Source organism: Rhodamnia argentea, chromosome 2 (genome assembly GCF_020921035.1).
Source record: "Rhodamnia argentea isolate NSW1041297 chromosome 2, ASM2092103v1, whole genome shotgun sequence".
Lineage (NCBI taxonomy): Eukaryota > Viridiplantae > Streptophyta > Magnoliopsida > Myrtales > Myrtaceae > Rhodamnia > Rhodamnia argentea.
Genome location: NC_063151.1, coordinates 26,209,858 through 26,272,991, shown reverse-complemented (window position 1 = coordinate 26,272,991; position 63,134 = coordinate 26,209,858). Strand labels below are relative to the sequence as shown.

The 63,134-nt window shown below is 40.3% G+C and overlaps 7 protein-coding genes across 15 annotated transcripts in view; 2 read left to right on the top strand and 5 right to left on the bottom strand.

Moving 5' to 3' along the window:
• Positions 1 to 2,439: 2,439 nt before the first annotated feature.
• On the top strand, positions 2,440 to 5,839 carry LOC115737486 (protein NRT1/ PTR FAMILY 1.2-like). Of its 2 annotated transcripts, none has more exons than XM_048275082.1 (4): positions 2,440 to 2,794; positions 2,896 to 3,113; positions 3,689 to 4,245; positions 4,324 to 5,839. In XM_048275082.1, the coding sequence occupies exons 2-4, from the start codon at positions 2,943 to 2,945 to the stop codon at positions 5,279 to 5,281; spliced, it is 1,686 nt and encodes a 561-aa protein (XP_048131039.1). In that variant the 5' UTR covers positions 2,440 to 2,794; positions 2,896 to 2,942; the 3' UTR covers positions 5,282 to 5,839. The 2 variants fall into 2 exon arrangements, with proteins under 2 accessions (XP_048131039.1, XP_030525482.2); XM_030669622.2 differs by having other exon boundaries at positions 2,443 to 2,766.
• An 818-nt stretch (positions 5,840 to 6,657) lies between these two features.
• Positions 6,658 to 7,522, bottom strand: LOC115737529. The gene is made up of 3 exons (XM_030669691.2): positions 7,338 to 7,522; positions 7,082 to 7,222; positions 6,658 to 6,825 (listed from the first exon to the last, which is right to left on the bottom strand). Exons 1-3 carry the CDS (start codon positions 7,503 to 7,505, stop codon positions 6,658 to 6,660), a joined length of 477 nt encoding a protein of 158 aa, XP_030525551.1. The 5' UTR covers positions 7,506 to 7,522.
• Positions 7,523 to 12,839: 5,317 nt separating this feature from the next.
• Positions 12,840 to 14,133, bottom strand: LOC115737406 (protein PLANT CADMIUM RESISTANCE 8-like). The gene is made up of 4 exons (XM_030669523.2): positions 13,858 to 14,133; positions 13,614 to 13,685; positions 13,245 to 13,457; positions 12,840 to 13,107 (listed from the first exon to the last, which is right to left on the bottom strand). The coding sequence occupies exons 1-4, from the start codon at positions 13,949 to 13,951 to the stop codon at positions 13,043 to 13,045; spliced, it is 444 nt and encodes a 147-aa protein (XP_030525383.1). The 5' UTR covers positions 13,952 to 14,133; the 3' UTR covers positions 12,840 to 13,042.
• A 511-nt stretch (positions 14,134 to 14,644) lies between these two features.
• Positions 14,645 to 16,411, bottom strand: LOC115737405 (cytochrome c-type biogenesis CcmH-like mitochondrial protein). Of its 4 annotated transcripts, none has more exons than XM_030669516.2 (4): positions 16,291 to 16,411; positions 15,764 to 15,917; positions 15,186 to 15,317; positions 14,645 to 15,095 (listed from the first exon to the last, which is right to left on the bottom strand). In XM_030669516.2, the coding sequence occupies exons 2-4, from the start codon at positions 15,905 to 15,907 to the stop codon at positions 14,892 to 14,894; spliced, it is 480 nt and encodes a 159-aa protein (XP_030525376.1). In that variant the 5' UTR covers positions 15,908 to 15,917; positions 16,291 to 16,411; the 3' UTR covers positions 14,645 to 14,891. The 4 variants fall into 4 exon arrangements, with proteins under 4 accessions (XP_030525376.1, XP_030525379.1, XP_030525377.1 ...); XM_030669519.2 differs by having other exon boundaries at positions 15,764 to 15,929; positions 16,113 to 16,400; XM_030669517.2 differs by having other exon boundaries at positions 15,764 to 15,929; positions 16,289 to 16,400.
• A 2,075-nt stretch (positions 16,412 to 18,486) lies between these two features.
• On the bottom strand, positions 18,487 to 25,742 carry LOC115737404 (probable plastidic glucose transporter 3). 4 transcript variants are annotated; one of them, XM_048274118.1, is made up of 15 exons: positions 25,563 to 25,742; positions 24,853 to 24,952; positions 24,129 to 24,240; positions 23,964 to 24,031; positions 23,751 to 23,883; positions 23,113 to 23,212; positions 22,853 to 22,965; positions 22,642 to 22,735; positions 21,607 to 21,760; positions 21,379 to 21,522; positions 21,229 to 21,302; positions 20,746 to 20,834; positions 20,400 to 20,514; positions 18,873 to 19,111; positions 18,487 to 18,775 (listed from the first exon to the last, which is right to left on the bottom strand). In XM_048274118.1, the coding sequence occupies exons 2-14, from the start codon at positions 24,950 to 24,952 to the stop codon at positions 18,929 to 18,931; spliced, it is 1,479 nt and encodes a 492-aa protein (XP_048130075.1). In that variant the 5' UTR covers positions 25,563 to 25,742; the 3' UTR covers positions 18,487 to 18,775; positions 18,873 to 18,928. The 4 variants fall into 4 exon arrangements, with proteins under 4 accessions (XP_048130075.1, XP_048130074.1, XP_048130073.1 ...); XM_048274117.1 differs by having other exon boundaries at positions 18,487 to 18,786; positions 24,844 to 24,952; positions 25,563 to 25,740; XM_048274116.1 differs by having other exon boundaries at positions 24,844 to 24,952; positions 25,563 to 25,740.
• Positions 25,743 to 27,286: 1,544 nt separating this feature from the next.
• On the bottom strand, positions 27,287 to 36,660 carry LOC115737379 (golgin candidate 5). Of its 2 annotated transcripts, XM_030669475.2 has the most exons (22): positions 36,348 to 36,660; positions 36,092 to 36,232; positions 35,772 to 35,987; positions 34,121 to 35,118; positions 33,080 to 33,151; positions 32,429 to 32,503; positions 31,649 to 31,763; positions 31,020 to 31,081; positions 30,830 to 30,877; positions 30,195 to 30,479; positions 30,038 to 30,097; positions 29,854 to 29,937; positions 29,695 to 29,760; positions 29,507 to 29,605; positions 29,216 to 29,434; positions 29,037 to 29,139; positions 28,741 to 28,961; positions 28,483 to 28,542; positions 28,298 to 28,411; positions 27,866 to 27,940; positions 27,701 to 27,784; positions 27,287 to 27,571 (listed from the first exon to the last, which is right to left on the bottom strand). In XM_030669475.2, exons 3-21 carry the CDS (start codon positions 35,917 to 35,919, stop codon positions 27,749 to 27,751), a joined length of 2,940 nt encoding a protein of 979 aa, XP_030525335.1. In that variant the 5' UTR covers positions 35,920 to 35,987; positions 36,092 to 36,232; positions 36,348 to 36,660; the 3' UTR covers positions 27,287 to 27,571; positions 27,701 to 27,748. The 2 variants fall into 2 exon arrangements, with proteins under 2 accessions (XP_030525335.1, XP_030525334.1); XM_030669474.2 differs by lacking the exon at positions 36,092 to 36,232 and having other exon boundaries at positions 35,772 to 35,985.
• A 24,918-nt stretch (positions 36,661 to 61,578) lies between these two features.
• Positions 61,579 to 63,134, top strand: part of LOC115737315 (homeobox-leucine zipper protein GLABRA 2) — a 4,809-nt gene continuing 3,253 nt past the window's right edge. The window contains exons 1-3 of the mRNA XM_030669373.2: positions 61,579 to 61,811; positions 61,924 to 62,216; positions 62,816 to 62,933. Of these exons, the coding sequence (XP_030525233.1) occupies positions 61,725 to 61,811; positions 61,924 to 62,216; positions 62,816 to 62,933 (498 nt within the window). The 5' untranslated portion in view covers positions 61,579 to 61,724. The remainder of the gene's footprint in view (positions 61,812 to 61,923; positions 62,217 to 62,815; positions 62,934 to 63,134) is intronic.

Genomic DNA, 63,134 nt, shown 5'->3' with positions numbered 1-63,134 from the left:
GATTGCAAAGAGATAGGATTCTTCGTGGTGCTCGCCCATTAAAGCCTCCCACTTTGGAAACTCCAAGTTTCAACTGCACAAAATACAATCAAATAGAGGGTTAGGATGAGTAGAGGTGGAAAAATGGGTCTAGGATTCATATTTCATGTAGGTGGGTCATAAATAGATTACTTAAGTTTTAAAACTGGGTCATAAATGGTTTATTTAAAAATTTAATGGGTCCTAAATGGATTTTATATGAGTCATAAATTAGTTAGTTTTTTTAGCTATATATATTTCAAAATGTATAAGAAATAAAATATTATAAACTGGATTTTAATATTAAAGTATTTTAACAATATAGGTTAGGTCGGGTGTAGGTCCTTAGATTTGTATAACATGAAAATTGGTCAATATGGTCGGACCTAGAGGTGTCAAATGGATGGATTGAGTTGAATATGATCCAACCTATATTAACCCCATTTAACTCATTTTGACCTATATTCATTCAATGCAAATTCAATGAATCATATCCGACCCGACCCATATTTCTTAAACATTTTTTTATTTAACCAAATCATACAATACTTGTTTCTTATAATTTGATAAAAAATGATAGAGTCAAAAATAATATTTAATAAAATCATACAATACAAATTTTGTGAAAATTTTTATTATAATTTTTTTTAAAATTTTAAAATTTTTATAAAGCGTTTTAATTTTTATTTTATTTTATTTTTCTTTTTTCCTCCTTCCTCTTCCCTTCTCCATTTGCAACCTCTCTCCTTCGTTTGCAACCTCCCTCCTCCGTCCGCAAGTTGTTCTTCTGAGCTTCGGTGAAGGTAGGAAGCCCAAGAACCAATCGCATCCCGATGAGCCTCGAGCTCGGCCGATCCAGTCAAGCACGAGCTCACTCGAGGTCGGTGAGCTTGAGGCTTGCCCAATCTTAGTGAGCTTGAGGCCGGATCCTAACGAGCCCCGAGCTCACCCGAGGTCGGCAAGCCCGAGGCTCACTCGATCCCGGGCGGCGAGCTTGAGGCCGGATCCCATCGAGCCCCGAGCTTGCCTAGGCTCATTCGCCTAAAGTTAGCTCGTGCTAGCTTGGATCGGCCAAGCCTCGAGTTTGTCGAGGCTTGGTTGATCTTGACGAGCTAAGCTCGTCGATGGCCATCGTCGACTTGTGGCAGCCAAGGCAGGAGAAAATATGAAAATAGAAAGAAAAGAAAAAATTAATATTATAATAAAATAATAAAATATTTGATTTTTTAAAAATGTTCATATAATCTATTTATGACTCTCTAAGATTGTCTTACCTAATCTATTTATTACCCACTTAAAATTCATTTAGAACGCATTAGATTTTTTAATAACCAATTTACGACTCACTTAAACAGTTAAGCTAATTCATTTTTGACCCATCACCATCAAATATGGGTTGAAATGGGTTCTAGATCCATTTTGCCACCCCTAGTCGGACTATATTCGACTCGACCCATCCGTTTGACACCTTTAACGATGAGAAAGAAAATCGTGATACAAGATTTATTCTAGTTCAACCTTAAATTAGAGATGTAGCAGATCGACGTGGCCGGTTCCGATTCTTAAAAAAGGTGGAATCGGAACCCGCCCTTGAAGAGCCGGTTCCTAGGACCAATGGCTCTTTTTTCCTGAGCCTTCTCCATTTTTTTTAAAAAAAATCGAGTCGGAACCAGAATCGGCCCTTGAGAGCCGGTTCCGATTCCGGATCGGAATCGTGGACCCGGTCAACGGGCTAGTTCCAAGCCCACGGTTCATTTTGGCCATATCTAGTAGCAGAGGATTTCGCCGTAGCTAGCATTTCCCATCTCTTGTTATAATTCTCAATTACAAGAGGAATAAATTATAATTAGCAATTATTTATGGATAAAAATTTAAATTACCAATAAAATATGGACTCAATCTATAAAAGGCCCTCATGCATTTCAAGATAGCTGAGCATACCCTCCGAACGGGAACCATGTACATTCTTGTCAACATAAAGTGTAAACCCGTATTTGACCAAAAAAAAAAAAAATGTAAACCCGTACCATACCCTCAACATTTAATATGAGTGCATTCTTATCGATGTGAAGTGTAAGTCGTACCCTCAACATTTAATATGAGAACCAGAAGAGCAAACAGAAACGCATGATGTTACTGTAGTCGGTAGTCGGGAGCCAGAGAAGGTGGCTCTGGCTCATCTCTCGCAATAATTGCTTGGAATTTTTGAGGGATGCATTGAGATCTTCTCTGCAGAAATGGATTGCTCGCCACGCCAAAACAACACGGCCAGGACAAGTTAGCACCGAGTCACCGACCGATCGTATCGGCCACCACCTCCTGCTTGTCCAATCAGCCTGACCTGAGCGCCCCCCACACTATGCCCTGCACTGAAATTATAGTCTGCTTCTACTTTCTAGTACCCAAAAATTATTCTTGTTTTACGTGCATGTCATTTATTCATCTGCTCTTTTTCACACGCAAAGTCATCTCTCTCTCTCTCTCTCTGGCAAGCCCCACTGACACTGAGGAGGAGAAAAAGAAGGAAGAAAAAGACTTTTTTCCTGCACATGTTTTGCCATCTATAGACCTCTCTGTGATCTTTATATTCAGTGCCAGAACGAGAAGCCAACCCACTTCGGGCTCCGAACAAGAAACCAACTTGCTTGCTTCTGTATTGCATCTCGAGAAGAAAGGAGATGAATCGCCCAGAAGAAGAAGCTCCAGAGCCAGCCAAGGGTGGCCTCATTACCATGCCCTTCATCATAGGTTAAGTACTACTGCATTGCTGTGATCTGTGCGGTTCTTGATTTCCTCTTTCTGTTGTTTTTGTCGTTGTTGTTGTTGGGTCCTTCTCGTGCTCGAAATGTTGAGTCTCGAGTCGATTTTTGATCGCAGCAAACGAAGCGTTTGAGAAGGTGGCCAGCTACGGGCTCTTGCCCAACATGATACTCTACTTGATGAGGGACTACCATTTCGGAGTGGCCAAAGGGACGAACTTGATCTTCTTCTGGTCAGCTGCTACTAATTTCATGCCGCTTCTTGGGGCTTTCATTGCCGATTCTTATCTGGGTCGATTCCTCACCATTGCTTTGGGCTCCATCTGCAGTCTCTCGGTAATTAACCACGGTCAACTTCGCTTAAATTTTCTTGGTTTAACTTGCTTAGGCATTGTGCATATTCCGGTCTCACCTCGAGTTTGTGAAGATACCTCTGTTTCACTATCAGATCTGGAAATAATTTGGAGGTGGTGGCTTTAATTATTTGGCTTCCGATACTCTTTGTCAAATGTCACTTTCTTGCTTTTGCTTTTTAGCATCCTTCTTCCAGATGCAGAGAGCTTCGACTTTATCACTTTATGGTGGCTTTCTCAATTATGTCCCAATCAGTGTTGCTGTTAATGTCCTCTGCTTTCTGGTGGGCCTAAAAAGTTGAAAGACTTCGATTAGGATAGAGCTAGAGTAAGAAATTTAGCAGCAAATAATGTCATGTGGTCAAAGATCAACTTTAATCGTCAGCATCTTGGTAAAAGTCAGTGCAGATCCAAAGTTTTACTTTAGGAATTGGTGTCTGATGATTTTGGCAGAAAGAATTTGGTTGGTTTTTTCATAGAAAAATCAACCTTGCTTCTCCTTCATTTATTCGGAGAGAAACAACATCATCAACTGAAGTACACTCACACAAATTGTAGGGAATGACATTATTGTGGTTAACAGCAATGATACCACAGGCAAGGCCTCCTCCTTGCGACCAGTCCGCAAGAACTTGCGAATCCTCGAGCACACCCCAAATGATCCTTCTGATCTCAGCCTTCGCCCTCATATCCATCGGAGCCGGAGGGATCCGACCCTGTTCATTAGCATTCGGTGCTGATCAAGTGGACCGAAGAGAAAACCCGAATAACAAGAGGGTCCTAGAGAGTTACTTCAATTTGTACTATGCCTCAGCCTTTCTTTCCGTCCTCGTTGCCTTGACGGGCATAGTTTATACACAAGATCACTTAGGGTGGAAGGTCGGTTTCGGGATTCCCGCTATTCTCATGTTTTTCTCGGCGTTCTTGTTCGTGCTCGCTTCTCCTTTTTACGTTAAGCAGAAGGCGAACAAGAGCTTGTTCACTGGGTTTGCGCAAGTAATCGTAGTTGCCTACAAGAACAGGAAACTCCTTTTTCCCAGCCAGGAATTAGATGGCTTCCACTGCTACCATCAGAAGAAGGGTTCGGAGTCTGTTCTGCCAACCGATAAACTAAGGTAACTTCTCAAAAAAGCCAGCGTCTCAAAGTCATGTGAAGTGAAGTGAAGTGAACACGTTTAACTATATAATTGCAGGTTTTTGAACAAAGCATGCATGGTTAAGGATCCAGAAAATGATATAACTCCAGATGGTTTGGCTTCCAATCCCTGGAGTTTGTGCACGGTCCAACAAGTGGAAGAGCTGAAAGCACTGATTAAGGTCATGCCACTCTGGTCAACTGGGATCATGCTCTCGATCAATGTTAGCCAAACCTCTTTCCCGTTGCTCCAAGCAAGCTCCATGGACCGACACATTACTTCGAGCTTCCAAATCCCAGCAGGATCTTTTGGTACGTTCACGATCATCACGCTCACGATATGGGTCATCCTGTATGATCGTGGTCTCCTTCCCTTAGCGTCCAAAGTCAGGGGAAAGCCAGTTCGTCTCGGTGTGAAACTGCGGATGGGAATGGGGCTACTCATATCCTGTATGGCCATGGTTGTTTCAGCAATAGTCGAGCACGTTCGAAGGAAAAGAGCTTTACAAGAAGGGTTGCGAGAAAATCCACATGCAGTGGTTGGAATGTCCGCGATGTGGCTCGTGCCACAGTATTGTCTGAATGGGTTTGCCGAAGCTTTCACCGCGGTAGGCCAAACCGAGTTCTACTATTCCGAATTCCCTAGATCCATGTCTAGTATTGCAGCTTCCATGTTTGGCCTGGGGATGGCCGTGGCAAACTTGTTAGCAAGTGCTATAGTGAGCGCTGTGGACGGTCTCACCTCCGGAACGACGAGAAAAAGCTGGGTATCGAGTAATATAAACGAGGGTCGCTATGACAATTACTACTGGCTCCTCTCCATCATGAGTCTGGTGAACATATTTTATTTCCTGTTCTGTAGTTGGATTTATGGGCCCTGCGCGAGCAGCGGCAAGAATGTCCAAGAACAGGAGATCGGCTCCAGGAAGGAACTAGAAGTGCGGAAAGTAGAGAAGAAACTTAAGGATGAGTTAGATGAAAGAGAGGAAGGAAAGGAGGATTCTGATCTCAAGTAATAGGGGGACTTTGTCATGCAGTTCTGGATCAAAATAATCATTTTGCAAGGATTGACAGTGTAAAATTCACTATCCAAAGACTCTGAAAACATAGATTGTATAGTGCTTGCGGTGATTTTTTGGAGATGCATGTAGAGTGATGCAGCTGGATCATATCAATCAGCTGCGGGGGTGGACTGACTACCAATGCTACGATCGAGGAATCCAGGGTACAGATCTCTGGTGCATAGGACTTATGTGTGATTTCAAAAGATTGTATTTTTTTGTTTTTAGTGTATCTAAGATGAGTATTTGGTGCTTTGACTTGTGCTGGGTGTTGACAAGCAATGTCAGATCCCATTATAGGTTAATTTTTCTTCTGGCCAAGGCCGGAGTTACTGGCCTGGCCATTTGCTGTTTTGGCATTTGGAAATTATAAGATGGAGACTTCTATCATGGGCAGATATCTGCTTAGTGGGAAAATAAACTTGATCCTTCATTAGACTTCACAGACAAATTGAAGTCCCAGTCTCAGCTCTGACAGTGAATATTAAGGAACAGTTTCTTTCTGCTCTCCAAGTTCACTTAAGTTTTTGGCTAGTGGCCTCATGCATGCACAAAGGCAATGGTGAGGAAGATTCACAGAAGTGGGCAGAGGCAATGAGGGGTGCAGAACATGCTTGCATTGTGCCATTCTTAAAAAGTTCAGACGGAAGAGCTTCGATTGAGTTGGTGGCGGCTGAAGAACGAGGCAAAATTCTCCCACAAAGTAATTATACACTGCATTAGAATGAAGGTGTTCAAGCAAACACTGTTTTCACACCTCAGCCCACTTCAAGTTGGGTTTGGTAAGTAATGGGTTAATTGTTTTCCGGATAATCATTAATTTCCTTTTCACTTAAGAGGACATGGCTCGATCATGTTGTTTGTTATCTTGCTTCACCACATTTGTGTTCCAAACATGAAGTCAATGGCATGGTCAAACCTCATCTTACCAAAGTTCATATGTGCATTATCTAGTGTCGTTCATCGTGGGGAGTCTCATAAAATTATGGCAGACTAACGAGGAATTGATCCGAACGAAGAGAAAGAAACTCTAGTTTTCCCAATTCTAGCAAGAAACAATCATCTTATAAATGTTGTTTCAATCATCAACGCGTGCACAATAACTAGATGCACAATATAGCGAAAATTTCAACCATACGAAAGAAAGAAAGAAAGAAAGAAAAAAGAGCTGCAAAAGCATGGCTTGTTCACTAGTTAGTAACTCCGAGGAGATCAAGAGCGAGCCACGGAAAAAGAAGTTGTCGAAACACTTCGCAGAAGTTTCGAGTTTCGAAAATAGCACGGAGTACCCGGCGCGGATGCACGCAAATCGTCCCATCTCATGCAAGCGATCAGAGCTTGCTGCCGAGCTGATCGCCAGTCAAATTGACAGAAGCGAACCACTGCTTAGCCAAGGCAATCAACTTGCCATCGGCTTTCCTCCTCACTTCCACCACCACCAACGCCAGCTTTCCCTTTGACCCTGCTCCTACCACCTTTGACTCTATCTCCACTTCTTCCTGCCACGCACACAAGCTCCAATTGTTGTTCCCATGTGTCATCTCCATTTTTTTTTCCCTCTTTTGGTTTCCCTTTCTGTCTTTTGGAAAATTGACATTTGGGAAATTATCGTTTCTCCTATCTTCAACTATTTATGGAAAATTTCGAATATCACCAAACGGCATTTTGGCGCCTGGAAGACGCCAACCGTTGCAAGTAATCGACGGGGAGAGAGAGAGAGAGAGAGAGAGAGAGAGAGCGAGAGAGAGATTGTACTTGGATCTTCGCAGGGGAAAGGTAGGAGACGCAGAAGTCAAGGGTGGCCTTGACGTCGCCGGCGGCGCAGTACACCGTCGCAGCCCCGACGTCGTCGATCAGGGTCGCCATCGCTCCCACGTGCCAATTCCCATCGCTGTCCTGCGCGCGCGCGATCGTGTCCATGTCAAGTAGAGAAAGGATCAATCTCGATGTCGCGAGTGATGGATTTGGATTTGGTGAGCAGCGAGACTGAAACTGAGGTTGGGTGGATTACCGACAGGCGATCGGGGACGACGAAGGTGCAGAGGAAGGAGTCCTTCCGGGCGCGGACAACTCGGAGGCCTTGCAGAGTCAGGAAGTCGAATTCGCGCTTCAGGACGCCATTGGAGAGGTCTTCCAGCCATCGCACGGTTCTCTCTACCTCATCGCCCTCGTCTTCCATCTCTCTCTCTCTCTCTCTCTCTCTCGCTCAGAAGACATCGCTGTATGTAAAATGCTCTCTCTTTTCGTAATAAGATATACGCACAGGCGTACACTGTACGTATGTGCGGATATGACTTATCTTGAGAAAATAACATACCGTTTATACTATTACTATTAAGGTTAATAACTTTAGTTACCTATTTATGCCTTATTAAAACTTGAGCGATGCTTAGATTATTGGTCTTCAGGCAGATTCATTGGCATCGGTTTCGTCGCCCATAAGTTTCAACCGTAGTCGAGGTCGGGGGCGGCCCATAAAGCGTATGGAAAATGACGCGTCACGTCCCCCAGATTGGCGTGCAGGTCATCTGTATAAACCAAAGATACGGACTCAATTGGTACATGGCTTTCTTAACTGTTAAGATTCGTCACTTCTCGTGCTTTTCTATCGATATGGAGTATGAAATACTTTCCAATATTAGCCACGTCTCCTCACCCTCTATCTCTAGATATTAAGAAAAATAGTACGTCACGTGATGATATCTTGAGAACGGTAGGCAATCATATGCCATTTTCATCCCGCCAACCACGACCCAAAAGTTTAGAGACTTCTAGCGTTTCGATATGTAAAATTTCATGAGATCGCTTTTTCGTTATTTCGAAGAGAAAAATGTCGCTAGTTTTACCTTATTTAGAAAAAAAAAATTACGATCTTATATGATATATAGTTAAAGTTAAAAATTCTCAAAATGGGTTCCATATCTTTTTCTTTAAAAAAAAAAAAGCCGGTTAGAAGATTTTAAATTAGGGAAGATGAAACGCGGGGTTGCTGTCGTGAAGGTCGGGTCCGGAGTACGTCCACCATAGACGGCAAATTAATTAAGCAGACAATGGCTGATTGAAAGCTCCATCCTTGATTAAAACAATCAAGCCGAGATGTAGGATGGAACAAAAACTTGGGTCAGCTTCGATTTGGGATCGGATATCGTTCGGTCGCCGAGTCATAGATTGGTTTGGAGGAGGAGGCGCCGCCGTCCGGCGACCCCCCATTTTGTCTCCGGCCTTCCGTGCGACAACGCCCCTCCCATCCTACAAAGTAGAGCCGCCTCCTGTCGTAGCGAATAGCTATATATTTATCTTCTCCTCGAGGATTAGGACATCTTTGGGCCGAAAAGGAGGACGTAGAACATGATGTTTGTAGCGAGATTTCTCTCGTCGTCCCTCCATGTGTTTCCCACTTCATTTCTAACATTAGTAAGCTTAATGAATCCTTATGTTGGTATGCAAGCAACGAAATCTGCGCTCGTGCACAAAAAGGGAAAGTTGTCGGTGCCGGTGGCGGAGTATGCGACCTCCCCAACATCGTCGATCAGCATCGCCATCGCTCCCACGTGCCAGTTCCCATCCCTGTCCTGAATGCGTCGCCGCGCGCTCTCCGCGAGAAAGATCAATTTCGATAACCATGACGAAGAAGAAAGCGGCGGATTGATGGGCCGAACAGCAAGAGCGAAATTTGAATCTGGTGAGATTACCGATAAGCGAGCGGGGACGGCGAAGGTGCAGAGGAAGGAGCCCTTCCAGGCGCGGACAACTCGAAGGCCTTGCAGAGTCAGGAGTTCAAATTCGCGCTTCTTCAGGACGCCATTGCAGAGGTCGTCGTCTTCCATCTCCCTCTCTGTATTTCTCTCTAGAAGACATCGACATATGTAAATGCTATCTGCTCTTGCAATAAATTAAAATATGCACAATTTGCGATTAACAACTCTAGATACCTACTTACGTATGTACGATGAAAACTTGACCGACACTCAGATTATGATTGCACGATGAAATAATATACTAAATATCGATAATAATTTATGTCTAAAATTATTTAACGATGAAAATATTCTTTGCTTATTAATCTTATTAACCGATTGAGGCGATATTATTTAGGAAAATGTATTCCAATCATTCATTTTCCGCGACTGGAGCCTAAGAAATCATGTGAGGGTTGCTGTCGTGAAGGTCGGGTCCAGAGTCGTCCGGCATAGACGGCCAATTAATAAAGCAGACAATGGCTTATTGAAAGCTCCGTCCTTTATTAAACATTTATCATCATCACAACGTTAACATTCTGGTCAACATCTCAAGCCGACTTCGCAATAATTCTTGCAGGTTCAGAAAAGACCATCACGTGATTCTTGAGCTCAGTCATCGTTTGCACTCTGTACTTCCGTGGTGAAGAAACTAAGCAATCAAGAAAGGTGCATTTTGAATCAGACCCAACAAAATGTAGGACAGAAACAAACTTGGCTCAGCTTTGATCGGGATCGGATCGGATATCTTTCGTTCTCCGAGTCATGAACTGATCTGGAGGAGGCGATGCTGTTCGGTTCGTGTGACCACGCCCTTTACATCCTCTACAAAGTAGAGCGCCCTCCCTGCCGTATCGAATTATTCCAAAATTAGCACTACTTCAATGTGTAGAAAACATCTTTCTTTTCTTTTCTGTCGAAAAATTCATATGGAGATGTTTCGTATTAGCAATAAGCATCTTATCTTTGTTTGCGCAGCAACAGAATCTGGAAATCTAGATCCTTTAAATGCAAGATTGTCGAAGCAATACTAGCGATACCAAGATTTTTCTAAATGTCCCCTATCAAACATTGTGCCTTAGCATACATCATACCAAGATTGTCTAAGCAATACTGGTGTGTTTTTCAAGATATATGGTTATGTCCGGATGTAAGATTGATGACTTCGTTTAATATAATCCTATTCCAGAATGTACTTGAATGTTCTGGAGATGAAGGAAGGCATAGTCGACACATCATACCTAGAGCAGGATCAAGCCCTTCATTCTTGAGCTCTCTGTACTCTTTGAGCTTATCATCCACTCAAAGCAGAGGAGAGGCATTATCACAAGGTAAAGAGAAGACCAGAACACCACACCTCCTGCATTTCACCGGTGAAAGGACTAAAACGAGTTCGAACTGTCGTGGTTAGTGAAGGGCAAAGAGACCAGAACTCGACAAATTGTAAGATAGGACAAGAACAGTGAGAGATTAAGGAAAGGGAGCACATTTCAGTATGGAAACTGGAGTAATGAGAGTTGACAATCCAAGGTAAAAGGACAATGAGGCCTTACTTGTTGATCCTCCCTCGTCGAGCACTTCGACAACCCGACCGAACGTTACACCAGGAAAGAGAGCAGTCATAATGGCTGTCAAGAGTGAAAAGAACAGAGATCAGACGGGATCTCCTGCACCTTTTTACAGTCTTAAGCAAGAAAATTGAATGGCAGAGTTGAACTTCATCCTGGGCTTCATTTTTGTTAGCGAAAATGGTGCAACTTTATCTGCAATTTTGTTCGGCAAAGGCCTCTTAAGACTCTTATTTCTGTTGCCTTACACCATGAGATTTTGCTAGTTGCCAAAGAGCATCTCAATCAAACTTAAAGCGTACTTCGACTTGCTATCTGTAGCTACAACCATTTTACAACCTTTCAAGAGAGTAGTCACCCTCTGCTGTCCAGATTAGCGAGTTGACTGAAAATCCAAATCCATGGATGGACGTAATGATAATCTACCTTCTGAAGGTTCATCAGAATATATCGAATAATCTTGATGAGTGAAACAGGGTTATGCTTCACATTTCTGATGTTTCACAATTCAACACAAACAGGTAAATGTGGAATAATGCAGGACTTGTCTTAAGACTAACTTATCATGCCCTCTACCGATACTACTTTATCTCCACTGCACATTGCAGACACTGCAGCATATCAATCGAGCCACTGAAACGAAATCGGACCACTGATCGCTTCAGTTTGGCTGGCTTGGAGTCGGACCACTCGGCTCCTTACTTGACAGAGAGCGCAACAATGGCAAAGAGATGAGTCGTGGCATCATCGCATGGAGCTCCTTCTAAACCGAGTCCATCCCTCATTTTTTTTCCGCGCTGCTAATATGTGTTGCGAGCACAAGCAGGGGACCATTGCAAGGTATATATGAAACTGGCCAGAAAACTTGCTGCATTTCCTGAATTAACCTGATTAGGAAGAAGCTTACCATAGAGAATGGAACATAAAATTCAATAACGACGTTGACGTGAAGTTGTCAGCCAACACTCACGAAACATCAAGGGGTCACGGGTTTTTCCTCGCTCGAGAATCCGGCATTTAGTCTGAGCATCAAGCAAGGGCAAATTGCTGTCAAAATTGCAGCCGAAAACATATCCAGGTCAAGATTCTGTTATCAGGAGCCCGGATAAGATGAATGGAGATTGGCTTTCTCCACTTTTTTTTTTTTTATATTTCTTTTCAGTTTTTTTGAGGAGGAATGCCGGAATGTCGGAGTTCACCACTGACACCTTGAGAAAATCGAAATGTGGCAGCAGATAAGATCAATCTAACTAGACGCAAAGATGGAACATTCACACGCGTAAGTGAACACATCGAAACAAGATGTTTTCCTGAAACTTACCGTTCTTTGGGTTGTCGTAGCAACAGTCCTAAAGGCTGTGTCCCAGGGGTAATAACTACGGACGGGCAAAAACATCCAGGATGACACTGTGCTTCCCAGGAAAGGCATCAACATTTGAATACCAGGATCTTTCTCCCAAGTCTCTTTCATCCTCCAATCTTAAATAGAAAACTGAAGTCAATGCCACGAACATTCAATGGTTAGAGCAGAATCATCAAGAAAAGACAAACCTCTTCAAAAGAAGAGTTATACTTAAAGGGAAGCAATGAAGTAAAACTCATGTTTCCTGAAGTTAAAACAGAAAAATCTTATCCAGGTTTCTGACACCCAACACTGGAGAAGGTCAAAGCTCTAGGTGTATGATTTCTGGGCACTTGATCAAGTTTTTTTTTTCAGCAGAGGTTGATGGTATACATGATTGCTCTGCTGCAAGATTTGAATCTACAGATTAATAAAGTCCTGATTTTCCGAGAGAAAGGGCAGATGTACTGACCCAAAACAGAGAAAAGGCCAAAAGTCTGAAGTTTGCTATGTATTCATCTCTTTAGAGCACGTATAGAATTTACTCAGACATAACAATTTGCCACAATACACATTGATAAACTTCCCGAAGAAAGACGGGCGATACAAATGATAATCTTTTGCACTGGCTCAAATGATTACTTAGGAATACACATATTCTCTCAACAACAGAGATTTAATCGTCGATGCTGCGCAGATATATTCAGGATATAAAGAAACGGACTGTGCTAGGGTCAGAGGTTCGGCTGCTCTAGTTTATGTTTAAGTTTTTTGTTAAGCTTTCATACCTATATTCACTTCCTCATATCATCATTAAATGGGTCTTTCTGAAGGCCAAGTTTGAGGAGTTCCCGTGAATAGGAGCTCACATGTTTTCCGTACAAGTACAAAAAGGAATTCGATCATAAACATTGATTAGTTCTCTGTTTTGCACAAGGCTACAAGACCACAGGTTTCAAGATACTCTGAAAATCTTTAAGTTCATTCATTCAAGAAGATATTTCCAGGACAAATGGCTCCACAACGTAAAATTGAACATATATTGCTGGTTTCGACTAGTTTTGTTTCTTCACCGAGCCATGAATTGATCTGGAGGAGGATTCTCCATTTGCTGCTCAACTATCTGTCTCCAACCTGCAAGCGACATTCATGAAGCTCTAAAAACGCTTGCAATGTGCAAAGTTGAAACAATTACCATGGATACTGAAATCTATCAATCAAGCGAAGTATTAAAGCCGCTTTTGAGTTCAAATGAAAGATGCCCTTGATACCTAGAGAGGGATCAAGGCCTCTGTTATTGAGCTCGCGGAACTCTTGGGCAAGTGCACAACAGGGGCAGTAGATATGAAAAACCATGTCTGGAAAAGGAGCTTCCACTAGATGGTACTTCATCCTCAGCTTTGCTCTGTACTTTGATCCCATTAGCCAGTGAGAACACAGGGCCGGCATCATCGCCAAGTAAATATAACTTCCCAATGCACAATCTGAAATTTCCAAATTTGACGATGTATTTTGTCAGTTACAAAAACCACTCATCAAATCAAGTAGCCAAGAGTTCAGGATAAAGTTTGATCTATCTGAGTCTTATGGGATGTCAAATGTGATGTGCTAACAAAAGTTTCTGAGTTGAGAGGACTTACTCATTTCTCCTTCATCCAAGAGTTCGGCAATCTGACCAAATGTGACACATGGTAAATATGCTGTCATAATGGCTGCAATGTTCATCAGAGAAAAGATTAGTGTGTCATCCTCATAATTAGTTGAAGAATGATGTCATTTGTGATCCGCCACCTGGTGACTTCTTTCCTACTATTCCGCACTTAGATGTTCGGTGAGTGAAAGATTTGCTTTATTTTTCCGGGGAGAAGTCTTAGCCAACTTTACCATTTGTTGGATGTTGAAAACAGTCAAACAACCCAGTTGTCCACGGTACTCCCAAATCCAGATTGTCTAGCACGTCCGGCGATTGCTGCATCATCCCAGGTGTTTGCTACATCATGTCGGGCTGTTGCCGCACCATGCCAGGCAGTTGCTGCATCACGTCGGGCTGTTGCTGCACTACACCAGGCGGTTGCTGCACCATGTCGGGCTGTTGCTGCACCCTCCCAGGCGGTTGGTGCACCACGCCAGGCGGTTGCTGCCTCATCATCTCAGGCGGTTGCTGCACCACTCCAGATGGTTGCTGCACCATCCCATCTGCCTCGATGGTTTCGAGCTTAGCCATTTGTTGGAGCGGAAGCCTGAAAACTTGGTTGAGGCCGATTTCCCTTTCCCGTGATTTACTGTAACCTATTCTTCGTTAAAGCACATTTCATATTGTGTCTTCATCAAGACTTCGTAGCGGATAAATCCAGCTTGGAGCGAGAGGGTCACAATGCCGACAAAAAAAAAAAAGAACGACCAAATACAATAAACTTCTTAAGGACGCACATGTTGCCAGTTTTCAGTTTGCGGGACAGTGAAGCTGAATAAACTCAAAGCACTTCAGTCGTTTTTTATTGGCTAAATTTCCATTGCTTTCACCAGCATCATTTCCTGGTTGTTTACAATGAAAACGCCAAATTGTTGGGATTATTTCCTGCTTGCCGTCCATAAGCAATGATTGTTTGTCTGAAAACCCTGCTAGCTGTTTAAAACTGGTAGATACAGTTCCTCTGGAAAGGCAAAACACTTCAAATATGGAGGATCACTTTTATTGCATACACAAAACTAAACTGAGACTTGAACTAATACTTTCGCACACCATCCACTTCTCTCACGGAATTCCCGCAAGACCTCTATCCAATTCTTCGAGAACATACACTCAATTTTAGTACAGCTTTCATCTTTGGACAAGAAAGAATCTAAAATTGACTTCCCATGAGAATGTAAGCATACTACCATTGCAAAGACAGCAGTTCAAAGCGAGATGATACAAATCATTGGCCAAGCCACCTCTTCCACCATGAGGATGGAGCTCCTCGTGGGGAGGGAGGTGGTGTGAGAAGATCGAGCATGGTTTCCTTCTCCTTTGGCGTGAGTGGGACTCCTCTAACAAGGTTAAGAGCCATGATGTGAACGTTTGTCCTTTGCCTGTGCTTATTGTAGGCCCATACCCCAGCAGCAGCACCTGCCACTAGTAGCTGCAGCGGATGATCCAAGTCACAGTATGGACAAATTCAGGCAAAAGGAAGTCATTCAGAATAACACTTCCAGGTTGTTTCTATACTAACCGGCGACAGCCACAAGGCTGCAGTCTGCATATCAAACTTTGGGGTGTAAAGAACCGTCTCTCCATAATCCTCCTCAAGCTTCTTAAAAATCTCTTTGTCAGTTTTGCCAGATTGGATCTCATCGCGGATCAACTACACAGCAAAAAATTTAGCAAAGGTCTAAGAGAGATTTGTTGAAGAAAAGGCTTTTACCAATTAGGAAAACCTAGACAGCACACAGAATTTCAAAACACAGTTCTATTGACGCCGCTCAATTCGTCATACAGGCTAACCAGAAAAAAGTTCCATATATCATGCCTTCATCATGTTTATTTAGCAAGCATCTTCAGAAATAATCCTGCGCTCAGGACCAAAGCAAGGACAATTATAAGCTCTTAGATTCATCTCCGTTTTTTATTACTTCTTCCACTTGTCATGTGTAAAATCGTTTCATAGAGCATCTGAACGAGGAACACCTAGCCTTCGACAGAAAAAAAAAGAAAAGAAAAAAAAGCAACTAGAATAGGATTACGAAACCACAACATTAATCTCAGAATGCATACAGCAACACCTACAATTCAAAACAGAGGAAAAATCACCTTTCTCAATAAAATAGCGATATCAGCTTGAGAATCTTCGATGGACTGGCTACCACACTCGGTGCAGCGCACGTTATGACTAATGTTCCTCGCCCGGGCTTCGACCATGCGTCTCTTCTTCACTTCCTCATCCTCACCCTCCATCTTCAATTCGCTTCCTCGAGAAGCCCGCAGTTGAACAACGAAAGGTCAGAAACATACCCCCAGAAAGGGAAAAGATTGGATTTGCTGAGTCAATCACGGTTCAGGCAATTCAACAAACAGCTGCTTCGCAAGAAAAAAAACAAAAACAAAAACAAAAACCCACAGAGCCGGGAGCTCTCTCTCATTCAACGAAACCCAGTACTGAACCTAAGGCCAATCCCCAATCTCGAGTGCAACACGCATCCTGTGTATTCGTGTAGGTTCTGATGCAGACAAAGACAGAGAGTACGACTACGAGTGCACATTGAACAAGCTATCGCCTTCACTGATGAAACATGCGAGCTTCGAGCAGCTATGAACTACAGTGAAGAACGAGTGCTTACGATTGATTGATAGCTCGCAAGACTATGTTGCTTCCGCCTGACGATGTGTGGAGTAAATGGTGATTATGCCTGAAGAGTTTGGCGAGGGTGATCGTGGTTTCATGAACTCTCTCTACCCCGAAAGCTTATTGGAAAATATTTTATTTTACTTTTTCGATTTTTTTTTATTATTCTCAACTCTTTTTCTTTTCTTTTTTGACAATTTTTTTTTACTTTTTTGGTCGAAAATTCTCAACTCTTCTTTAGAAAAAGTAAAATGATGTGTTTGTCCGAAAACCATGGAAAAGAACACCGGTGCCTTTGTTTCCACATTAGAGTAAGAAAGCTTAACTTTGTTAATGAATTTTTATGTTAAATGTATTGTAAATCTTAATTAGAGCAGAAAAACTGAAATAGCATAAAATGCTTCTTACAAACATGGGAAGAACACATTTTTTTAGTCTTTCGCTTTCGTTGGAAATGAATATCGAAGATGATTTTTGGAAAAAAAAAATATGTTTGGAAAAAGAAGAAAAATAAGTCGTTTAATTGGATTTTGTAGAGAGTTTGGTTTCCAAACTTAGGTTGATCTAGCGAGGGACGTTTAGAGGTGAAACTTAGGGGTGTGCATGGTTCGGGCCGGTCCGGTCTCGGCATGGAACTGGTGATCGGACCGTAGTCCCGATCCCCATATTTTCGGGACCAAGGACCGAACCGGGACCGACGGTCCTGGTCCGGGCCGGCCCCGGTCCGGTCTCGGTCCCGGCCCAGTATGACCGTTAATTATTGAAAATCTAGTCAACTTAATAAACTATGTCATGGTAAAAACATAGCGACTCACTATGACTTTTATGATCGACGAACTTAACCAAAATGTTCGAATTCAATACCAAATCTAGTCATTACATAATAAAAACGTTACCAACCGCACTCAAAAAAGCCTGCAGAGAGAAAAGATGACCAAAAACAAGATGGAAAATAAGACTAAAAAAAGAGTCTTGAGGAGGAGAGTGCGACCGTGCAAGGTTGGGAAAAAAATGGGCAATTGACTTTTATTATTCTGTTTTGTTTTCAATTTCTTTTTTTGCAATTGTATATATTTATATATAAATAATTATATATTATTGGCGGTCCGGTCCGGGGCGGGTCGGTCCGGTCCCAATACAAGAAACCCGAGGATCGGACCACCCAGGCACCGGTCCCATTTATTGGGACCGGGGACCGGACCATCCACCTCAAGGACCGGACCAACCCGGCCGGTCCGGGCCGGTCCGGTCCAGTTTACACACCCCTAGTGAAACTTATAGGAGAATAATGTTTTCCTCTGTCAAAAAGTCTAATCCAAAAATTTAAAATAATATATGAAGGAAAACACATAAATATTATGTACTAGAAAAATGTAATAATCAAGTGATATGAGATTATACTTTTGTAACCTCCAAATAAAGGAAAATTATCAAAAAAAAATCTTAAATCTATTGTAATTATGCCAATTCAGTTATGAACTTTTTTTTTTTTTACAAATACAATCCTAAACTTTTTGTATTTGTGCCAATTCAGTCCATTTGGCCGACCTAGTCATTTTTTTTATATGTTTTTTTCTTTTGATAATCTCATGAAGGAGATATGTAGCTTTTAAGACATTGTCTGTTAAACCGATTTTGACATAGAGCGACATATATCTAGATAGCAAGCTCTTAAACTTAGGATTACGAGTATACCCCCTCGAGTAATTATCAAAAGTAAAAAAATTCAATGCTTTGAGCTATGTTGTAAGCCTTGTCAAAATTGCCGGCCTTAATTCAATTTGTAGAAGCCAGCAAATCACTTCTCAAATTCCCGAATATACTTGGAGGATGACAGAGTGAATAGGATCAAATGTGCCTAAACCGGTTCATTTCAGAAACTTCTGTTCATGACTGGCCTTGCTCGACTACAATACGCCGAAAATAACACGGCATATAAATTTTGCCAAAATCACAACTTTCCCGATTCCAACTGTTACCCATGGATTCGCCATTTAAACCTGCATCAGGATAGCAAGGTAGTTTTTGAAGTCCAAGGTCGATAGAAAATAACCTCGAGGTTGGAGGACACGCGCCCCATCATCGATGGACTTCGGCATTTTCTCTCTCGAGTGAGCCTTTCTTTAATCAGATCGGTAGCGTTTAATGTGCACCTAGATTAGTAACTGCAGGCTGAGACGGCCAAAACAGCTTTGCCAATTGCCGAAGCAGTGAATAAATATGGCAATCTCTCCTCAGGAGGAACTATTGATTTTGAGGACCAAAATGAGTTCGTGCACATGAACATATCACCATAGAACAAGTATATACCAATGACATTAGCGCTTTAGTAATGGATACAAAACTGTTGCCCATGCCGCCTTCGATGTTATATACTCTCATCAAGATCAGCAGGAGATTGCGACTTCCTCAAGTTCCACATTTACTTTGATGCAGAACCAATGCAAGAATAGTCGTCTGATAAGGCAGCCCATCTCGACCCAACTCATCTCTGGGATTGAAACCAGAGCCCGAGAATTAAGCAACATAATCGCCGTGGTAGTTTTCAAATGAATGTAATGGGCATAGTATACTCACCTTGTGGTAAGATACTTCTGACCATCTCGCATAAGCACAAACAGTTGGAAGTACCTTTATTCTTGGGGAAGAAGAGCAATCTCGATTTCCTGGAGTGATTTTCCTTTTGTTTCCACCACATTCCTCTTTACAAAAGCCGCCCCTATCAAGCAAAAGGTGGCGAAAATTGTGTATAGGACCTGTGGCCCTAATTGCTCCAGCAATTGCAAGAACAACAAGCCAACAAAAAAGTTAATCACCTGATGAAAAAGGAAACATCTATTAGCAGTGGCTACCATATAACATGAAATTCGATGGAAGCGGGTAAAACCACAATAGGTAGATTGTTTTGGCATAGCATGAACAATAACAAATATCAAGTGAAATGGACAAACAAGGTGCAGAAATGGAGCTCAATAGGATGACCATTCTGTCTATAACAAATCAGAACTTCTCATGTAATCCAAAAATCTTTTGCCGAATTTAAAAAGGTATTTTGAAAGTCTGTTCTTGTTACCATGACCAATGCAATCATCTTTATTTGCCGTTAGCAAATTGCAACAGGTTTACTATCCTTCCACCATGGATTAACCTAAGAGTTTGACAATATTTATTATATCTGAAAGTCAAGCTCGAAGCAAATTTGCACCAGGTTATGCAATCTGATGATTCATGTGGAACAATTACTGTTTGAAATAACTCAACAAAACATCTATATCAATGGAAGTATTGAACCAAAAAGAAAAAGAAAAAAGATGACGGTATTTAAATTGATGGACTCATTAACCTGAACTAGACAGACATAAATTCAGCTATTGTCAAACTTGGGATCATGCCATCAATGTGGGCATGACCCACTGTAGTAACATATTGGGGGCTAAGCCACATCTTTATTCTACAGGCCCACCGAGATACCAGTTGTTGCAGAGCATAGAAAGTTGATTACAGCATGTCCTCAGAAGAGGAACCAATGGCTCTTGTAACTAGAACAGGAGTTAAAGCTAAATGATCAACAAGGAAGAACCCGGGACTTACAGAGACAGCACAAATTTGCCAGATTCCTGGCCAAATAGGCCATTTTACAAGTTTCGAGTATAAAGTTTACAGAATATTGCGGGGCCAATACCAACCCACCTAAAAGTTTAAAGATGTCATGTAATATTTAAATACTCAATCACTCCTCGTCATGTGTAGGCTTGGATTTGACATGCAACTGAAAAAGCAGTTCGAGTATAATTGAGGAAATTTATAAGATTGTGGGAATTCAAGTACAAGACCTCCAGCTCTAACATTATAGAGAATTTTAGCCAATCCATCCAAAAGATTGTAGATGCAAGGCATGGTTTAATTTTGAGAGATGCGCTTATAACTTGACAATTTCAAAGAATCAACTCATGAACTTTAGGCAAGCACCCAAACCGAAAACATAACATAAACCCAAGTCTCACAGATATGGAGTCAGATGTTTGCTCCTATATCAAAATAAATGGCATCAAAAGTGAAGCACTAATTACTGAAGAATAAGCATGAGATAGAAGAAAATATTACCCAGTGCACAGCCATACAAAATGCCATTGCCTTGGCCCTGATTCTACTGGGAAATATTTCTGACAACAGCAGACCAGGGACTGGACCAGCACCAAGAGAGAATGCCAAGACAACCCTGCCAATGCAGATTAATGTTTAACCAATTTGAAGTAATATCCACACACAGCAAGTTTCTCACTTCATTTGCAACAATAATATTTATTTCTTCTGAATTTATGCCATATCTTACAGGACTAATCAGTATTTGAACCCCTACATGCTGCCAGAATTTATGCAGAACCTAATCACTTCATCTGAATCATGTTCTCCTCAAAATTTCCCTCTCCAAACTTCAGAAGATACTCACAGCAGCATGCCAGCAGCTGACATATAGGATGATACAGAGCCTGAAGCAAAGGAACTTGCAGCAGCCACTTGAATACCCAATGACGCTGCCTGGAACAACCAAGGAAGAAAGTAGAAGTCAGATGGTATGTAAATCATCACGAAGGTCAAAATGATTCAATTATCAGTTCAGAAACTAGTATTGTCTGGTTATTTGAGGTTTGCAATAATCACTCTCAAGGCACACAGACAGTCACGTGTCTCACTATGGACAACCATAACAGATACACTCCTTGAACCAATGCAACCAAAGGAGCAGACATGAAATAGGGTTTTGGATCATGATATAACTACTAATGGAATTGTATCATCTCACTTTTACTCAGCACCCAATGATCCACCACCCATACAATGACCTCAAATATCACAGTAGGGTCACTTTCTAAAGTGTGAGAAATGTTAAATACGACAATTGCAGTCTTCCCAAGGGATCCGTCAAACTCACCATTCCGATAAAACTCCCAAGAAGCAGCACCTTCCTTCCTAACTTATCCATCAGGATCATTGCTACGACTGACCCTGATTAATTTGCGAGCAGCATGAGGAAGTATGTCAAGATCCAATTTCGTATTTCACAAAAAGTATAGGAGTGTACCTGACAAATTTGATATTCCTACACAAATGTTTGCAATGTCTGAAGGTACGCCAGCATTTTTAAAAACAGAAGAAGAGAAATAGAAGACAGCATTTATTCCTGAAAGCTGTTGTAAGGCAAAAAGGACAGACCCAATGAAAATCACTGCAAGGTAATTAACAAAGCTGCTTAGTGCAAAGTGATGCAGATAGCATAATGAGTAAGTGGAAAAAGAATTAAGAGGCATACTTCTAAAATAGCGACCGTAGAGTAACTCGGAGAGTTTTACGGTATCTACTTCATCTCCTCTGTCAGCCTTCGACAACTCTGCCATCGCAGACTTTACATATACTCCGCCCAAAATTTTTTCAAATTCAGTTTCCGCTTCAGCGGCTCTTCCTCTCTGAAACAAGTCAGGAACACTGTAAGCACTGTCTTGAGATTCACCTACAATAACTCAACTGCAGGAAAGAGCTCGAGTGAAAAATAACAGAAGAAAAGTAGTAGGAAATACATGAGGAGCAAGTCAATCCAAGGGCAACAACATTGTGCCACACATAAGCTAATAACTACTTACTGACAACGCCAAAGCCTGTGGAATCTATTGTAAACAAATTCTTACAGAACAAGAATCCATTACACTACAGCTAAAACATGATCAATGCATCTGCATTCCCTCAGAGATGAGTGCTATCATACCCTTAAAAATTTTCCATAACTCAGAACCAAGTTCTCTGCAAGATCATAAGCAGTCAAGTAAAATTTCTTTGTTTCTTTTGTGTATCAGGCAGCTTAAAAATTTACATGCAGCCGCCATCCAAAAAAAGCCAAACATTAATGAGAATCAGATGAATTCCATAATGCACTGAGGCACTAAAAAAAGACGTCTAGAAGCACCAAGATTTGAAGAGATGGATGTGACAACGACTCATTTTGTTGATAAAGAAAAAGTCACCTCTATCCTCTTTCTTCATAGTTGTATGATTGTTATCCAGTTGCCTGTGACTGCATTCACGGAGTGTGTGTATGTGTGCATGTGCTAGTGCAGATATGCCTTATCCATGCTCATATTACATGTTGCACACTCATATTTTAGCCCATAATTGTGGAGGCATGTAGAATGGGGATGTGACTACCATTAGGAAAAGTCGAAATATTATCTATCTAGTTTGATCTGCATTAAGCTCAAACTGCTCAACCAGCTTAAAAATCACTGATAATCCAAAAAGAAAAGGTCAGCTATAAATATAACCAATGACCACTACAAAGGGAGAAGAAGAATACCTTAAAAAGCCAATGAGGACTTTCAGCGCAGAACTGCATAAAGATAGCAAGTGCTACTGCAGGAATAATGGACACCACAAAGCAAACTCGCCACCTAAGCAAAACATGACCATCACCATTCTTCTCTCAAACACCCTAAAAAATTTCAACTCTGATATTTACATAACAGGGGCACAAACATACAAGGACACTATATTTAGGCATATCATACCAACTTGCGATTTCCTTGGCTGGAATTCCAATGAAAAGAGACCCCATTAATCCAAGACAAGTTGCAATTTGGGTGAGGCTCCCAAAAGCACCCCTTACACTAGTAGGCGAGACCTATTTATGGTAAAAGCAAAATTAACTCAGGCAGATAGGTGGGAGAAGTCAATCAAAGTACTGTCATCTTATTGTCGTTCTACTAATTAGAAATAGAAACACGCTTATGGCAGTGCCGAAAATAATGAAGCAGTCGGTGCATTATACCTCTGCGACATATAGAGCAGCAACAGGAGGGCCAAGACCCATTCCAGTTCCCACAAATAATCTTCCCAAAAGCATACCCCACAAATCATTTGTTGTGGCACTGCAAAATCACATTCGAGTGAAATTCAGAACTCCAACTTATAGTTTAAGGTACTCAAATATATATGCTTTTGGCACTGTATTAGTTCATTCACTTTGTTTGACTACCTATTTTCAGATTTAGTCATGAAAACTTATCACTGGATTTAAGCTCTAGCTTGTGAATGAGCCAATTTGTACGAAAAAGCTGAAAATAAAGGCTCAAAACCATGTTGCTTGAACACATCAAGCACTTTCCAAAACGTGACCAATCAGAGTGTACCTAGAAGTAGGAAGCTACTCATCGTTAACATACACACAGTGTATATAATTTATTAATAGCTGCCACAGCATGAATAAAGCCTAGTTCAAATGTGCTTCAGATAAGGGGAAAAAAAACCAACAAGGAAATGGTTACATCTTACCAGGACATTATTTGCAACATATGGGCTACACCAGCAAAGTGCTCGCCTCATGATGAACAAGACAAACTATTCTTGGACGGCTCTAACCGCACAATAGAAACAATGCGAATATGCAGAAGAATTGCAAGTGTTTACCTCATTAAGGCCCCAATAATCATGGGCAGGGCACATAGCTGAAATGCCCTTCGGCGCCCAACACCATCCGCAATCCAACCACTAAACAGGGATCCAATAAATGCCCCTCCTAGACACGTACTCACCACTAGACCTTAATTAATCAAACATGGCATGTCAATACACTTTCTCACAAGCATGTACCAAAGATCAGCGGCATGTTGATTTTAGTACCTTCAGCCATTGTATTTCCACTGAAGCCTAGGTCCAAGGAGATGCTCTCTAGTGTCTCATTAACTACCCTGCAATGTCATAACCAAAAAAAGAAAAAAAAGTGATTCTTCTTATGCTTGTTGAATTCAGAACAGGAAACAACAATCAAGACCTTCATGTGCACACCCTAGATGGTAACCGAACAGGAAGGAAGAAAGAGCTGCTACGAGGACATGTGGCAAAGAACGCCTCCATGAAGGGTTTCCGAGATCTTTACTGGCTCCATTTAGTAAATGTCCTGAGAAACAATGTTAAATTGGTTGAGCTATCAGTAGTTGTTTGCACAAACCCAATGGAAGCAACAGATCAGTAGAAGGTACTAAGGTGCTTGCTCATTTTAATTCTAAACCATGAGAATCAGGGGACGACTTTTTCTCTGATGCATTAAGTAAATGCAGCATTCTAGGCATGGGATCATAACCAAAATGACAAAGGCATCTCTTAAAGCAAGTTCCAAACAATAGGCACATTCAGGGGATGCGCCTTCATGTCAGCTGGTTTTCATGGGGCCATTAACTCACATAAACCAATACTGCATGCCTAAACTGCATTGCAATATTCCCTCATTTCTTTCTTTCTGTCAGCTTTAATTTATAAATCTGTTCTCTTCATTCTGTTTCAGGACATCTTCATCTTGTTGCAGAGGAAGATCGGTGGCAAGCCAAATGTGGGGAGCTCATGTTCAATGGATTTTTTAATATAAAAATGTCCTCGGATCGAGGGCAGGAAAGCAAAAATTCAACCGACGATAAGCTTTGGTTTTGGTTTCATAGGTAAAATGAGAAGCAGTTAACAATTGATATGAAACGACTGACACTTGAGCAATGACATTTATGCTAACCGGAGGTGCCATCCTTCTGAAAATCAACATAATCCCTAAGCACAGTGCGCTTGTACGTCGAAAAGGCATCCCCATGACGCCCTCGCATGGTAAAATCGCTCCCGCCCATCTGCAACGTCACAAAGCCAAAAAGTCTTAGCAGAGCTACCGCAGTCAGCGAATGCAAGAGAGCCAGAAACCTCAAGAAAATCCAAACAATTAATGATCAGTTCAGAGAAGAATGGACAGCGGAGGCATCACTCTATACTTTCCAAGAGTAGTTCGGAGACGCCAAATACCGAAAGAAACATTCTCACCACGTGCATGCCCACAAATATGAAGCCCCGGATGCACAAAATAGGAAGGTCTACACACATAGCACAATTAAGACTCACACACGTCGCCTCGTTCTTCTCTCTTTTCTCCTCCTCCTGATTTTCTAAGCGAGTACGTACGCAGCTCGAGAACACGTGAAAAATTCGATCTGAGATCCAAATCTAGAACAACCGCATTCCGCCCGATCCTAGTCTAACCGCAGGATTTCCAAATTCAGCGACGAACGACGAGCCGCGGAGAGACCGCGAGCTCCAAATATCCCTACAAGCGAGTGCCGAAAACAGCGCGAGCGCTCGCCATTTTCTCACAACGAAAAAACACGCGCGCTCTCGGAGATACCTTAGGCGTCGCAAGCAGAAAAGCAGGAAGCTCGGAATGTACGCTGGAAACAGCAGAATACGCACGACAGAGCTAGAATCCGAAGTTCGGAGATGCGCGGCTGGTCCAGAGGAGATCAGCGGTCGAGGCAGACGGCGGAGGAGGAGAGATCGGTCGATCTTCCGGTGACTTCGCGGGATGGCGCCTTACCAGAGAGAGAGACAGAGAGAGAGAGAGAGAGAGAAAGCGGAGAGATGATTGGTGATGGCGACGGTGAAGGTGATGGGGATATACAGGTGGCTAACATGCGCGGGAGATGGCGTTAATTGCGCCAAACTATTTTTGTCTTTCATTGTCATGTCACTCACTCGGGGGACAGAGAGAGACAGAGGTTTCAACTGTAGGACGAGGAGATTTGAGCGCGTATCATTTATTATTTATAGAGTGTGTGTGTCTGTGGTTTTTTCGAAATTATAAGGCCAAAATATGATTTAGAGGGCGATTGTTACTTTCCAATTCCTTGTTCAAAGGAAAAGAAAAGACTGATGTGGAGATTTTTATGAGTTGGAGTTTTAAGATTGAATATTTTGTATAAAACAAATAAAAGGCTGCGATATTATAAGATCAAAATATTAGTATCAAGAATTTCGCGTAGGAATTTCATATCTTTTAAGTTGGCACATCGCATCGTAGTTGGAGTCGAGGCATATTTGATGTTACAAATTTCCAGCTTGAAGATATTGTTGAGAAAACAGTACTTTAGTTTTTTGTTCTTTTGATCAAGCATTTCAAAAATTAAATCCTTAAAAATTGTGGCGACTATTGTTTGTATTTATTATAGGCAACAGGTCTTTTTAAAAGTTAGAGCGCTTGAAATTTTGATTGAGGCATCCTCGTCTCAATTCTTAAAATCAGCGAATCGAGAAAATAGTATTATATTCGCTTACGTTAGGAATTTAAAGAGTTAAAATATTAATTGCAAGGAAAGAGGCGGCTTATTCTATTGCAAAGGACGAGTAAAAGAAAAGAAAATATCCAATCTTTGAACAATTTTATAATCCTAGGAACGTATTGTAATCATTGGAATCGGACGTGTTTCATCGTATATCTCATACTATAAAGGAATGAAAACCTCGATCGAACCATTGCTATAAATTGCGGTTAATTATTAGTGCTAACGTGCGCCGACGGGGGGTCAGGTGAAACAGTTGGATCTGAAGTGCGGTGTAGAGAAGCAGCAAAGTTAGAGAGAGAGAGAGAGAGAGAGAGAGAGAAGGATCTGGAGGCTTCCTACTTCTAGAGTTGCTCAGAGGCGAACACGTGTGTCCTTTTGATTTCGTAAAAATTTCCCCAATGCCTTGGGGGATTCGGATCAGCTGTCTCTCGAAACACGCACTTGCGGTCTCCTTGACCAATCATAGGACGACACGGCTCTCTCCCCTTCTTTCGCATTCCTTTTGGCTGTTCAGATCGAATGCACGACGGGGCACTTATTCTGTGTCTAGGCTTCCAACGTCGGATGGACCATCGGATTCTGTCGACCCGACATGAGGGGTGGATTCTCACTCGTGCACGTGCATGTCCTTCGTCGGCGGACTGATTGAAATGTTCGATTGAGAATATTTCAATTTTCAAAAGAATTTATTATAACGTAACACGAGGAAAAAAATGCGTCGAAAATTATTCAATTTATTGGATTACTTAGTTAACTAATATTCGAGGGACACTGTTTTTTTTTTTTTTTTTTTGGGGGGGTCGAACGAGGGGCACTGGTTAGGATAGCGAAGCAGTCCTATTAAGAAGCATCTCCAATCAACCAGACTGAACAAATATATTTTCTCACACAGCAATACGCTTGTGCGACTATATTTTCACTCCGCGTCGGTTCATCTCGTCTCGCAAAAATTGGGATCGACCAGAAGTCTTTCCAAGAAACAAGAAAACGCACGCTACGTAACTTCAATTACACTTTGCTTTATCTATGGAAATCTGCCACTTTTTGCTCTATACAGGAGTAAGTCCCGAATAACAACTTCACACTTGCAGCCTCTAAAGACACTTCCCATCAGAAGATCGCTCCACATGTTTTTGCTCCCTGAGCCAAGGAGAAGACAAATTCTAAGGTCATAATAAAGTGGGGAAATGAAGGAAAAGCGAAGATAATATAGAAGTGATGGATGATGACTCCACTCTGCGCATGTGCGACGGAGTCCGTAGTCCATACCGTGAAGCCCGAGCTAATGGATGAGAAGGTGATGTCCCAGTTGAGATATCAAGCAGCACGCATCGTTGAACCCAATTTCTGGATCTGTGCTCGGGAAAAGGTAGGATGTATCAACTACGGCAGGAAATGTACATTCCCATATAGAAGCTAATGCGATATTCATACCTGATTCACAAGCAAGTTCACTTGCTCCCTGTACATCTCTTTTAAATCCACAATATCAGCGCGAAGCTCCTCCAGCTAAAAATGTGCAAAGTGTCAAGGCGTGACGTTTGTAAAGAAGCATATATATAAAACACTCTTTGTGATTCCATGATCTAACATTCTTTAGATTGAGCATCAGGCTCTTGTCAACATGTCAAAAAAAATATCTATTGTCAGTATCCTGCATGAATCAATTCATTTGTACGCAGAGTTCCATTGACGAAAGCAATATATGTTTTGAGCATGAAATTTGCATCCACAATAAAATCGCCTTAGCTCTCTATGCCATGTAAGGGTAAATTCTATGCCGATAGTTCCCATCACAAATATAAAGCCAAGCCCCATTATGTAGTCGACACTGTGAGTGAAGGCCTTACGGAATTAATGCATTACCTCCTCGTCACGCTCACCCATAAGCTCCAGTGCTGCAGAGTGCCGCCGCCTCAGTGCTTCAAGCTCTGCTCGAATCCCAGGAACTGTTGCTGCCTCTGAACGTAACTTTTCACACTGTAGCAGCATAAAGCAAATTCAGTCTCTCCTGATTTAGAAAAGCTAGTAGACTAACCCGCCAAACTCACCTGTGCTGTCAAATTTACTAATTCTTCGGCAAGAGAATCGCGAATAGATTCCATTGATGCCTAAAGTGAGCAAGCAAACAGTGCTTTCAGTACAAAATCAAAAGGAATAATGTTGAATTCTACAGGTCTAGAAAAATCCCAATAAAAATAAACCTTTGACATGAGATGTAAGAGCAGAATACCATTGGAAAACCAATGCACAAGTTAGAAAACTAAGTTTACATTCTAAACAAAAAGTATCATAGAAAAAGTACGCACCAGACGAGACATGTACGATGCAAGCTCACCCTCCTTCTGACGAAGGGTAGCTTCAAAAGCTCTGGGTGTCATGCTCTTCATGTAGTATGGACTCATACCAGTCTCCCCAGCATTTCTCCTCTCGGACATACCATCAGATGAGTCCAAAGATGCTTGTAGGAAATAACTCTCCTCCATGCTGCCCAGGCTGCTGGTGCTTGAAAGTTTCCGAGTCAAAATTCCTGCACATAATTTCAATGAGATATAAAGGTAACACAGATACAACCAAGTCAAAAGTTCTGACTGAAGGTTCAAACCATTGTCAAGACCAGGCTTTGTTTTCGGATCAGATACAGCACTAGGAGGCATACGTGATGTCCTTTCCAATTCCAGACGGGCAGTTTTCTCCCTTTCCAATTCCTGCCAGATACAGCATGACTGATTCAGAAAACAAATCATGAGGTAGATACATGTACAGATTTTGGGAAGATGAGACCTGTTGTAAAAGTTCCCTATGCATTAGAGCCTCTTGCAACTCTTGTTTGTGTTTACGTTTCAATTCTCTTGTTTCTTCTTCAAGCTGGGTTACACGACCTTCTAAAGTATCCGCTTCCTCCTTTGCTGCAAGGTACTCCTGCCTATTTTCAGCCGCTCTCTGCCTCTCCTTTTCAAGGGACCTACTTTGCTGTGTCTGCTCTGCTCGTAGGCAGGAAATCTGAATGATAGAAGGATGATCAGTGCTCCAGCATAGGTTAGAGTACTAGCACATTGTTCCTCAAAAGCCAACCTGAGCTTCCAGCACATTAATCCGCGATAAGGTCTGGGATAAACGCTCATTTACAGATCTGGCTCTCTCCTCAGCAGCTGCAGCTTTAGCTTCTTCCTCCTGCAGGTCCCCGATTCCCCCCATGGGAGCAATTAAATTCGTATAATCTAGTCAATAAATGATAAAGACCATATAAAAAAGGTAAACACCTGGAGTCGAGAATTCAAGGACCTCTCAACAGCAGCCCATGCCTCTGCTTTCCTGGAAGCTGCTTCCTGTCACCAATTGATGATGCCATAGCCGTGAATTGCATGCTTGGACAAAAGAAAATCTAAAGACTCGTGTCAATGAAAAAATAATCTCTCAACCTGTATAGCTTCAATCTGCCTTAATAGAGGTCTTGTCGATTCAGGAACTTGTGAAATCAATTCCTCACATCGTCGTTCACTTTCCTATACATATTTGGAGATTCATTAAAGGCATGAAAGAAACCTCTTACTATCGAAACAGTCAAATTTAATAACTACGCAATTGTAAGAATTCTGGACATACTTGGTAGCGTTTCTGGAGATCTTCAATGTCCCTGCGAAGCATGTCTTCTCTGAAAACTGACTGAAAGATCAAAAGTTGCTGACAGGGTCAATGAAATTATATATCCCATGAAATTCAACTGGATAATCCACAAATGGAGTTTGAATATTCTAAGGACCTGCTGTTCCTTTCTACTTAAAGTCTGCCTTAATTCGTCCAGTGTCTGAACTAGCATTGCTTCGCGTTCCTCAGCCTCTCTCAGCCGACTCTCCAATTCAGTCCTGGCTTCACTGTTAGCACGGGCCTCAGCCAAGGCTTCAGCCTCCTTGGCCGCATTAAGAGCACTAGTATAGAATTCTTTCTGTGCAGACAATTCAGCTTGGTGCTTTTCTATCGTCTCTTGCAGCAACTTCTCGGTCGCTGCCTTGTCCCTCTTCATGCTCTCTGCTTTGTTTTCTTCTACCTAAAGGTCAAACGAGTACAAATGCTTTTACATCAAGCCAGAGAACAAAAGAAGTAATGGTTCATGGGATCCTTTTTGGTGTTATTTTATGTGTCACACCACTCCCACAAAAATCTATTCAGATAGCATGATCAGGAATTTATTAACTATGAAACAATTGCTGATTGATTCCAGGACAACCAACAGAAGTACTGACAGAAATCTTGACACATTCTCTAAGATAAGAGAGGGTGTGATAGACATATGAGGCTTCAGCATGATAAAAGTTTCCCAACCTACAAAGCTGTGGCACGTGAAGTAGTGAAAAATTTTATACAATCACAAACAAACTAAATGACACTTTTAAGTACCTGAAGCTTTGTAGTCAAACCTTTCTTCTCTTCTTCAAACTCTCGGATCTAGCTTACAGGAAAAAAGAAGAAGAAGAAGAGGCAAACAGGTAAATATAACTTGGAACTTTTAACAAAAAGGACTTAGACAGTTTATTAAAAAAAAAAAGAATATGATTTGACTATTCAGTATTAGAAAATGATTGCTCACCTGAGCCCTTAGTTTTCTGATTGTAGATTCTTGAGCAGCTTGTTTTTTGGAAAGCTCTTCACCTGTTAATCGAAAAGGGCATCTGTGTGTGTCATTTTACTGTGTGTGTCATTTTACTGCTCAATGCAAAAAAGAAAAAGAAAAAAGAAAACAATGGAGAGAAGACTGCAATAGAAATCATCAGAAAACCCAAAATGGATAACTCTAATAGCACTAAGAACGAAAATAGAAGTCGGCAATCATTGTTACTCCAGAGAAAGAGAGAGAGAGAGATCTTATTGGATAACTTCACATGGGAAGTTCTTTCCCAATTCTGCAGCAATCATTTTCTGTTCAAGGTTATGAATCTAACAATCGCCCTAGACAGTTCTTTCAAAATCATATACATCCCGTAGAGAAGGTAGTTTAATAAACCTTGTTTGTAAGCAGAAGAAGTAAATACCATAAATCCATTCCAAAATCGTCGACATGTAATCTTTATTTTTTCTAATCAAACTTCATTAGAATGAAATGCATATAAACTACAATAACAGTAGATTATAGAAATAGCTTTAAAGAACATCTAGTCCAAGAAGATCTCCACGTTCAATCCTTTACTAAATGTCATGTGAAGTTCTTCAAACCCCTACCTTCAGCCATAACTTGATTGATAATTTCATCTTTTTCCTTGAGAAGAGCGGCAGCATCACTTTTTCTGCTCTGCTCTCTCCTAAGAGTATCTCTTTCTCTAGTCAAAGAATAGACCTGTAATCAAAATGTGACAACATCCAATAAAATATAAACCACAATATGCTTTGACAATTACATGTATCTCGGAGAAACATATTACAGGACATACTTCTAACTCTGGAAAACTACACCAGTACTTGCAATTTTCTGAGACTGACCAATAGAAAATAAGAATAATATGATGTCGGTGCTTTAACTTTCTGCCACTACATGTGCAAAATGAGTTGCTATTGGAACTAACCACATTTCTACTTTCACTTTGATTCAATAACCAGACATTGTCTCAGCCACAGCAAACCTTGAAAATAATGCTAAAATGCCTCAAAGACTTGATGGAAAACCTTTCTCTTTGCATCTTATTATGTCTATTATGCTCGTGTTACAACTTTATTCTGCCATTACATGTGCAAGATGAGTTGTTATTGCAACCAACCACATTTCTACTCTTACTTTGATTCAATAACCAGACATTGTCTCAGCCACAGCAAACCTTGAGAATAATGTTAAAGTGCCTTAAAGACTTGATGGAAAACCTTTCTCTTTGCAACTTATTAAGTCTACTTCTTTGTAAGCAAGAAAAACCATTAGCTTCTACATCTGCTCGCATGTGAAAGGTCCTACATCATAGACACGTGAATACTACCCATCTTTTTAACATCGACGAGAAATGGAAGACACACCTTTCTTTCGAGAGCTGCAACACGTTGGTGGTATTCCTCTCTCAAAGTCTCAATTTCAGCGTCATTTGATTTTCTCTGTTCCACATTAATCAACAGTTAAGGGTATAAGAAGTAGAACAAATGAAGGGACAGAGATTACGTTACCAAGGACCAAATCCCCTTACTTTATGCGGTTCGGCATCACATGGGCAAATGAATGTCATGCAACAAACTGATCATAGTGATTAAAATATCTAAAGACTAGACCGAGTTGTGTCGTTCTATTGATAAAATACCCCTCACTGCCGAACCTTTTGCTCTCTATCACATTCATGTCCATTGTACACATAATTCTACTTAAACACAATTCATGCTCAAATGGGAGTCAGAAAATACTTTCCCAGATTTTAGAGTATAAGGTGTATATATGGAGGCAGCAGAAAACATCACCTTGGGGGATTTAAACCATAACTCCAAGATACATAAATCAATAAGCTACGTGATGGCTACAAATTGAAAAGTTACATCTGATTCATGCTACCTAAACAAACCCAACCCCCAAAAAAAAACCACGGTAATTTACAGACAAGAAGTATCTTGAATATATTTTCTTCAAAGCATGTTAGTATGCTTGCAATGATACTCTAACGGGGACCTTGGAAGTTCATGTACCTTTAGATCTTCAATAAGAGCTTTTAATTGCTCATTTTCATTCATCAACTTTGCAATCTCATCTGCTTTTGCCTGGAAAAAGAACAATAGAAACTGGTGTAAGTCTCTGAAGGCATGTAGAAAGAGTAATAGTCTCGCAAAATTATAATTGTAGATTTAAAGAGAGGCAGACAACGGAAAAATTTACATGCAAACAACTTGATCATAAGACATTGAATAAAATCAGCAAGTTGATGATTTGAATCACTAAAGAAAAAGGCCCACTGTACTCTAATCATCTCAAAAGACTTGAAAAGCCTTCGAAAAACATTGATACCCAGAAGTTCACACTCAAAGCAGTTATGGACAACTGGGTCCTAAACCTTCCCAATGAGGCATCTCCTTGGTGCCTTCACATACATGGGCTGCCCATGCCCAGTACATTTCCTGTTACTGCCTCCTTAACGCCCTTCTTTACAACTTCAATGACCATACCATGATAAAAAAAATCATAGAACAGTACGAAAAAGTAGCAGCATTAGCCATCAACCACCATCTCTTCAATGAGTTTGATGACAATACGAAGAAAGCAACAAGGTGATTATCTGCTTCAAAGAACTAAACTCAATTCGCAAATCACGACATCACCTCTATGCTAACGTAATTCGTAGGTTTTCAAAATGTTTTTCCATACAAGCATAGCTGCAACTTAAATCAACAACTCTAAAGTTGGGTGAAAACAAATAACTAAAGAAGATTTCATCATCAATGCTCATTCATAGAGTATTAAGCTTCCATTAATTCAGACGAAAGGAGCCAAAGAATCCTGATAAGATGGCTCTGCTCCCAACTAAACAACCACAAGAAACCACTCAGAAAGCTCATGACTGAAACAAACAACCAGAAAAAAGAAGTGGTTCACTATGAGGTGAACTTGCCCTGGAACTTTAAAAAAAAAATCCAAAGGGACACAGGAAATGCAGATTCTTTGCAAGCAGGCTACGAGTTCCACTTCTAACACAAAATGATCAATCATCCATATAGCAATTATTAATGATGTACCTGAGCTTGCCTTGCAGCACCTTGCAATGCTGTCTCCATCATCTTCATCTCCCTTTTCACCGTCTCTAATTCTTCTGCAGCATCTATGGTGCCAGAAACATTTGACACTGAGCTTAAACGTTGTTCTTGGACGTCAGTTTCAGGAGCATGGGCATTACTCAGTTGTCGAATCACTTCAACAGAATCATCAACTCCAGATGGTTCCTCAGGCGTAGTTGCAGCCATTGGAACCATCTTGTCCTCATCGTGAGAGAGCATCTGCGAAGAGTCTTCTGAAGCAAGTACATTAAGTGAGTGATCCCTAGAAAATTCACCAGGACTACCGACCTCATCTGCAGATACAATTGGCGAACCAGATAGCTCAGGCCCACCTTTAGCAGGGGTATCAGTTGTCCCCGATTGATCTAACGGAATCTTGTCCCTAATATCTTCTGCTCTTGTTTTATCTGTGCCGACAATCTCATGCAAATCAACAGCAACAGATGATTCAACAGATGATTCATCTGCTACAGGACTACCCTCAGCTTGATCTGCTTTTGGGTTTTCCAATACGGCTTCTGCCGTTACTGAACTTCCAGAAATATTTGTTTCTAGGCTCTCCTTCTGTTCTACATTATCAACAAGTTTCGATGTCTCGGAATTCTCAGCATTATGCAGTTCATCATGCAGCGGTGCTGATACAGATACAACTTCTTCAGGATCTGATGTTGCCTTTTCTGTTTCGTCCATTGTCTCCGAGTGTACATCATGCTTCTTCAGCTTGAGCTCTTCATTTACGTCTTCAGCAAGCACGGTATTTTCCGTATGTCTATCCTGTGACTCATTAATTTCAGCTGTCTCTTCCTCCTCAGCTTTAGATGGATGCTCAGGAGATCCAGATTGTTTTGATGACTCTACACTGGCGTCGTCCTCACTTCTTTGCCCCATAAAAGAGATGACAGGTTCAAATAATGCTTTTCTGTCAGTGGCTGATGGCCACATACCCGAGGCTGATGGACCTGCCGAAAGGTTTCAACTTTAAAATAGCTGCAAAATCTTTCAAAAGTTTTAAGAAAATCCACGTCTATATTATGTCCAATTACAAGATCGATTGTACGAAGATGGAGTTTTGTCTTCATAGTACATAAATGCATCAGCATTGAGATATAGTCCTATACCCATAAGTTGGATGCTGCAAGCAACAGAGCTACCAGAATTCTCGCAGTAAAGGCCATAGATTGAACACTTCCCTAAAGGCCCTTGAATCCACATTCCTTGCAATAATAGACAGTGCACAATCCACACAAGAATCACATGACCAAACAACACGAGCAGACAATTTTTCACAACTTTTTCATCTCATTCCTAATGTTGTTCTGCCCTCTCTGTCAGCAAGTTACTGGAGCTTCTAAAACTGGAAGTGCTGGAAAATTTGAACTTCAAAACTGACAGAACGATTATCAAAGTCTCTACATAAATGCAAATGTTTCTAATTTCTCAATTTCCATGAAATGAATCTGACGTGACAGCCAAACTTTCTGCAATGTACTCCAGACTAGCGAAAATATCAAGTGCAAATGACATGCCAAGGTCCAGGCCAGCAAAAATGTCTAACCTTACAGCAACTTAAGATAATAAGCGAGAAAAAAGAACAACGTCCAATAGTGAATACCTTCATTGCTCGACTCCGACTTCTCCTCGAATCCCAGAGCACTGTCGAAATTCTTCTCTATGTTCTTCACACTCTCGCTGAGCTTATTCACCGCACCTGCTAAATCAGGGAAGTTCCCCAAGGAGACTCTCCCACTGAACCATGCCATCTCCAATCACGAACTAAAAGCAAGTGTCACGGACTCTGAGCAGCAAGTCCAGACACATCAACGATTCTGGCATTCACAGTACACATTAATCACACGATGTGACATAATCAATAGCGGCAACCGAAGCCACTACCGAACGTAATCGAGACTCGAACTAAAAATCAATCATCGACGTGCCTAAATCGGCTTGTGGAGTCCAACGATGCAAAAAATCCAAATAGCAGAAATGACATCACGAGGAGCGATTGGGAACTGAAACAACACTTTCTCAGACCAAACGCGACAAGTCCAGAGACATCAACAAATCCTGCGTCTGCGTTGAGAATGCAGGATAACCGAATCAGCCAACGCGATTCCTCGAGCTCGCAGAACGCAGGCGAACCGACTGACGAAAATCAACGGGACTAGAATTGGAAATCGAGCATTACCGTGCCCAGATCAGCTCGCGGAATCCAGCGACGATGGAATGGAGAAGACCGACATCGCGGGGGGCATGACGGGGACGAGTCCGATTCCTCGGAGATGCGGCCGCCAAATCTGGATCAAACGACTCGGTTCTATAGGATTTCGTGATCGAGCTCGGCGATTCCTATGCGGAATTCAGGGGTATGGAGAGCGATCGCAGTTGAGTGGAAGAATGGGAAAATGGTTGAGAGGTGAATCGAGAGAGGCATGACGGGTCGATCTGATTCGGAGAGGCTGAAAATGAAATCACGCGTAAATTTTTCTCTATTTTTCAGAATGCTAAAAAAAATACAAGAGAATGAAAACGAGTTAAATTATGGAAAAATTTCAAATAAGATCACGGTGTGCTATTATTTTTTTAAATAAGTCTATAAAGTGCTTAAATCAATTCAAAAAAGTTTTTGACTTAAAGGAACTTTCGTCCTTTACTTTTTAAAATTTCTTTTTTCTTCGTTTTTCTTTGAGTTAATACCACGAAAAATTCCAAACCTCAAATGGTACACTTATGACAAATTTATTCTAAACTATTTTTTTAACCATGAAAAACTTTAAATTGGTACACCCGTAATAAATTTACCCCAAATAATTTTTTTGACCATAAAAAATCCTAAACCGGTACACCTATGGCAAATTTACCATTAACTAATTTTTTTTATCACAAAAAATCTCAAATTTGTACACTTATGATAAATTTACCTTTCATTAAATTGGGTTAATATTACAAAAAAATTTAAATTGATACGCATCCGACAAATAGAGAGTAAAAATCCTAAATTAGTACACACATGTACTGTACATGCCATAACTTAGCAATTTGATTGTCAAATTTAACGAAAATTAACGGAGGGTAAATTTATCTCAAGTGTACCAGTTAAGGGTAAATATGTCAGAAGTGTACCGGTTTGAGATTTTATGGTCAAAAAAATAATTTGAGGTAAACTTATTACAAATGTACCAATTTAGGGTTTTCCGTAGTATTAATCACTTTTTTGTTGCCTTTTCTTTTCTTTTTTACCTTTTTCCTCTTCCCTCCCTTCCTAGGACATCGCCGATCTCAAATAGAGGGCTGCCCTCACCTAGGCCGGTGTCAGGCGACCCTCACTTGCTCAGGCAATGGCCTAAGGAAGAGGGGAAAATTCAAAAAAGTACAAGACAAAAATGCTCTAATGCAAGGTCCTTCTTTCACACTAATTGAGTACTTCATATTCTTATTTGAAAAAAAATTCACTTCAGATCATTATTTGAGAAAATAAGAACACTTGAGGTGTTTATTTGAATTTTTTTTTATATTAATGGAATAACTGAAAATGAAAAGAAAACAAAAAAAATGAAAATTATAGCTAATTTTGATATATCCTTACCACCAAATAATAGGCATTCAGCAATTGATACTCATGTTCCAGTTAATAATTCAGTTGTCATTTTTAATGTCAAAGAATATTAATGCTCTCTATTTCAATTTCTGAAAAATTGAGAATTAAAGAATATGGTGAATTTGAAAGTTCCATTATTATTTCTGCAATCTGTCTTTAATTGGTAGAGAGATTAAACAAAAAAAAAAAAAGTCAAGCGTCGTGAAAGCTTCGAGCGTTGGGAAGGGATGACGGCATGATTTGCAAATCCATGAAATATTTATCTATCTTTATACATGTATCTTTTGGCGAATAACCTTCATACATGCTATTATTTGGTAAGAATTATAGGTGGATTGAAGATAACGACCATGGACAAATGTTCGTTCGCTTTTATATCGTGTACTAAGATTGTGTCTAGTTAATAGATAAGAACAAAGTTAGAATCTCAAATTTATCATAATTTGGTGTAAATTCAACATGAATATATCAGTTTAGGGCAAGCATGGCACATATATACTGATTTAGAATTTTTTCAGACATAAAAATTAGTTTTGGATAAATGTGGGACGTGTGAACCAGTTTTGGGGTTTCGATACTATTAGTCTTATCTTAATTGAAAATTCGATTTAATTCAATTAATTGTGAAACAACAACAAAAATTTTCAGATAGCATTTAAAATTAGGGATATTTTCACTAGGAGCCTCAAAACTTGGCAAGAAAGTGCAATTGATTCATAAAACTTGCAAAAAATGAAATCGAGTCCTTCCGCTAAACTCTGTCCGCCTTGGCAAACGGAAATATCGTAGCTTTTTTAATATTTTCTCTTTCTTATGTGGCGATGACGTGGTTAAAACGACATTATTTTAGTTCAAAGCTTATTTTTAATATAATTTTTACTTAAATTAATTAAAAAATAAGCTAAAATTTAAATTAAAAAAAAAAAAAAACAACAACAACAACACAGCAGAAGGATAACACAAAACCGGTGGTGAGGGCCGGCCATGGTGGGGAAATGGTCGCCAAGCCCGACCGGGGGCCGGCGATCCTCACCGAGGTAGGCGAGGGTCACCCGCCCTCGCCGAGCTCTGGCCGAGGGCCATCGAGGTGGAGGAGGATGTCGTTGGGCTTCTTGCCGGAGAAGAGGTTGGTGAAACCGGACTCCTCCAAGGAAGGGAGAGAGTTGATGCAGGCGGAGAATCTTACCATAGAGGGGGTTTTCTTGCATGGTGTCATTGAATTCGAGGACTATGAAGGCCTGGTAGACATAGAACCAATCCTGGGTCGATCTCCACCATCGCTTCGGGAGGTGGAAAGGTCTCGTCTTGCGAAGAAGAAGAAGACGGAGCAGGAACCACGGTACCACGGTGCGGATGAAGACACAAGAGATTGCCAATCGTCATCATCATCACGGCGGCAATTGAAGCAGGAAAAAACGAAACTTGGGTTAAGGTAAATAGACCCTCTACCGCCCGCGACCCCCGGCGTCCATTTCCCCACCGTCGCTGGTCCTTTGTGGTGGTGGTGGGGCAGAGCCTCGCCCGCTGGTTTTGCGTTCTTCTTCTACTGCTTTTTTTTTCTTTAAATTATTTTAAGTAAAATTAAACTAAAAATCAGATTTTGGCCATAACTACGTTGTTTCAGCTACATCATTGCCATAAAAAAAATCATTAGCCAAAGTTGACGGAGTTAACGGAAAGACTTGATTGTATCAATTTGATAAGTTTTAGGACTCGATTGCACTTTTTGCAAGTTTTAGAATTTAATTGCATCTTTATGAAAAGTTATAGGACACATCCCTTAAAATTATAAATAGGTGGCCATTTAGCTTATTCAAGCACTTACAAAGCCTTTTTCGCCATTCCATTTCAAATTTGTACTCTAACTCGAGTTTTACGGATGGCGTTTTTTTCGGAAAACATGTATATACAATGGAGTTTATTTATTCCCCCTCGATGGACGGTTTGATAACTATTTCTTCTGTATTTTATATATATATATATATATATATATTTATATCCAGATATCATCAACTATTCCACTGCAAAAATAACAAGGGTCATTCACCCTTTTGAGTGGGATTTTGCTCCTAAGACGCCAGTCAAGTTTAATACGAAATTGACTGAAATCATTTCTTTTTGACCAACCTTTTCTTATTTTGACTACCAACAGGCTTGGTGGAACTCTTTCTTCAAACAGAATCCCAATAGAACACATACATGGTTGTTCTATTTTGAAGAAAATTTTGACATTACCAATTTACCTTCTTGGTTCATACGGTGGTGGGACCATTTTGGCCCTCTTACCGATATACTTCCCTCTAATGTTTTTGAATCCTATCGCATTTTTAAAACATCTTATACACCTACGCCCACCGAAAAGGTGTATCCAGCCTTTCTATTATTCCGAGCTACTTTTCGTATTTCTTGGGTCATGGCACGGGATTTTGAATACCAAGTGGGAGCTCCAGGTTCCACGATTGTGATCCTATCCAGACGTTTCAAGACTAAATGGTGGGATGGGGTGATTAGATTCGATCTCGTGACCATCCCAAATCTGCACTTGTGTCAAAAAGGGCTGTAGTGTTTAACACAAAATCATGGATTTTAATAGAAATATTAATTATTCATTTTTTAGAAGTGACTTCAGAAAGTAAGTGTAGAAAAGACGAAGGATCTGAATCTTTAGGGCCTTCGGTTTCATTTTCTTTTCTTTTCAAAATTTGTCTCTTGAATTCTAAAAATTCTTGATGTTGCTCAATTTGATTGATTTTGAGAAAACGAATTTCCTTTTTTAATTCATTTATCTCAAACTGCAAATCATTAGAATTTGTTGGTTGAGAAAATTGTCCTTTTCCTCTATTCAAAATATCGGTTAGATTATAAGAATTATCAAAAGGTTTGGAGTAGAAATTTCTGGTTTCTGAAAACGATTCATGGCTATCTCGGAATTAGAAAGGTTTTCAATTTTATCCAAAATTTCTTCTTCATCCTTAGTCAAAACACAAATATCCTTTGAATCCTTTTTAGGACTCTCGGGTTCATCAATCTCAGAATCAAACAGGTTTGCTAACTCATCAATCCGAGGACCTTCGTCATTATCCTCTTGTTCGGAGAAATCAGAGGTCTCGGATTCGGAATCAATCATGAGTTGGTTTAACTGGTCAAGAGTTTCCTCGTCCAATTCCAACTCATTAATCTTTTTAAAGACTTTGCAAAATTTGCGGGTATGTCCTTTCTTGCCGCACTTAAAACAAGTAAAATTTGAGAAATCTTTTTTCACAACTTGTTTTTTGGAATCAAAGTTTTTCTTTTTAGAAAACCTATTGGATTTTCCGGCAAAATTTTTCTTTTTCTTCTGTTCCGTTTTTTCCGGAGGGCAAGTTCCTTTGCACTTTGAACAGTATTTAGAAGAAGAAGAGTAAGGATAAGAAGGATCATATTGACGGCAAAAATCTCCCAATCCCTTGTTTCCAAGAGATTTCTCTTTCTTAAGTTGTTTTTGCAACTTAATATTATTGCACATCTTAGATCCAGTCTTAAAAACATAAGAAACAAGTTTGCCATAAGAAAGGACATTAAAAGGGATTTCTTCGCCATATTACTCTCGGATTCGTTTTCGGACCTGATTTCCAATAAGAATAGGGAGACCGGCTAAGAATTTCTCTTTCCGAAAAGGTTGGTTGCGATGCAGTCGGAGCAAAACACGTTGGAAGAATTCGTCCTTGTATTGTCGAAATTCACCTAAGGATCTCCATTTTAAGTTTGAAAGAAGATCCTGGTTGTGATCTCGGATAATAGAAGGATTGCCTATAAAATGCTGAGAAATTGAATAAATTAGAGTTAATGGAGATTAGAGGATGGTCACGAGATCTAAGTTGAAACAGCATCATGGAGAAAATTTCAAATAAATGCCTATAGGGTCATCATTTTTTCAAATAAATTCATGAATTGGATGTTATTTCAAATAAGTGCCCGAAATGCTTTCATTATTTCAAAGAAGGGCATGGCCGAAGCTCATTTTCATCATTTTTTTTTTTTTGTTCCTTGTTTTCTTTTTTTGATTTCCTTTTTTTCCTTTTTATTTTTCCTGTCCCCCTCCCCGGCCATTGCCTGCCTTAGGTGAGGGCCAACCTCGCTTGGGTCAACATCATGTGACCCTTGCCAATGTGCTAGATTCGGGGAGGCAGCGGGGGTCGAGGCAAGCACATATCGGAATTACATCAGACGACTTCATTCCCAAGTTTGTTCCTAAAGATAATCTTCTAGTGCTGTCACATATGACGTAGAAAAAGCTCGCCCGATGCCGGTGAGGGTTGCCTTTGCCCTCGCGTGGGCTAGCGAGGTCGGCATTGGGCATGGGTCGCTTTGTCGGATCCGGCGAGGCCTACGTCGGGCGAGGGTTGGCTCATCGTATTTGATGAGGGCAACAGCCCGGGCAAAGGGCGAGGTTAACCTCGCCCGATTCGGGGAGGGCAAGGGTTAAATGTTTTCCTTGTTTTCTTTTTCTAATTTCTTTTTCTTTCTTTTTTCTTCTCCCTTTTCCCAGCCATCGCCGGCCATAGGCTAGGGTCGCTCTCGCCCACCCTCCCGGTTCCGGTGATGGTAAGCCTCGCCTCTTGCCTAGGATGTTGCCCTCGCCGAGGTTGGGCTCACCTAGGTGGGTGAGGGATTTCCTTGCCGGATCTAGTGAAGCAACCCTCATCAATGTCGGGTGAGCACATATCGAAATTGGATTAGAAGATTTTGTCACCAAGTTCTATTCCAAATGACGATCTTCTATTGCTGTCACATTTAATGTAGAAAAAGCTCACCCGACGCCAGCAAGGGTAAAATCCCGAGCAAAGGGCGCGCGTTGCCTCTCCGAATTTGGCGAGGCTTGTGTCGAGTGAGGGTTAGCTCGTCGAATCTAGCAAGGAAAGCCCTCGCCGGCCCGGGCGAAGGCTGCCCTTGCTCGATGCCGAGGGTAAAAGCCTAGGTGAAAGGCAAGGCTCTCCCTCATCGGACGTGGCAAGGGCGGCCTTCGCCCGAGGCCTACAATGGCCGGGCAAGTGGGAGAGAAAAAAATGGAAAAAGTAAAAAAAAAAAAAAAAAAACAAAAAAGAAAGAAATTGAAAAAATAAAAAAAAAAAGGAAAAAAGTTGGTGAGGCCATTCTTTGAAATAATGAGGGCACTTTCAAGCCTTTATTTGAAACAAAGTTCGCTTCGGACTTTTACTTGAAAAATTGAAAGTACTTCAGGCTCTTATTTAGAATTTTCTCTTCTCGTAATGCTTAATATATTATTTTGATATATTATTAGTTCTTACTAGTTGATATTCATTTTACGAATAAAAGTAAAGAGTGAAAGTATAATGGAGTAATAAAATAGATAAATAACTAATGAACAAAAAATAGGAAAAAGTTCAAAAGAGCCCAAAGTAATTTTAATTTCTTAAAAGATGGTTTAAAGTGGGACTTTAGTTCAAATAAAATTCAATAGTTCCCATTTAATCTCAAATAAAGGCCTAAATTCGTTGGACGCCTAATCTTTGCCGGCCTACGACTAGAGCAAAGGTAATTTTGTTAATCACTTTTTTTTCTTTTTTTTCTTTCTTTCTAAAAAAAATTCAAATAAGGATTTGAAATGCCATCATTTTGTCAAAGAATGGCTTGAAGTGGAACTTGCTTCAAATAAGGGCTTGGAGTATGCATTGTTTTAATTGAGAGCTTGAAGTAGTCATATCGGTCTAAAAAAAAGGTCTCTCATTAATTGGTTAGAGGCATTCTCGACATTTATTTTTTTTCTCTCTTTTTCTTTATTTTTTTTCATTTTTCTATTTGTTAAATTAAAAAAAAAACACACACACACAGAGGCTTGGAAGTTCGTTCAGATTCCTCTAGTTATTATTTTTCATAAGCTAAGTATGCCATTGATTTTATCTCTCGAGTCAAACTCACTGTTAAGATAAAATGCCAAATTTAAGGCCAAAGATGGAGCTATTCTTGCGAGTCTTACACTCTAATGATAGCTAGTTGGCAATCTTAAATATTTCATTGTTACTTGACCCAACATTGCCTAATGTTTTCCATACTGTTAATCAATACATGATTGTGTCTCGTATGACTCATTTTGCCGTAGTCCTTCGAATTATTCGCTACATTAAGGCTACGTTATTTCCTGACCTTTACTTTTTTGCTCAGTCTACCATGGAGATGATTGCTTATTCCGACACCGACCGGGCTACCGACACTCAAGTTCTCACTTCACTATGGGTTACTGTTTTTTTTTTTTTTTTGGTACCTCACTTATCTCATGGTGTAGCAAGAAATAGACCATAGTTGCTTGCTCTAGTACAGTAGTAAAATATCTAGCTCTTGCTGATATGCCATCAAAGTTATTATGGTTACGATGGTTATTTGAGGACATGAGAGTGGTCAACATAGCGGAACAATAAGTTATTACGACAATCGAAATGCCATTCAAATAGTACATAATGGTGTTTTCCAAGAATAAACCAAGCAAATTGAAATAGACTTTGCCTCTACTTCATTCGCTAATTAGACTGCTAATATATTCATGGAGTTTTTCCAATTACCTTGTGTTTGAGGGAACCTTAGAGTTGGATATATATATATAAAGAGAGAGAGAGAGGTAAATTTTTTGTATATTTTTTAATTGATTCCAATTAATATTTTGCATAAAACATTCATTAATTAAGAGACCGTGTGATCAGAAATAAGTGATAGTACTGTCAGAACATCCTTTGATATATTAGATAGTGATCTTATAAGTACTCTAGTACATAATGATGTTTTCCAAGAATAAACCAAGCAAATTGACATAGATTATCACTTTTTTCAATGTAATGTTCGTTGTGGTGCTGATCGACTTATCTATACTTTATTTGCTAAACATACTGCTAATATATTCGTAGAAACTTTGAGTTAAGGGAACCTTAGAGTTAGATATTTTGTATATCTTTTAATTGATTCTGATTAGTATTTAGTATAAAGTACTTATGATTGGGAGATTGTATGATCAGAAATTAGTAATAGTCATAATCTCCCTTTGATATATTGGATAGTGATCATGTAAATACTCTATGAACGAGCATAACATTATGTTTTTCTATTACATTTATCATGATTCCATCCTCTTCAATGACGAAACTTTGGTAGGAGATCTCGAACAAGTAATCTAGACCTCGATTCCGTCTCATTCGATCGATGATTGCTTGATCGCGATCGAGCAAACTCGAGATATGATGTCTCCGATGCGATTCCGGATCCTTCCTCTTCTTGCTTTCCACCTTGCATGCACATGGCATTTATCTACTTCTCCGACTGAACGCTTGTGGTTTTCTCTATGGAAACCTTCGTGCTAGTGTTAGGTTTGGATCGATTTCGCGCGAGTGGAAGCATATAATGAGAGTGGGCGAGGATTTTGTTTTGGAGTGGAAAGTGGGGGAGTAAGTTAACTTAGAGAATTGTGAGTGTTCTTTCTGATTTGGGCGTGTCTTTGTTAAGATGCATTAGCAGTTCGCTCTTTAGACGATACATCAATCATTTCCCGAGAGCACGCAACTTTTGATGGTTTGTTCGAGGTGATGTTTTTCTCATCCTCAGCTTTGTTTCGGTTCATAGTTCTTGTGGAGTCTAATCATTTGATTCCAAAGTGTAAAAATGTGCGAATGATTAGCAAACAATGAAGAGGCGGGGAAGAGATTTCTGATCACTGTTCGGTAATTTCGTTTGAATTCGTTCTTGCTTTTGGTTGGAAAGTTTGAATTCATTCTTTTCGAGGTTTGCTCGGGTTCCTTGGGAAGAGTGATGTGCGACTCCACGCATAAGGGTTATCTTCCATTTTAGATTTAATCAAACAAAGGGTCGTTTACTACACCCAACATCGTGGTAGGTTGTCGATTCTTTTGTGAAATGTCGCCCTTTTTTAGACAATCTCTAGTACGAAAAGAAAATGTGAGTAATCTCTTTGTATTTTAAATCATTCACTTTTTTGATGGCCAGGATAGTTTAATGTTTCAATGTTGTTCTGATGTGGTATGAAGCCTAGATGCTTCCTCCGCACGATGTACCTATGTCTGTTGCATACGGTCAAAATTGAATCACGATAGAGTTAGGCTTAGAAACAGCAATAGGAGGATCCATAAGATAAAATCTCAGTCATTTATTTCTCTCATAGTTGTTCTTGTTACAAAACCTTACGGGAAAAAGAAACGAATAAGGATTGGGCCCATTTGCGTGAACTCTCCGCACCTGGATTCCCCAAAGTTCGAAGTGAATTTGCCCCGCCTAACTTCAGATCTTGTACCCCTCCCTAAGCTCTGTGATCCCTATTTTTCTCGGATGAAGAATATTACGAGTAACTAGATGGCATACCAGCTAATAACTTACTATGAGATGCTAAAGAGGAATATGATTGATGTCAATTTTCGGAATTTAACAATGAGGTTCAAGTATCGGTTTATTGAAATGGGAAAATAACTCGGTACTACTATCCGAAGGCCACATGCTTAATGATTTTTCGAAGCGGAGATTATGTGTACTTCTCCAACATCTATTCTCCGAAAGCTGAGAAAACAATGTAGTACCCAAAAATTCAAATCTTGCATCCCCTTCCTAAGCTCCATGAGCCATTCTCGTTTCTTGCATGTGAAGAATGCCAGGCCGGTAGATGACATACCGGTTGATTGTTAAATCCTTTCCACAATGATTACATGTGTTTGACTACCTTGGCTATTTAGCCATGATATGAAAGGTCATTCCTTTTGCAAATCCGGGTCTGCAAATACTTCCCCAACTGTTCAGCAATTTGACAGAGCTATGAGCTGCACCATTAAAGAAGATAAATGAAGTGTTTGGGTTTTGACCAAAGTATGGAAGATGACTCTCATTAATTGAACTAGGATGCCACTTAGTAGTTGGAACTATGAAGAGCATACCTCTTTCTTGAGGACATTTTCTATAGAAAGAGGTTGCAAGCATTCTCGGTTTCCCGATAAATGAAATTCCAAGGAGTTCTTCATCTTGCTTGATTAGAAATTTAAGATGATAATGATGCTCGATGATTATCGAACTTTGATTTGTGTAGGCACATATTTCAATTTGTGCATTTCAATTAAGAAAGTACACCGAAAGTTCTGAACATTGTATAAAGCGCTCAAGTCCTTCCGGTGCCATGTAGGAGAGATTTGTTGGAATATATAGATATTAAACCACGCATTCTTCTATCGGCTTAAGCTTTTAGAACAGTTGGCTTCGATTTCATAAAATCTTTAATGGTATCAGAGCTTTTTAATCATCACTTGGGGACCTTTTTAAGGGATAAAAGATATACAACACCAATTCTCTAGTCGTGACACACCTCAGCAAAATGGTATTGCTGAAAGAAAAAATATGCATCTTATTAAAGTAGCTCGTACCCTAATGTTTTCTATGAATATTCCTAAACACTTGTGGAGTGAGGCTACGTTGATCGCATCTTATTTGATCAACCGGATGCCCACCCAGGTTCTTCGGTATATCACAACTTTAGATTATTTCAAAAAAAACTTTTCCAACAACCCATGTTTATTCAAATTTACCCTTAAAGGTCTTTGGTTGTACTGTCTTTATTCATTTACCTAACCCCGTCCGATCTAAGCTTGATCCTAGGGCCTTAAAATGTGTTATCGTTGGGAATCCTCCAACCCAAAAGGGTTATAAGCGCTATGATCCCCACAAAAAAAAAAACCTACATAAGCTTTAACATCACGTTTCTTGAACTATAGCCATTTTTCCCAAAACATTTTCTTCAAGGGGAGCGGTAGTGAAGATAATTTTTTGGATATATCTCTTCCTAGTCCGGTTTTCGTTTTGACTCCAACCGAATCTAATCTATCTCTTGTGTCAACTCAAACACCATCTTTGCCAAAAGGTATAGATGTTTCACAGACAAGGGGAGAAAAAGTACCAAAACATCCCGAGATTCAGGTTTATTCCAAAAGAAAGACACTTCAAACGGCTAGAGACCATCCCATTCGGGAACTGCATCGGTTTGAGGCCCCGAGAGATGATTCATCACATTCTTCAAGTAATTCTGATCTCATTTTATATTTAGTGTATTCTGATTTGGATTCTTCCGCACTTGACATTCCTATAGAATTTCGAAAAGGGGTACGGTCTTGTACTCAGAGCCCTATTGCAAAACATGTATTCTACGAAAAGCTGTCACCCAATTATAGAGCATTTATCACAAATCTATCTCAAATGTTTGTTCCTAGAAACATTCAAAAAGCCTTGAATGATCCTAAGTGGAAGGAGGCAATAGAGGAAGAAATAAAAAGGCACTTGAGAAAAATGGCACATGGGATTTAGTTGATTTGCCGAAAGGGAAGAAGATAGTTGGCTACAAGTGGGTGTTTATAGTGAAGTGTAAAGCATATGGAAGTGTTGAAAGGTACAAGGCCGGACTTGTGGCAAAGGGATTTACACGGACTTATGGAGTTAATTATTAGGAAACATTCGCTCCAATTGCCAAGATAAATTCTATCCGGATTCTATTATCCTTGGCTGCCAATTTTGACCGGCCTTTACATTAGTCGGATGTAAAGAATGCATTTTTGAATGGTGACGTGGAAGAAGTATTTTTTTATGAATATACTGCCTAATTTTGAGGAAGGGGACCGCAAGAAAAGAGTTTGCAGACTAAAGAAAGCGTTGTATTGACTAAAGCAATTGCCTAGAGCATGGTTTAAGCGATTTGGGAAGGTTATAAAGAGACTTGGCTACTATCAAAGTCAAAGAGATCACTCCCTATTTTATAAACACTCAAAGGGAGGTAAGTTAGCTATTTTGATTGTTCATGTTGACGACATAATTTTAACAGGAGATGATAATGGTGAACTAGAAAGTCTAAAAAAGAGTTTGGCCAGTAAGTTTAAAATTAAGGACTTGGGTACTTGGAAGTATATTCTTGGTATAGAGTTTGCAAGATCTAAGGAAGGCATATTTGTTAATCAACGTAAATATGTGCTCAATTTGTTAAAGGAGATAGGTTTGCTTGGGTGTAAAGTCGCAGATACGCCCGTGGAACCCAATATGAAGCTCGAACCCGCAAAAATCGAGGAAGTAGTGGATCAAGGACGGTACCAAAGACTGGTTGGGAGGCTGATTTACTTATCTCATACACGGTCGAACATAGCCTTTGCGGTGAGCATGGTGAGCCAATTCATGTATTCCCAGGTCCAAAGCACTTTGAAGCCATTTATAGAATCTTGCGATACTTGAAGGGATGTCTTGGTAAAGGTTTGATGTTCAGGAAGCGAGGACATCTATAGATGGAAGTGTATACTGACATAGATTGGGCCGGGAGTATTTTAGACGGGAGGTTTACATCCGGCTATTGTACCTTTATTGGGGGTAATCTTGTTACTTGGACGAGCAAGAAGTAGAATGTGGTGACAAGAAGTAGTGCTGAATCCGAATATCGATCTGTAGCTCTTGGTATGTGCGAGGTGATGTGAATTAAAAGGATCCTACAAGAACTAAAGGTTTCGGATTCCTCATCAATGAAGGTTTATTGTGACAACAAAGTAGCAATTTCAATTGTTCATAATCCAATTCTCCATGATCATACAAAGCATGTAGAGGTGGATAAGCATTTTATTAAAGAGAAGCTTGACAATGGACGTGTTTGCATGCCATATATTCCAACAAATGAGTAGGATGCTGATATACTGACGAAGGGGCTGCATAAGAAACAGTTTGATAGTCTAATAAGCAAGGCGACAATGGAGGATATCTTTGAGCCAGCTTGAGGGGGAGTGTTGAATGGCTAGATTGATTGGCTAAATTGATTTTCTATATATTCTAGCTATCTAATTACCTAGTCGTCAGATTAGCATTGATTGTGTAAATATGTAATTAGCCTAATTAGGAGGAATAGTTATTTCTTTCCCTGTTAGTTGTATATTTCCTTTTCTTTTTTTGTACTTTTCTCCTATAAGTATGACTCTATAATCTATTGGAAAATATTGAGAAAGAATTATATTTCTCACTTAAGCTTTTAGAACAGTTAGTTGTGGTCTCATAAAATCTTTCATGAACACATAAGTGAGAAATATGATTCTTTCTCAATATTTTTCAATTGGTTACAGAGTCCTACTTATGGGAGAAAAGTATAAAAAATAGAAAAGGAACTATTCCTCCTAATTAAGCTAATTAAATATTTACACCATCAATGCTAATCCGATAGCTAGCTAATTAGACAGCTAGCATATACAGGAAATCAATTCAGCCAATCAATCCAACCATTCAACAAGATCGGAGAGGTTTTGATTCGAATTATTTGATTGAACTATTTCAATAAGGTTTAGACTTGATTGCATTAATTGAAGTATATAGGACTGATTGCATTTCACATATGAAGCTTAGGACTCTTGTGCAATCTTTTCGGATTTCAACATAGCCAGACCTCTCTATAAAAAAAATGGGGTTAATAAGCTTTCGCTATAACTATAGATTGATGTAGCATGCTTCATTTGTGATGGCACCAGATGAAGATTGAACCGTAAATTGTTCAGAATAGAAACTAGGAAGTAATAGAAAATTCTAATGACAGATGAGTTAAGTTAGATGAGAGTTTATCTCCCGTTATTGCTATCTTCGGCCGGTTTAAAGGTGTTTGATGCTCTAGGAAGTCACTACAAAAAAAAAAAGAGTGTTTTCTGCGTCATCACTAAAGGATTCAAGGCTTCCTTGTGTGTTATACCCAGTTTAGTTAAGTTAGATGTGATTTATAAATAGAATTCCTTAAGTAAGATGGGAGTTTAGGATCTGAATGCAATTCATATATGAAGCTTATGCCTTTTGTTGCAGATTCCCCCATTTTTTACGTAGTTAAACCTCTCTCTATAAATAAAGGAATTGCGATGGCACCGGATGAAGTTGGAACTGTAAATTGCTTAGAATTAGAAACTAGAAAGTAATGGAAAATGCTAATGATAGATAAGTCGGATGAGAGTTTTTTTTTTTTTTTTTATAACCGACGTGTCCAGGCCGGTTTGTGCGCACTTCGACTATTCCTCGGGGAAGACTAGCACATCAACCCACCGCCATAGCTCCCCACTTAAATCACGGGTGCTCAGTGGGGAATCGAACACAGGGACCAGTGCGCCTAGCCACACAATCCCAAGTGTGCCCTAACCAACCGAGCCACCTATGGGTTGGCAAGTCAAATGAGAGTTTATCTCCTGTAATTGCTATCTTCGGTTAGTTTGAATGTGTTTGATGCTCTAGGAAGTCATTACGAAAAAAGTCTCGCATCGGTTCTAGCAGATTCGAGGCTTCCATGTTATTTACAACTAGATTAGTTTAATCAGAGTTTATCTCCTGTAGTTTCTATCTTCTGCTGTTTGGAGGTGTTTGATACTGTAGGAAGTCACTAAGAAAAGAAATTTTCTGCATCAGGCTTCAATGCGATTTGTAACTGTACTTTGATATGTTCGCATTAGGGGCGATCATCCTGTTCTCGATCGTGACTAGTATAGGGCTATAACTATAACATAATTTCAATATAATAAATGGACATCTATGAAACTGTACTCTGTAATGTTCTCCTGGCATCTTATCGTCTGATATTATATTTTACCATATTGAAAGATATTAAAAGTCAGTTTACGGAAGAACTATGTTTTTTCAATTCAGACCGACGGCTATTGCTATTAAAAAACTTAGGTACCTCCAAGGCACTTAGTTCATAAGCCAAGTAGGACTTTGGTGCAACTCGCCGTCTCTCGCCAAATCTAGTGCCATTCCGCCTTAGAATACGACGGGGCATTTACGGGGCTTCCCGCATTTCCAAGATGTTAGAATGCACGTATGAGTTGTGTTAGAGAAGTCCCACATTTGAGAATTAAGGTGGCGTGAAGCGGTTAATATATCCAAGTTGGCCTATAACTCATTAGCTTAAGCTTTTGAGTGAAGGTGAGTCCAACTAAATATGTTAACTGGCTCGAACTTAGGCTCCCTCTTGACGATCTCTCCGGGTAAAGGTATCGGACTTTTGCTGCGCGCTCCCAACAAATGGTATCAGAGCCGATGGTTGATTGGTGGGCCTTTAATCTAGAATCTGGTGACTAACGCGGTTTCCGAGCCGATGTGGTGTTGTGGTGTAGCAATGCGGGCCCGATGGGCGTTGATGGAGATTCAAGTTGAGACATGTTGGTGCATAATGATACTTGGATTAAGGGGGAGCAGACCTAACACTGGAGCTCACATGTGAGGGGGAGATTGTTAGAATGCACATGTGAGTTGTATTAGAGAAGTCCCATATTGGAGAATTAATGTGGTGTAGAGCAATTAATATATCCAAGTTGGCCTATAACTCATTAGCTTAAGCTTTTGAGTGAAGGTGGGTCCAACTAGATATATTAACGGGCTCGGACTTAGGCTCCCTCTTGACGATATCCCCGGGTAAAGGTATCGGACTTCTCTTGCGCGCTCCTAACACAAGATTCATACTTAGCTGGGATAAAAGGTTCTCTAAAGTAGATTAAGCTGAAAATTAAGTTGCAGTGGCGGCATGGCATCTTCTTCTGTACTGGATTTTCAGTTATCAAAATTTCCATATTATTTCGTACCTTCGGAACCTTGAATGATTTTAACTTTCATTGAGACAACTTTTTCCTTTAAAGGATTGCCTGTGGGGCAGCTTGTGGATGGGATAAGATTATCAGATGACAGCAAATCCAGTGGAGGCTTGTTTCTTATTTTTTAAGCTATGACCTTAAGACCAACCAAAAACTTTAAATCAAAATATGTGCAGGACCCATGTTATAGAGTTAGTTTTGGACCGGTAGTTGTTATTTGTTTTCTTTTTCTGTTTTTTCCCTCAAAAGAAGTTTTGGGTCATTTTAACTCTTGCCGTTAACTTTTATATGGAAACTACCGTCTTATGGAAGAATGATTGAGTTCTATAATAGAAGAATAAACTTTCATGGTCAGAACCTCATTCTGTGAACAGTCTCATCTACTAAATGTTTGGCAGTTAGACAGTATTTAGAGGATTCACTAATTATGTCATTGAAATGCCAAGATTCATGATGCATGGTTTGTGATGAAATGCGATTTCCTTCTTTCCTATTCTTAATTGGTATTACCATGTACTGAACATTAAAAGTTCTGAAATTCTACTCATGGAGGTGATGCTGCAATGCAATCGTAGTAACTGCAGCGTTCAGTGCATGGAGTATGAAGAATAATATAGAGCAGAGATGTTCTTGTTTAGAGGGATGTGGAAAGGCTACAAGCAGTGCATGACATCCTTACCGTGAATGGATGTTGAAGTGGACGATTTGCTCATGTCAAGGGATGTGAACTGATTGAGACTTCCAGGATGCCAATAGAACAGTGGTACCTGGTACACGTTTACATTCCCTAACCTCAATATTAGTTGATAGATTTATGTTCTTCGAAAGACAGGCACTATTGATCATCAGAACGGTTAGACTTATTGTAATAATACCAATAGCTTCTCTCTCTCTCTCTCTCTCTCGTCGCACATATGGGTCGATTCATTTCAATTCCCAACACATGTTTTGGCAGGTTGTTAACTTGTGCCCACCTCTTCCCTTTCTCACATGCAGAGAACACTCGAGAGTGAAAATTTCTTGTCATAGTTCAATCACCACTGGGGGACAAAGCAAAGTGGAGAATCCATTTTCCCCTTAAAGCTTGAATGACCTCTAGGTGAAGCACGAAGCATTCATGAATGAGTGACACCAAAGTGTATGTATGTAGCCTCTTCAGATCTCCTTAAAGAATAACCCACTCCACAAAATTTGTTAGCATTTATTCCACCTCATTATGTTCACATTATTTGGTCCTGCATGGCAATCTGAGGTAGTAGCTTTTCACCTGCTGTCCAAAACAACCATTTCATCTACTCTTCAATAACTACCTGTCTCCCAAAGTTGGATAGGTTCTTAGGAGCTTTTGTCTGAAGCATGATCCCACAAGCTTCCTCAAAACATTGCTGTACAGATTGCTGTGCCATCCTTAATTGACCCGATTTCCAGGGAAACAGCATCGAAATTGGATGATCTTTCCACATGTCGTGGGCCCAACGGCTCCTTTAGTTTTCCAGTTACCTTCCCGTTGCGTGTCGTGTTTGGATTTTTTTTTTTTTTTCATTGGCTTGTTGATTGGAAATTTCTCATTGAATATCTTTTTATTAGTGTCAGACATGACCAATTACTTCCTCGGAAAACTTTATATTTGTAAGTACAAATTCTGGTGTAAACATGGTTTTGGCTGCTTGGAAGACCGCTTGAATCCACAAAACCTTGTTAGGTAATAGGTTACTGACTTTTTTTCTTTTTTTTTTGGCCAGAATTTCTTGACAAAAGTTTCCCATAAGGTTTATGAAACTAAGGTTGTGCTCCCGTCTTCGATTCCGTCATGTCTCTATGGTGTTGGCCACCTTCCCTGCGACTTTCCTGTAATATCGTAGACGAATGATCATTCTTGTGCGTGCTACTCTTAGAATGACATGATTCTGAAATGCTAATACAGCACTGTCTAGAAGGACAAAGGGAATGAATGCAGCCATGGTGCACGAGGAAAGACCGTACATGGATATCAAAATTGACCATACAGAGGGCCTATCTTGCGATTGGAAATCGAGTCTTGAGGTGCCCATGTTCTTGCCTTAAGTGGGCGAGATACTTGCTGTATAAGTAAGGATCGACGTTCGGTTCTGTGATCCATCCATTTTCACCCTTGCTTTCTTGTGGGAGTTTGCAGGGATGCATTAACATATCAGTTACCTTGAAAGTGGGTTTGCATTTCTCCGGGTAAGCACCATTTGGGTGCATTAGTTACGTCATTATTACTCCTTTGAAGGCCGACCTCTGCCTTCTGCTCATAGGCTTTTTTCTGTTCCATCCTAGGCCTCAAATTTTCATTACCTAACACAGTAGAAACTTAGCTTAGCTAGTTAATTTTCATATGTCACCTGAATATTCCGTATCTTGAGTTTTGCAGCCTGCAAGCACAACTGGGTAGACAAATTCCCGGGAATCAGAAAAAGACTTGAACACAAAGAAAGCAAAGATAACCCCTTTTCTGGCAGATTTCTGGGCTACTCTCCCTTTCATTTTTTTTTTCTTTTTTCCCCCTTTTGTTGACAGGTCGTGCATTTTCTTAGCACGGATAAAGTGGAGGGAGAACTTCAAAAGAAACTCCAATCAACTGGTACTATTATTGCTACTAGGTTTTGCTTGGCTCATGTGATTGCTTCATGGTATCTACCATTCCCAACTACCTTTTCCCCCCCAGAGCATGCGGGAAATGGAGACAAAACTCAAATTCTGAGGAGGCGATTTGAATTGCGGATCGAATTTAATCATAACCCGTATGGCACCAAAACTTTAATTATGGATGGTGATGGATCATGATGGCGTTGGGTGAATCCTTTTATTGTTTAGTTTTATGAGAGGTATCGATGTCACCATAGCCGGTAAACAAAGGAAATGAGAATCTCCACTCTTTAAGAAAGCACCATTACTGAGGAAGTCCTTTCTTATGCAAGAGCTTTTATTTGACTGTGCACTACCGGGCTTCACCAATTGTTATCCGCACGAAGCTGGGATCCAGCAAATTTTTATCATGAAGATGAGAAATGGTAGGTGACAGCAGTTAGTTCTTATGCTGGTTTTGTTGTTTCCTGACACCTAATGCTTGCCGGTCGACCATGAAGTATGTATTCTAGTATTTTTCCTTTCTTTTTGTTACGTTTGTGCTTACCTCATATGGGGGAGGGCTAGATATTTAAGGGGAAAAGTTGCTGCTTGAGATAGCAAAAGTGTTTTTTTTTTTTTGGCGAATAAGTTGGTTAGGCTTTTACATTTCAACCCAAGAGAATGAGAGGACCAGATCCCATCGCAAGCTCACACCGGAGCTCTGTTCATTAAAGAGAAAATGCGTATGTGACTGTCATTAATCTATCGTGGGCTTGCTTTTGGCAACTACAACAAACAATTATAAATCATTGTAGGGGTCTATTCTTTCAAGAATTTGTGGTTCACAATATGTTGTTACTCTCACAAGAGTCCAAAGACTGTTGTGCTAGCAAACCCATTCGTCAAAAGCCACCGTCGTAGCAGTAGCACATTCAACACAACTAAACAACTACACAGTGAATCAAGAACTCTATGAAATGACAATTTGCAAGCCAAGTATTCACTGACTGTCCAGGTAGGTGTACATTTCAATTCAAGCTTAGCTTACCATCAAGGTAGTGCACATTCCAATTCAAGCAAAGCTATTTACAAAGTGCTTTTCATTAGAAAATGATTCAAAAGTGGTGTTGTGTTGAGACGGGGCTTTTCTTAGTAAACTTGCGTGTCATGTTAAGAACCGCCACCCTTAGTTTTTTAATCCATATCTCTGAAAGTATATTTGTTTTGTGGAAAATATATAATTTGAAAAATATTTTCCTGAAAATGACCGATTGTATCGCTTATATAAATAGATTAACGATAAATATTTTCATCGCCCATGAAAATGTTTAGACATAAATTGCTATCGATTAAGCGATACAAGCGATCATTTTTTTGGAAAATGTTGTCCAAATCATTCATTTTTCACGGAACAAACGGAGCTTAAGTTTTAGGCCATTCGACTAATTCCGAAGGGCCTATCCCAATTTTTGGGCACCTAAATATTTCATCACGGAAAGAGGAAAATGGGCAATATTATTCCTGTACCATGCTTTCAGAAAGAGAGCGTGAAAAATAGAAATCCATAAACTTTGCTTAGATGGAGTCAACTTGGAATATTCTAAACTTCAAAGCTCTGCAATTTCCCTTAAAAAGGATGAGATTAGCCACGCTGATGGGGATAACTTGCATGCGATCTCCTTGCCATGACCTTTCCTCATACGAAAGGCAAGACACATCACTTTCATGGAGCTTATTTCAGCTAAATCTAATACCGATGAGAGAATCTTGTGAAGACACTCCTAGAATGAAAATTCATTAGTTTCGAGTCTAATCTCTTTATAATGCAGATGATGTCACTGTGGAATATTATATTGGTCACAATATGCATAAATTGCTCACGGAGAATTGACTCTCACCCCCCAATCTTGTGAGGGAATTCTTTAAATTCATGCAAAGCTTGGAGGCAAACCCATTAATTGCATTCACTTCTTTCAACCCTTTAAATGATGTGAAGACACGAAGAAACATAAATAAAAACCATCGAACTGGAGACCACACACTTTCACACGCTACTATGCATCGGTCAATCTTGACCTTTCTTTCAAAGTTAAATGACCCACGAGCTGCTTTTCGATGCGGCTCGGCTAGGGCATTGAGCTGCTGCAGCTAACTATTCTTGTTTTCTTGCTTTCTTTTTCATCCTTCCTCCTGCAACTGTCACGCATAAGATCACATCTTGGCAATTTGAGGAGCAGCCTAGCAGACATAACAGGAAGAAGGACCCAAAAAAAAAAAAAAAAGATAAAAGGGGATTGTCATCAGTTTAATGAGGATAATTCTTGGATTATCCATCGTTCAAAGCAAACCACGTTGGGTAAGGACATTGAATATTCTGCACCGGTGGAATGCTTGAAAAGTTTTGCTGATATGTATGTAGATGGATGATTGAAATATCTTGGCTAATCACCTTCAAAAGTGTAAAGCGATTGCTGTCGGGGAAGATTGACCCGCATCTTTTCGATAGTTGATCTTTGAAGTAAAGTAAAAGAAATCCATCGTCGCACAGTATCGAGAAGCACGGGGCGATTGTTCCGAGCGTGTTTCGAGGCGGCAGTCCATAGTTCATGTTGATGTTAGGAGTTGTGCATGTACAGGGACATTATGACCATTAGGTATGAATAAGTGGGGGGGCAATAGATAATGAGCAGCAACGCATTCAGGGTTTACTTCAACTGAAGAGAATAGAATGCCGAAAGCCGCCTTCAATAGGGAAAGAATCATCACCCGTGAAAAATATGTCGTTCGCGCAAATGTTTTCATTGTAAATCGAGGATACAAATCGCTTCAACTTGAAGTTATATAATCCCAATATTAAGATCCACTGGTCTCTCTTGGTAAACTACTGGTCTCTCGTGGTAAACCCCAGCAAATAACACAGTTCAAAGATGGTTAATAGTATCCAATACGTAATCCGAAGCAGCACGAGGATTTTTCAGGTTCCCTTTGTCGTTCCATCGTTACAATTCCTTATGCTCAATCATCAAGGTTATGATCCTGATTTTTAGTTTGATTAAGTTCATTTACTAGCCTCTTGAAATCCTGGACTAGATCAAATGTTGCAGCATATTTACAAGCAGGTTAACAAGCAGCTCATCTGTTTACTCTGATAAAAGAATTTCAGATGTGTGAGTGCACCGGTCTTTCGAAGTGTGATAACATGAAGCGTGGATCCATTAACAATTTAACATTGATCTTCTCAGGGAGGTGCTGTTTGGAGGTAATTTTTAGTGATACCCTTTTAGGTTTTATTGCTTCTCAGCTGAATCAGCAGGTCAACTTTACTCCATTCTTGGCCAATTTCTGATACTAAAAGTGGGCATTGATAGACTTTATCGATTCAAAAGTCTGACCTTCTGTTTAGTTATAACAAGAAGATGATGACCGTGGAAGAGTAGAGGACAAGTAAGCTTTTGAGTTGAAACCTGGGAGGCTTACCTACATGGAGTATGTCCTGAGAGAATCTTACACATCCACAGTACAAGGTGCACTAGAGAACTGTTGGCAACTATGCACTGACAAATAGACGAGTATTACAATAGAATTTTGAGCCATGAACGTAGTGAGCAAATTCAATAAAAATAATTGAGAGATCTTAAATTCTTCTGTCGAAAGACAAAAGCTCTTTGGCAGTACATGCCTTTGAAGAGGTGAAAGTCCCTATTTACCACTTCAGGTGGGAGTTTGCCTCTACTTCTGTTGCACCCTAAAGTAGTCACCCTCTTTACTAATGGAAACGAAGTTTTCTGTTGGTCTTGGAACAATTTGTGCGTGAGGAGAAATTGTCCAATCAGTCCTAAATTCAATGTTCGGATGCTAATTATGTCCTAAACTTCTGAATTTTGTGGGTAAATTACACTAGAAGTGCCATAAATTGTTACGGCGCTCACTTTAGTGGCAAATTCTTTAAAAGGATCACTTATGTGCCAATTTTTTCAAAAAATACATTCATTTGAGTACCACTGTCGGATGGAGAGAACTAATATTTACTGAAATCCCCTTTCTACGAACTCATTATTGAGAGAGCGCTCCAATTTGAGCCAATGTGGCTCGCCAGAAATCTTACCCGAACTCTTTTTTTATTATTATCCGAGTCGACACGGCTCGTCAGAATTACACGTGGACTTCCACATAGGCTTAAACTTAAAAATTAACTAAATATTAAAAAAATAAATTTAAATGAAGAAAAATAAGCTGAAAATTATAATAAAAAAAATGGGGTGGGGATTTCATTCCGGTGGCGAGGGTAGGGGTTGGCTAGCGGGGGTTGCCGAGCTTCAACCAATGGCAAAATCACCTTTTTTCTAAGATTTCAGCTAATTTTTTTTATTTTTATTAATTTTTATTTTAAAAGTCTACATGGAAATCCACGTGACCAGAATTTTACAAAAAAATATGTCACATTAGATAATAAATTTAAATATAAAATTGACGAATTTCATTTGACACTTAAGTGATCGTTTTTCTTCGATTTTGGCGGTTAGATGATCGTTTTGAAAGTTTTGGCCCTAAAATGAGCGCCGTACATAACTTATGGCACTTCTAGTATACTTCTCCTCAATTTTGCTAATTTACTCCCGAATCTTTTCGTGAAATTCCAATATAATCCTTCTAGTCAATCCTCGCCGGAAATCGTTGACATGGTGGTGTGTCACGTAAAATGACTGAACCGCCGCATCATTCGCACAACGATTTAAGACTAAATTGACAAAATTGAAAAGTTCAGCACTAAATTGGTATCCGTAACAATAGGTTTTATGACTGGTTGAATTTTCCCTTATTCAGGATGAAGAGAATCCAAGTACCAATTGCATAAACCATGTAGCTAGGCAAGATTTTATGTTCTTTTCGACAATACCCACTATAAATTTTCGCACGATTTTTTACATTGTAATAGATAATACTATCAACCCACAAAAATTCTCTCCATGTGATAATATACATACATATTTCATGTACAGAATTTTTTCATGGAATTCCTCTTCCACGCCTCTAGGAAAAGTCAAGTCGTTTTCAAAAATAATACTCTGAAAGAGTTTTTCCCCATCCTATTTGGAGAACTATCCAAGTTTATATTGCTACCTCAGCTCTTGATCCATCATTCAACATCTCACGCATTAAACTTTATATGCAAATTTACCCTCTCTAAATTATCGCATCAACAGTATTTTTTTTTTTTTTAACATGTCAACAGAAGTTAGACAGTCCAAATTCACAAAACTTACCAACACACCAAAAACAAACAAAAATACAAAAAAAAAAAATCGTAATAACAAAAACTTCTCAATCTCTTTCCCATCCCACCAATCCTCTGCCATCACCATGACGGCAATGACGTTGAAGGCAGATAACTCTTCACATCGGCTCAGGAAGGGTTTGGTTCCACACTAGTGAAAAGAATAGGGAAAAAGTAACAAAAAAACTTATAAACATATTATATTAGTATCATCAGAGTTTATCTAACCAATTTTAGCTAGAAATCGCCGATGTGGATGTCCGCCGCTCTACTTGGCACAATCGACATTAATGTGGATATTTTTCTTTTTTCTTTTTTAATTTTAGCAATTTAATTGGCTCTCGCCCAATTTGGACCCGATCTAGGTGTCGTGCCCTCACCCGGATCGGGTGAGGGGCTATGCACACTCACTGTGGCCAGCGAGGCCTCACTAGGCTTTCACCAGCCACAACAAGCACATCGAATGAGGGCTGCCATAGTGTCAGCGAGGGTCGGCCGATGGTCCTCATCGGCCTTTGGCAAAAAAAAAATAGAAAAGAAAAAAATTATAAAAAAATTCAAAAAATTATTAAAATGTCATTTTAAATGTCCAATCAGCATTGGCGTTCATATCAGTGATTTTCGACCAACATTGGCCGGGTGACCTATCTACGAACCGTGTGGATCAACCTTCCTCTCTACATACGCAAGAGGTGACAATTGGAAATAAGGCCACAAGCACAACCTACGGCATCACGAAATCCTTTGGACTCGATGCCAAAAGTAAATGCTCACACGTCACAAAATTAAAGAATTCCAATGAATCAATCGGATTACAGTCTATCTAGTGTGAGCGGCCTCACGACCTCATTTCTTGGGCAGCGGCCGCCATGTGCAATGCGACCATGGACATGAACTCGGTGCACCTAAGAATATGGTCCTAGGCCCCGCACACATTCGGCCAGGAATGAATACCCCATTATTTTTCATTCCCAACCAAACCCTAACTTAGCTAGGCACAGAGAGAGCAAAACCGAGCCGCCAGCTGAAGCCGAGGAGCTTAGGAGCCTCGAAGCCACGGAAATAAGGGAGGGGGGGTGAAATCGGAACAGAAAATACCGTTGTAGTTGTAGATTCAACCGCTTAAAGTTAGTTGCATGTCCTCTTCCCTCGTCTCCTTCCTCCCTCTCTCTCTCTCTCTTCTTTCTCTCTCAGCTGTTCCCTAATATCTAACAGTCAACTCCTAACAGCCCTCTCTCTCTCTCTCTCTCTTTCTCTCTCTCTCTCTCTAACATGAGCAGAGCAAAGTAAAGAAGAAAGCCCCTCCACTTCGTTTTGTTTTATATCCTTAAATCTGTCAGACCCCACCCTTCTCTCTCTCTCTCTCTCTCTCTCAAGCACCAGCGAATGTTCATCGCCACCACCATTGGTGTTTAACATGTTACCTCCTCCATAAAACAAGAACCACCCCCCAACCCCCCACCTCATCCCCTTCCTCCCTTCAAAACTGCCATGGGAGTCGTCGACATGTCGAACAACAACCCTCCCACCTCTCGCACCAAAGACTTCTTTGCCTCTCCCGCTCTCTCTCTCAGCCTCGTAAGCCCATTCGCCTTCCACCTGCCACGCCTCTTGCTTCTTCTTCTTCTTCTTCTTCTTTTGCTGTTCGATTGTATGAGTTGTGATTCCTGCTTGTTTCTGTCGGATTCAGGCCGGGATTTTCAGGGATGCGGGGGCAGCGGCAGCTTCGGCTTCGGCCAGCATGGATGTGGAGGAGGGGGACGAGGGGAGCGGAGGAGGAGGAGCAGGAGCAGGGGGGAGGAGGGAAGACACCGTCGAGATTAGCAGCGAGAACTCGGGCCCCGCCAGGTCGAGATCGGAGGATGAGTTCGATCCAGATGGGGACAACGATGAGGACGGCGGCGGCGACGGCGACAAGAGCAAGAAGAAGAAGCGGAAGAAGTACCACCGCCACACCGCCGAGCAAATCCGCGAGATGGAAGCGTATGTGCACATAACCAACGGTTTTCCTATACTCCATCCTAATACGTGTGGTATATACACTGAAAAGAACACTAGGACCACAAGATCAATTCAGAGCACAACAATTGATGAACGCCTTCATCTCAAATTGATAATAAAAAAACATTTCCGCATGTTCTAGGCAATAAATTATGTAGTTGGCCGTACAATGATGCTCAAGTTTTTGTTGTCTCGAGACTATATTAGACTGGGAAATGACACGGTCCAGACTCATTGATTAGTGTGTAAAATGCTTTGGCGATACAGAAGGACGGTACTTTACCATACATGTATACGTATTTATACATGAAAAGCTTCTTATGAAAAAAAAAAAAAAAAAAAAAAGAGGTAGTGACGTGCATGCATGGTTTTCTGGAACTAAAGAAACTACAAAAGAACACTTCTTGACCTGCTTTTGGTTCTTTGTTTGAATTGGGAAGGTCTGTGGCCATGCAGCATGCACTGACCATTTTTGTTCCTTTATTGCTTCTGAGTATGATTGCCACAAAGATTTGTATTAGCTTGAATCCATCTTGCATTAGTTAGCAAGCAATTTGACGGGGGAATTTTTTGTTTATCAGGTTGTTCAAGGAGTCGCCACATCCAGATGAAAAGCAAAGGCAACAACTGAGCAAACAACTAGGACTCGCTCCTAGGCAAGTCAAGTTCTGGTTCCAGAATCGCAGAACGCAGCTCAAGGTTCGTACTGGTCGTGATTTTCTCTTTCGATTAGGTCCTTCTCGATCGATTCTCGATGTCAGGCAGAATGCCCCAGTTCGAATGATTTCGGTCAGTTGGGGAATTTCGGGTTTTCCGAAACTTTTGTCAATTGTCATTGTTCTCGAGGTTGTTTTAGTGTTCAATGTTGAAGTGGTCCTTATAAGATCAGAAGAAAGCTTG

Coding starts and splice junctions, on each gene's coding strand:
- LOC115737529 (XM_030669691.2), bottom strand. CDS start 7,505: ATGGAAGACGAGGGCGATGAGGTAGAGAGAACCGTGCGATGGCTGGAA. Junction 7,223..7,337: donor TCGTCCCCGATCGCCTGTCG/GTAATCCACCCA, acceptor GCGCGCGCGCAG/GACAGCGATGGGAATTGGCA. Junction 6,826..7,081: donor TTTCCCCTGCGAAGATCCAA/GTACAATCTCTC, acceptor TGTGCGTGGCAG/GAAGAAGTGGAGATAGAGTC.
- LOC115737405 (XM_030669516.2), bottom strand. CDS start 15,907: ATGGAGGGTGAGGATGAGGAAGTGAAGAAGAGACGCATGGTCGAAGCC. Junction 15,318..15,763: donor TCGCTATTTTATTGAGAAAG/GTGATTTTTCCT, acceptor TTTGCTGTGTAG/TTGATCCGCGATGAGATCCA. Junction 15,096..15,185: donor CAGCCTTGTGGCTGTCGCCG/GTTAGTATAGAA, acceptor CATCCGCTGCAG/CTACTAGTGGCAGGTGCTGC.
- LOC115737379 (XM_030669475.2), bottom strand. CDS start 35,919: ATGGCATGGTTCAGTGGGAGAGTCTCCTTGGGGAACTTCCCTGATTTA. Junction 35,119..35,771: donor GTCGGAGTCGAGCAATGAAG/GTATTCACTATT, acceptor ACCTTTCGGCAG/GTCCATCAGCCTCGGGTATG. Junction 29,606..29,694: donor CCTTGAATTCTCGACTCCAG/GTGTTTACCTTT, acceptor GGGGACCTGCAG/GAGGAAGAAGCTAAAGCTGC.
- LOC115737406 (XM_030669523.2), bottom strand. CDS start 13,951: ATGATGCAGCAATCGCCGGACGTGCTAGACAATCTGGATTTGGGAGTA. Junction 13,686..13,857: donor TTTTCAACATCCAACAAATG/GTAAAGTTGGCT, acceptor TGAACATTGCAG/CCATTATGACAGCATATTTA. Junction 13,458..13,613: donor CTTGGATGAAGGAGAAATGA/GTAAGTCCTCTC, acceptor TGGAAATTTCAG/ATTGTGCATTGGGAAGTTAT.
- LOC115737486 (XM_030669622.2), top strand. CDS start 2,697: ATGAATCGCCCAGAAGAAGAAGCTCCAGAGCCAGCCAAGGGTGGCCTC. Junction 3,114..3,688: donor GCTCCATCTGCAGTCTCTCG/GTAATTAACCAC, acceptor CACAAATTGTAG/GGAATGACATTATTGTGGTT. Junction 4,246..4,323: donor CTGCCAACCGATAAACTAAG/GTAACTTCTCAA, acceptor ATATAATTGCAG/GTTTTTGAACAAAGCATGCA.
- LOC115737404 (XM_048274117.1), bottom strand. CDS start 24,952: ATGGGCGGGAGCGATTTTACCATGCGAGGGCGTCATGGGGATGCCTTT. Junction 24,032..24,128: donor CTGTTCGGTTACCATCTAGG/GTGTGCACATGA, acceptor ATGACATTGCAG/GGTAGTTAATGAGACACTAG. Junction 20,835..21,228: donor TTGGGAGTTTTATCGGAATG/GTGAGTTTGACG, acceptor TGGTTGTTCCAG/GCAGCGTCATTGGGTATTCA.